We start from the raw sequence: 72,089 nt of genomic DNA, 5'->3' as shown, positions 1-72,089 counted from the left end.
CTGGCCACAAGATACAGAAATGCGGGGACTATCTGATAGCTCTATACACCTTCTATACAGGGCATTGGCTATCCATTCCTGCACTCATCTAGAGTTATATATTGATCATATCAGTAAGGTCAAGCTCAAACATGCTAAGTTTCTCGCATTTGGCCATCTCATTGTACAGATATTGCGGGACCAGTGTTATCCCTTCTAGCACTAGGAGCGTATTGAGGCTGGGGCCTGCTCGTTCAAGAAAAAGGACTGGGATAAGAGCTACAAGGCTCTTATCAAGATTCTATAGGAGGATACTGCAAAGGAAGCTGAGGAGCTTAAAATAGAAGAGATGGAGCAGGCAGCAGCTGTAGAGCAGGCGATGGATGATGTACCAGTCGATTCGGCTGCCATGCATATGGACATTGATTTAGAGCAGCCCGCAGAGGACCCAGAGCATCACTCTCCGATTGGGTCGCCCGTTCATGATGAGGAACAGGCTCAGGATCATCATTCTCCCGATCTAGCAGCACCTGAGGCTCCAGTTCAGATACCCAGCTTCGAAGAGTGTCTTCAGACTCTTGAGGATGGAATGGTTTCCATCCGGGCTGATATTGCTTCACTCCGTACGGATGTTATAGCCACATTGCAAGATCTATCCAGATACATCCGCGAAGCACACCTTGCCCGTCCTACCTCCTCTTCATGATTTTTATATCTCCTTCTCATTTTATATCTGTGATTTAACTATTGTATTTCTGATACTATTATATTTTTACAGCCGGTCTGACGGCCCTCTACTGCGATGTACCATATACTGTTCTTATTTTATACATGCTTTGTTTTTGGATGTCATATTGTCTATTGATATATCTATCTGTCTAACTCCATCAGGTGCAATCCAATGATTTCAGTGAGAGAGTGCTGCAAAATTTTTAGGACCATCCTTATTTCTCTCTCATTACTTTATTTGACTATCCCATTTACACTTGCATGTCCACTGTGCACTGTTATTATCCCTTTTGTTATCTGATGAGTTTTATCCTAGTGCCATCTTCTCAGGACCATAATTAATCGCAAGTTTAGGGGGGCTATGCCACCTACTTTGGATACTTGTGTCCTGGCCATTCTTTGCTTAGCTGCACTGGTATACTCTTTCCTTTGTTCTCTTTGCACATTGAGGACATTGTGCAATTTAAGTTTTGGGGGGGGGGGTAATGGTGTTAATTATAGTATTTGCTTTAACTTTAAAATTTTGAGCATTACTTGTGTATTTGAGGGATTGTTTATGATTAGTCCATAACTAGCTATGTTTTGATGTTTTAAGGACTATATTGCTTAAAATTTAAAAATTACTTGACTTGAGAGTCCAATACTCCTTGTATGCCTTGTAGATGCCATTTAGAAATAAATTTTTTGAAAGATTGATATCTTGCTTGTACTTGTGGTCCACATCATCCTGATTTTGTGATTGTTTTGAGATTCACTTTAAAATTCTACACTAGCACAGGCGCACACTACCATTCATTTGTGGGGTACATGCTTTGTTGATTATTGAATTGGTTATATCCCAATTGAGCTAGTAGTGCATTGAAAGCTTTCATTTTGATAAAGGTGGATAACAAACCCTTTTCATTGAGTAGCCGGGATTCTATCCTCATCAAGCACTGAATTTTTCGTGCCGAAAGGTGGAGGGCCCAAACTCTAGGTTAATAATTGAACTTGCTTAATATATATATATATATATATATATATATATATATATATATATATATCGAGTGAAAAGAATAAGCACACCTAGAATAATAAAGCTTTAATAAAAGGTCCACTCTTTGTCTTGATGATCGGTCCTAGATTTGTGTGCTAGTTTGAGGGTAAGTATGTGATCATTTCTTTAGTTGGCTTAGATAGCAACATACTTGATACCGATCCACTCAAAAAAGATTCTAGTGTTGTTTTGATTTTCATAATCATTTTCTTGATGTGTGGAGGACCATACTTGCTTACTTGATGTTGAAATTTTGGGAGATTGCTTGGAAAGGGTTGAAAAATTGCATACTTGAGGTAGTTTTCTCTCAATGCTTGTTTGCAATATTGGTGCCTCTTTTGAAAGAATGAGCTTAATGTTTGTGGGTATCATTTCTGGAAACCCTCACGAGACTTCCCTCGTCCACTAGGGGTAACCTAAGGGTTTAAAAGGCTTGTTGCATATGCTAAATGTAATCGTATTCCCTACGAAAGTGGCGTTATCCATTTATTGTTTTCTAGTTCATAGTTGTATAATTGTTCATTTTATTCTTTTACTTTGTAGTTCATTGTTAGGGACTGACAATATTTAATTTTGGTGGTGTGATGAGCGCTGAAAAGTGTACATTTAAACCCCTTAAGCTTAGGTATTCTAATACCTTTATCTATCTTACTTTCCCATTTTAGACTGATTTTGTATTATTTCCATTTTTAGGTACATATCCCCAAAATAAGCTAACCTAGTTAAATAAGAGCATAATTGAAGCAATCTTGAGATGAATCAAAGAAAGGAGCAAAGTCGAAGCAGTTTGAATTCAGCAGGTTCGATCGATCATAAGTATATTTCGATCGATCAAAAGTTCATCGATCTAGACATTTCAAGATGGATCCACGCTATTTTGTCCTTATCCAAAGATCCCATAAAGTTCGATCGATCCAACTTTCTTCCGATCAATCGAAAAGATTCCATCTTATCCAGTTGTACCACCATACCTTCACTTTTGTCTCTTTCCCAAAAATACCTCCAAAATATCTCAGACTTGTCTTTTATCAAAAAAGCACCGCCATAGATGATCGATCTAGCTTAAGTTCGATAAATCTCAGTCATGTTTGATCGATCTCAGAGAATGTTCGATCAATCAAACTTCCCTAAGTGTGAGAAAATTCAATTTCCAGCTCATTAAAAGTTGTCTCATATCCAATCATTGGGAGGAATATTGGTGTACGAGCCCAGGTCATTGGGGGTAACATATTAACCTACCTGTATAAGGAATATGAGCCATTCTTTAGAGCATAACTTCAAAATAACTTGAAAAGACTAGAAAGAGACTTTTGACACAATTTCCATATTATATTCTTAGTGAGGAAGAAAAGAAGAGAGAAGGCTAGAGACACAAGCTTGGAGTTCTTCCATCAACCAAGAAGAGGAGCAATTTCCACCATAGAGTTAGCCCTTGAGGGTTGGAGGATACCATTCATGAGTGGCTAGACATCTTCTTGGGGCTAAAGTTAGCCCTAAGCATGCTATCTACATCTTGATTTATGCATTTTTTAGGGGATTTGTAATGTGATATACGTTTTGACATTTTTATATACATAGATCTTATTTATTTAATGATTTTTGTGGTTTAATGCTTTCAATTGATCATTTCATTCCATCCATATGTCTATGTATGCTAGAATAGATGTTCATGTGTTTGTCTCTAGATTTTGTGTTATTGATGCATGTCTATGTGTATTGATGTTATAGATCTAGAGATTGTGAAGACATAGTGCTTAATAGAATGCTCTTGTGGTTTATTAGATGGTTCATACTCATTTCTAGATGGATTGTGCCTCTCCCTTAGTTTAATTTCATGTCATTAGCTTAATTGTAGTGTAGTTGTAGTTTAGATGTTAAATGGGAGGACAATCCATGCTTGTTATTTGATGTTCCATACTTATGAAAACAAGTAGCATATGTCTCTAACCTTGTGATGTGTTTGGATTGTGAGCTTAAAGAAAAGATTAATGGCTTAGTTTGATATATTGTGCTATCCACTATGTTGCTTAGACAATATATACTTAATTAGTCATCCATGCTTGTTGAAACAACTACACACACACATTATTGTTGCGATACATGTTTTCCCCCTCATTAATCATTCATTAAGGGTGTAGAAAAGCTATGCATAGTGGTGATCTCTAAACCCCAAGATCTCTCTCTCTTATTTTCTCTCTATTTCATCTAATTGTTTACTTTAGTTTAAATTGCATCTTAGTATAATTCAATTACCAACCAATCTTTTGATCACTCGACCTACTAACCCTAATCTCGATTCCACAACCTAATACGACCCACCAATCCCTTGGAACGATCCCTACTCGCCCTAACTATATTTTTAGTAAAAGGTAGTAGTAGCAAATTATAAATGAAAAACTTGGTCACACTCATCTTAGTCCATCTCTTTGCAAGCTTTGGGTGAACCGTGACTTAAGCACCCACTATTCTTCTTTCCTTTCGGGTTTCTTGCATGTTCTGTCCTCTTCTAGCGTTAACCATACTGTTAACATAGAAAGACAGACATCAGTACAATTTTAAACGGACCATAAAGGAATACAATGAATCCTAAACTTAAACTCTGATCAAGAAAAAATGCTACACGAAAGTCTTAATACGAAATACCCTAGAGACACTGAACCCGGAGTTCTTTGATACCAACTGTGACACCCCTCGAATCCGAGACATGGGTTGATCAAGCCCAAGCCCAAACCCGAGGGAATATCAAACAATTAATATTTAAATGAACACAGATTTCGAAATGAATTAAGAATTAAATAATTAAAAGCTAAAAAGAATTCTAAATTTAAAAATCCTTAAATAAATAAAATTAAAATCCAAAAATCCAAACCTCCATAAAAAACTCCAATAATTAACAACTCGGGAATCCATCTCTAGTAGACCCCTAATAAAAATCCAAACTAAAATGTAAATAACTGAAAGAACATCTAAAGTTAAACCATGGCGGGAAACCCTACATAATCAGAAGAATGAGTAATCGTCCCTACTCAGCTCGATCAAACTCTAAGACTGGAATCGCCTGATACCTGAAAAATAAGAGTGGGTCAGGCCCAAGCACAAGTTCTATACTACTACAATCCAAGTAGAGACCCGATACGTATGTACATCCTAAACAATTCAACAATAACTATATAGTCCGTAGGTATATATATATTTTCACACTACAGGACTCTCACTGAACTACAGGCCCATCTCAACCTGACTAGTAGGCATCATGCAAAACGCACCTGAAGTGGGCATGAGTACCTAGGCCTAGCAGGGTACACATCAAACCATCATAACCAGTTATTCATCCCTATGCATATATGCTCCCTAACCATCGACTCTGAGACTCAAGCTCATATCGTGGTACCTTAATAATATGTCTAAAATCCATCCAAAACCAAGTGTGTCATTCAACTATTTAGTGACCAGACACAAATATAGGTAGGACTTAACTTATGTAGTTAATCCATCCCCTATTCCAGAATAGGTAGGTATTAGCATTTTGATCCAAATACGTACCTACTATGCCACTGTTCCATACCGGTGCATACAATCCATATATCCAGTAGTTGATAATACAGATAAAATAGATATCAACTAGTCCATAATAAGTATAATAAGAATATGTAACTTAACACACTTATCTTAAGCCACTGATACAGGATTTCAACAATTGAAAATGCAGATAAGAGGTATAACCATCCCTCAATCCATGATAAGCATAATAAAAATATATTCATTAACATGCTTATTTACTACCCATGATACATGATTAAACTGTGTAACCATTTATGAAAAATTGCTAAAATATGAACCAGCAATTTAAAACATCCAAATCCAAACAGTATGCAACTTTAATTAAGAATTATTTACTGTTTAATCTATTAATACCATGTGGTTCATTAATACACATTTTGAGAGATTAATACATAACCTAGAAATCATTTTAATCCTTTTTAGACGTTCTTAATTCACTCTGGAACTCCAAAATCCAAGCACTTCGTCAAAATCCATTACACAAGGAAAGAGCCTTCTCTTTCAAATCAAAGAGCCTTCTCTTTTATCAAAGAGCCTTCTCTTCCAAATCAAAGAGCCTTCTCTTTCAAATCAAAGAGCCTTCTCTTTTATCAAAGAGCCTTCTCTTTCAAATCAAAGAGCCTTCTCTTTCAAATTAAAAAGCCTATTCTTTTATCAAAGAGCCTTCTCTTTCAAATCAAAGAGCCTGCTCTTTGCTAAAGGAGCTGCCTCTTTGCCTACTACACGTCTTCTGCTTCATCTTCAGCAACTTCCGATGATTCCGTTCATCTATGTTAAGGTCTCTAATGTTCTTAACTAAGTCCTAAAGTTGTTCAGAAAAATAATCCAACTCCTTTATGCATTAATCAACATCAAATAATACGAGTATTTATGCAGAAAGCTTCAAATCAAGCACATAAAAATTCGTTTAAACACATAAGGTTTTATTGAAATTCTAACATGCAAAAACAATAAATTTTACGTTTATTTACTCCTAGAATTGCTTTAGGCATTTAAAGAACACAGGTTAAAGGGAGAGAGATAGATATAAAACTTGCCTTTAGGTTTCGGTTTGAAACCCTTCAACGTCGTCTCTGAGTTTTTCGACGAAATCCTAGACTGCCATTCAACATCTTTGTTGCCCTTGGTTTCATCCACGAACTACCAGCCTTTGTTCTCTCCTTGACTCAATCTTAGTCTCAGCCAAACCCCAATTCTCTCGCTTTGTTTTCCTCTCAAACCTCTCTCTGTTTCTATATGCCTCTCAGTACGTGAATAGGGTTCTAAAAACCTTTGGCTGACTCACTTGTTATAATATATAGGCTTCTAAAAACCCAAACCCTAATCCTAATTATAATAAAAGAATGAAAAAGAAAGATAATTAATTATATACTAAGTCGGCTATAATAAAACGTGATTACCTAAAAGAAAACAAAACCCTAATTAAACAAGATTAAAATTTTACCAACCATTGATCCTAATTTAACAATTAAAACAATTAAAACTAATTTAATTAAACAAACCAATTAACTTAAATAAAATAAACTAGACAATATATTCATTTTCCACATAAGCATATAATAATGAAAAAAATAATTAAACCAACACTCAATTAAATAATAGCAATTAAAACAATTAACTAAAAAATAAAACAATTAAATTATAAGCAAATAAGCAAATAATCACTCAAAAATGAAATAAAATGCCGAGACTATCCTTTTAAAATTAGGGGTATTATAGCTGAAGCTGAGGAAGAAGTTCGAACCCATGTTCTAGCAAACATTGGGGACTTCTAGGCCTATCTTTTCTCGATCAGATAAGTCCATCCTTCATACTGGTGATTCTACAATGGAGGACCCCATTGCCGCTTTGGCTATTGCACGGGACGTGGCTTTCGAAGGATTAAGAACTTATACGGAAGATGGGTTTGGGCCAGCTTCTTCCTTCTGCCTCCGTTCGGGCTATGGAGGTTTGTCCGTTGTCCCTTTACTTAGCATATTCCTCTATTATATGGTATTCTTACTCTTTCTTGGTTTTTTAGAGCCTATATCACACCATGGCCTTGTACGCCACTGCTGAGGCCCAGTCTCTTACTCTAAAAAAGAGGGAGAAGGACTTGGCTACTGCAAAAAAGGAGGTTTTTAATGCAAAGACAAGCCTCGAGATTAACAATAATTGTAAAGATGTTTTTAAGAGGCAGTTTGAGGTTGCTGAGGTAAGAATAAAGGAGCTTGAGGCTGAGATTCAGTGCTGGAGAGAATTTGTTCAGACTTGCATTACGGCTGGGAAGTAGATGCAGGAACAGTACTCCTCCATTGCTTGTTTATCCATCACCAAAGCTTTTAGATCGGGCATTGCTCAAGGCTCGGGTGACAAGAGGAAGGTGATGCGCAGAAATGTGTACCACTTAAAAATACCACTTATAATAATAGCACAATCATCATTGCAGATTAATGCTAGAGTAGGGGGTTGTCGAACCACAAGGATTGCTAGTTTATGGCAAACAGAATTATACAACTACTTCCTCAATTTGATAAAAGAAATGATAAATCGATTGGTTTGTTACTTTACCTATGAATTTAGCTTTCAGAAAATAGTAAATAATGTGAATAGGATGGATTGAAGTTATAAAGAGAAGGCTAGGGAATTGACTTCACCTCAACCTCATAAACATATTAAACTTGCACTCAACTTGGGGATTGAAAATTATATATATAAAATGATGTGTATGAGCATAAAACTACCACAACATCGTCAAAAAGATCATACATTCAGGACTAAGCATAACCCATCTTTAGTTAGCATGGTTCATCCACCTAAACTAGATTGTGGTATGAACCATCTTCCCTAGGCGTGGCTTATCAAGGTCCTTCAATAGTATGTTGCAGCACATGAAATCAATTAAATATCAAAGATTATCTTCAGTTGGTATGGACCATCTACCTAACTACATTAATCTAAGGGTGTAGCATAGTCCATCTTTCTTAGGTATAACCTATATAAATGCTCAACTTCTTGCCAATATAACCATTCCATAAATTCTTTCCCATTGTCACTATAGGAAATCAAGTGTAATACTTGTATCAATATAATTTTTAAGACAAAATAACAAATCAACACAAATATATATTCATATGATAAACACATGCATCAATTCAATGTAAAGAACATCAAGTCAATGCAAATACTTCTACTTTATGAAACTAAATATATACAATAAAAATCCCCAAATTGAAATACAAATCAAACCATGTTTAGTTGGTTTAGGTTACATCAACTCCCTAGAAAACGAATTTAGCCTCTCATGAATATGGCAACAACCTCCAGGATTGTAGAAGAGAATAAAATCCCCTCTCTCACCATTGTTGCAAGCTTAGCCTCCCAGAACCCTAAAAATCCTCCTCTCTCTCTCTGTCTTTTCAAAAACAAAAACAAGAGATCTCTCTCCTTCAGCCTTTCCCCCTCTTTATCCTCCCATTAGTTTAAAAATACAAAATCTCGTTTAAAATTCAAATCCCCCATTTAAGATAGACAAAATCAGACTAAAATAACATGGGGGCCCGTGGTCTCACGTCTGGAAGCTGGACCGGCGTCCGGACGTGAGGCCCTGATGATGTGGTGTTCGGACGCGAGCTTATGGAAGGTGGCATCCGGACGCCAGTTCTTGCGTCTGTACGCTAGGCATACTACTCTGGCACAGAATCCTTTCTTTAGCTACGGTTGCATCTTTCGCCTCTTCATGTCATCTCCTTTTGATGATTACTTGAAATGTAAGCTCAAAATGACTTGTGCTTCAAAACCCTTTAAAACTTTATTTTTATTCATTTTTCGTAATTAGACCTGCAAAAACACATAAATATAAAAATAAAGTAAATCTTTATACATAGATCAACTAATGGGCTTAACTAAAGCAATTAAGGGCACTTAAATATGTAATATTTGACGCTTATCAAACCCCCAAACTTACATTTTACTAGTCCCTTAGCAAAACAAAATTGAAACATAGACTTCTTCTCTTTCGTGGAAGTGACGATTGTATTTATCGTATGCAACAAGCCTTTTAAACCCCTAGGTATCCCTAGAGGATGAGTGAAGTCTCATGAGGGTTTACCAGAAATGATACCTACAAACACAAAGCAACAAGGCTCATTCTAGTGTACATAGAAACATATGACTTTGGGGAAAGACTCTATCATGAAGACTACAACAAGTATGCATACAATGACATCTCAAAACAATATTCAATTCCCAGTCTTCTTACATCAACAAACTAATCAACATACATGATCTTCAACATCTCATTTATAATAGAATTTCATCTCAAGATCTTTAGAAGTGAACCAAAATTTCATTTTCTTTTAAAATGCACTTTTTAACCCTTTTATGGCTCATTCAACATTTTCCCATCCTTAATCTATCTTTTGAAATCATAATCCAAGGCATACATTTATTTGAACACATTTTGTATTATATATATATATATATATATATATATATATATATATATATAGATATATATATATATGTATGACCATGTAACAAGCATTGAGCCAACGACTCCCAAACCAGATGGTCTTAGGGCGTTAAGTGTAAAGACACTTCTAAGGGTGTAATGACTCGGAATGGCTAGGCTACAAACTCAAACTAATCATACATCTTACATTCTTTCCTTGTTTTCCTTTTTAATTAGTTGACATGTTGAAAGAATGTAATTTTATTTAATTTTTTTTTTTTATATGCCAAGGATTATTTCATTCATCCGACCTACCAATTTAGGGAGTCAATTACGTAAAACCACAAGGAAGGGAATGCAATTTTTGGTGTGCTCAATGTGCATTGTGAAGTCACTTAGAGATGAAAGATTCCAAAATAAAACATTTAAATCATACAATGGACCTTTTTCATTTGAACAATCATGCTGACAACTTTCAATTAATCCTTGATATCCTATATAAGTATACAAGCTGTATTAATCACATAAATTCCTCCCCCCCCCCCCCCCTCCCCAAACTTAGTTCCAACAACACCAAAAATCATTTACCTAAACATATAATTTATTTTTATTATTATTATTATTATTATTATTATTATTGTTTTATCAAATCAATTCAACTATAAACAATTCTACCATATTCATAATGACAATCTGCTTGTGAATAGCTAATTCTCAACACCCCCAAACTTATATGAAACATTGTCCTCAATGTATGAAAACATGTATAGAAATTAAGCAAGCCAAGAGATGTAAAAGGAGAGAAACTACAGAGTGCGAGATAATAACTTTAGTGCAACCAATCGTAGTGAAAAAATGAAATTTCTTCCCCCAAACTTGGACCTGATAATCTGTTCACAAAAACTCTATACCAAGTATAAAAGCATTGACATATATAAAGATATAAATATGAAGTAATACATCATACTTTATTCAAAACTAAGAAAGAAAACCAAAATATGTGCACATCAAAAAGTGCACCCACAATTGTCATGACAAACATAGCCCAAATCCTAAAATTATTCAAAGCACACAAAACAAAAGTAAATAGCATGAACTAAATAAGACTAAAAATAAAATCAGTTCACCCTACAAATTAGAGGGTGAAGTGTCTGCTCCTTTAGGAGCATGGTCATTTATTGAGTGTACCAGTGCAAGCAAGAAGTTGCTCCTCCAATCTTTGAAATTGTAAACCTTCTTTGTAATTTCTCATTTCTTATTACACTGAATCACCAACCCTTGGTTCTTAATCAGCTTCGTAATGAGATAAGGAAACGAAAATGACCAAGTCAAAGAGCTTTCCTTTTTGCGAACAATCAATTTGTTATAAACCTTTAAAATTTGATTCATAATCAAAGTGGGAACTGAAAACCAAAATTCATTCTCTGCTGAAAAGAGATAATCCAAAAGGACAATGTTATTTGCTGTAGGTTTCCCAATCGAAAGAACATTCACAGCCAGTAAAACCTCAATGAACCAAATCTGGGGTGGAACAAAAGATCTTTTAGATGAAGTGCTATCTAAACTTTTGAGATTACTATGTGCTACCTCTTTCAAAACATCGTTAGGTCATCCAATAAATCAAGAATATCTAGTAGGGGAGCAAAGAGAGGCTGACCGTCCACATCAACTGGGGAGTTGATTGGACATCCACATGTAACTGCAATATCCTCTAATGTAATAAAAAAACATGGTGCCATCAATTTCAATGAAAAGCTTGGTTGGCTCCTAAGGTTTATATGAAAGATTCTGGTAAAACTAACGAACTAAGCAAGGATGAACCACATTATCATATGGCTGAAAAATGGATGCCAGTCCCCGTTTCCTGAGATTTTTGACTGCCCAGTCTGTGTCAGCACGTTTACGAAAGACATTCCTAACATCAAATGTAGTTTCAAATTGAAGAGGCCATTTAGACGAATCCGGATCAATAGTTTCCTTAGAAGAACTTTTTGATTTGTGAGGGCGCTTAGAAATAGGAGAAGAAGCCATTTGAGTGATGAAAGTTGGTTCAGAACTTTTGTCGAACACGTGGTGTGCAATACTAAAAAGTAAAGAACACTTGTGAAGATTAGATTATTTGAATCCAACAAGCATGAATCTAGAATTGAAGCACACCAATTTCTCACTGAATAAACTAATCGCCCACAAAATCAAGTTCTAATCTCTATGAAATAATTAATAGTTGAAATATAGAAGAGAAAAGAACTTACCTCAATTGGGAGTGTGAAACTTTGCCCTCTTTGATTGAAAGATTATGATTATGATGGAAAAGGATGATTAGAGATGATGGATGGAGGACAAATGGAGATGGAGAAAGTGAAATATGATTATGATGTGGATTAGAAAGGTAGGGTTAGAAAGTGGGAGGTGTAAGTTGTGAATAAAGAATGAAAGAATGGAGGTTATAAAATCCTGAGTTGGGCTCGGGTTGGCTTCATGGGCCTTCGCGTCCAGAAGCAAGGCATGGCGTCCAGACACGTACTATAGCAGGGTGCAATTCTAGCAGCAATGAGGCTTGGGATTTGGTATATGTATAATGGCGTCCTTCCGGTGTCCAAACGCAGGAGAGAGCAGGTGATGGCATCCAGACGCCGAAAGTGGCATCCGGACAAGACATTTGCCAAGTACCTTAGATTGATTTCTGCTTAAAAAACTCCCAAAAATGTTACCAAAACCTTTTATGACTTATAAAAAAACCCACGATGACCTCTGGAATGGAAATCTAAATGATTCTTGAAGAATGCAAAGTGAAGTTTCTACATAGGCATTTTTAGATATTTTTGGTTTACAATAACAAGTAAATAAGGAAGCTTGGAATGGAAAGAATTTGCTTCATTGAAGTGCTAAATTTAACGTCGATAGTTAGACGTTATGGGAATCCTTTTAGTCCTTATAAATTGGATCCATCAAGATAATGGAATCTACATATCCGACCGGGACTAGGTTATCAATGTAAGGCTTAAGCCCTAAAAAGATTCCTACTCTTCGGGTCTTGCAGCTCAACTGCACCATAAGAGAATACTGAAGTGATTAGAAAAGGACCTTTCCAGCGTGATCGAAGCTTCCCTAGGAAGAGTTACAATCTGGAATTGAAAAGCCAAACCTTTTGACCAGAAGTAAAAGACTTATTGATGATATGTTTATCATGGAATGCTTTGGTCTTTACTTTATAAATTTTTGCATTTTCATAAGCCTCATTCCAGATTTCTTCTAGCTCATTGAGCTGTAATTTTCTGTTAGAGCTGGCCTGATCAATATAAAATTAAACCGTTTTATGGCCCAAAATGCACGATGCTCTAATTCAATAGGAAGATGACATGCCTTACCGTAAACAATCCGGTATGGTGACATGCCAATTGGCATTTTGAACGCAGTTCGGTAGGCACAAAGCACATCGTTTAGTCGAAATGACTAATCTTTGTGGTCTGGTTGAACCGTCTTTTCAAGAATATGCTTAATTTCCTAATTAAAAACTTCCACTTGACCACTCAATTGAGGATGGCAAGGTATGGAAACCTTATGATTGACAGAGTATTTAAGGAGAACAGATCGAAGATAACGATTATAGAAATAAGATCCTCCATCACTCAAAAGTGCTCGAGGTGTGCCAAACCAACTGAATATTTTCTTTTGAATGAATTGGACCACTACAGTGTGGTCATTGGTTATGGTCGCCTCAGCTTCTATCCATTTGGATACATAATCCACTACTAGGAGAATGAAAAAATAATCATAAGAAGATGGAAATGGTCCTATAAAATCTATTCCCTAGACATCAAAGATTTCGATGATTAAAATGGAGTTCAATAGCATCATGTCCCCTTTTTGACATGGCCCCAAGCTTTTGACCTCGCATACAAGACTTGCAAAAGTTATAAGCATCCCTGAATAATGAAGGCCAATAAAATCCACTCTGAAGAACTTTAGATGAAGTATTTTTAGCACTGAAATGTCCTCCACATTCAAGAGTGTGGCAGAATTTCAAGATGTTTTGGACTTTGGATTCAGGAATACATCTCCAAATTATTTAATCCGGATAGTACTTAAACAATTCTGGGTCTTCCCAAAAGAAATTTTTAATTTGAGCGAAGAACCGGTCTTTCTCTTACTTAGACCACTTTGATGGAATTTTCCTAACCGCAAGATAATTGACAATGTCAATAAACCAAGGAGGTGACTCATGAGAAATCTGGAACAGATGCTCATCCGGGAAGGAGTCATGAACTGGAGAAAAATTAAAAGTGTTCTCAATTGAAAGCCTAGAAAGATGGTCTGCAACTACATTATCAGTTCATTTCTTGTCCTTAATCTCAATGTTAAACTCTTAGAGTAAGAGTATCCAATGAATAAGATGAGGTTTGGTCTCTTTCTTTGCAAGAAGATGTCTTAACGCGGCATGATTCGTGAAAATGATGACTTTGGATCCAAGAAGATATGAATGGAATTTATCCAAGGCATAGACAACCGCTATTAATTCTTTCTCAGTTGTTGTGTAATTCATTTGAGCATTTGAGAGAGTCTTGCTAGCGTAGTAAATAGCATGAGGAGTTCTATCCACATTGGCCCAAAACAACACCTAATGCATAGTCAGATGCATCACACATAATCTCAAAGGGTAGAGACCAATTAGGTGGTTTCATGATTGGGGCAAACGAGAGTAGTGAACGGAGCTTCTTAAAAGCTTCCAAACATGCTTCATCAAAGTTAAAATTAGTGTCCTTTTCAAGAAGATGGCATAAAGGCCGAGATATCTTACTAAAATCCTTGATAAAATGGCAGTAAAAGCCTGCATAACCAAGAAATGATCGAATTTATCTCACCGAAGAGGGAGGAGGAAGGCTATGAATTAATTTAACTTTTGCCTTATTGACCTCAATCCCTCTTTTAGAGATAATATGTCCCAGGACAATCCCTTGTTGCACCATGAAGTGACTCTTTTCCCAACTTAAAATCATATTGGTATCTTTACATTGTTGAAGGACGAGTGATAAATTATGAAGACAAGAGTCAAAAGAAGATCCAAAGACAGAAAAATTATCCATGAATACTTCAATAAATTTTTTAACCATATTAGAAAATATGGACATCATGTATCTTTGAAAAGTGGCCGGCGCATTACACAACCCAAAGGGCATGCGACGATAAGCGAAAGTTCCAAAAGGACAAGTGAAGGTGGTCTTCTCTTAATCTTGAGGATCTACAGCCACTTGGTTATAACCAGAATAACCATCAAGAAAACAATAGCAACTCTGACCAGCTAACCTTTCTAGGATTTGATCAATGAATGGGAGTAGAAAATGATCTTTCTTAGTTACAAAGTTTAGTTTTTTGTAATCAATGCACACACGCCAACCAGTGGTAGTACGTTGTGGCATAAGTTCTCTCACTGAATTTTCAACAACGATGAGGCCAGACTTCTTTGGAACAACTTGAGTGGGACCTACCCACTTACTATTTGAGATGGGGTAGATGATTCCAACATCTAATAGCTTGATTACCTCTTTTATAACAACCTCCTTCATGTTAGGATTCAACCGACGCTACACCTCTCGGGAAGGTTTAGTTTTTTCCTCCAAAAGAATGCAGTGCATGCAAATGGAAAGGTCAATTCCTTTTAAATCAGCCACCAACCAACCAATAGCTTCTTTGTGCTCTTGTAACACTACTAAAAGGTTGTTTTCTTGCTCTTTAGAAAAATCCGATGCAATGATGACCGGAAGAGTTTTGTTTACACCAAGAAATACATACTTGAGATTAACCAGGAGTGACTTTAACTCAAGTTGAGGTGGAGATTTCAATGAAGGGACAGGAGTAGTGCTGGAAATTAATGGAAGAGGTTCCTTTGGCATTTTCCAAGAAGGAAAGTCTGAATTATATTGGCTTCAAGTAAGGAGTTGACTTCACAAATGGATTGATCAATATCATAATTTTCAAAGTCAAAATGAGCCAAGTAAGTTTTAAGAGGATCTTGACTTAAAATAAATGGGAGAGATTCTTCAACCATTTCATCAATGATGTCAAGAGAGAAACATTCATATTCCCCTTGAGGATGTTGAGAAGCACTAAAGATATTAAGCTTCACCTTCATATTTCCAAAAGAAATATCTATCACCCCGGTTTGGCAATTAATTGAAGCATTAGCTATAGCTAAGAAAGGCAAACCAAGGATTACAGAAATATGTTTTATTGGATTATGGACTGGTTCAGTATCTAGAATCATAAAGTCTGCCAGGAAGTACAAATTATCCACCTTGATTAGTACATCTTCAATGATACCACGAGGTTACTTTACAGATCTATCCACAAGTTGCAAGACAACCAAAGTGGATTTGAGTTCTCCTAAGCCAAGTTGCAAGTATACTGAGTAAGGAATCAGATTTACACTTAATCCTAAGCAAGGATAGCCTTTTCTATCTCATTGACTCTAATGACACACGAGATTGTCGGGCACCCTGATCCTTAAACTTTTGAGGTGTATTATGCTGAATGATAGCACTTGCTTACTCAATTAACCTCACCTTGTTTGGAATATTGCTCTTAGAAATGCGTTTTTGAGTATACAAATCTTTAATAAATTTTGCATAAGGTGAAATTTACTTAATGGCGTCAAGGAGATGAATGTTGATCTTTACTTGCTTAAAGACTTCAAACATATCCTGAATTTTATCGCCCTTTTTCCCAAAATGTGTGGACTCTATGAGGCATTGAGGAAAATGAACCTTAAGCTCATAAGATGTCTCAACATTTTGGATTGGTGGATTTGGAATTTCTGGACTATCTTTCAGATTTGTAGATAAAGAAGTCGAATCCTTGGGAGCAAGAATTTCAGCTTTTTCATCAACCTTATTGTCCACAACTCTTCCACTCTGAAGTATGGTGATTATTTGCACTTACTCAAGATTTGATCCATTCGGAGAAGTGATCTCATCAATCATATACTGCCCTTTCGGGTTCACCACAGGTTGAGTTGGAAGTTTCCCTATGTCCTTCTTGTGAAGCTGATTTATTGAATTATGTCCAAGTTGGGTTTCAATATTGGCTATTGATTAAGAGTGAGTATTAACCAATTGCACAATTGATTACAAACCACTAAGAGCAGTCATTATCAGCTTATTGGAAATTACTAGCTCTTCCAATTGAGACTGTTGAGAAGGAACATGATTCTGATTGGAAAAATTTGCATTGTAGGAAGGAGGACGATAGTTTAAAGAAGCTTGAAATGGCCAGTTCATGAACTGAGAATTAGATTAATTTTATTGCCCATGACCTTGGAATGCTGAATTTTATGGGGGTTGTTGCCTCCACGAGAAATTTGGATAATCTCTCCAACCCGGATTGAATGTATTGGAATAAGGATTATTTCCAGGGTGAGAGAACATGGCATTTAACTGTTCTGGCATACCTTCAGAAAATTGCTCCGGTGTGGACAATCTCCTACATTATGGAAAGTACTTATGCAATGTACACACATAGCACTTGATGAAGAATTCTGAGAAGATGAGAGATATGATGCCACAAGCTGAAAAACTTTGTAGGCTATGGCATTCACTTGAGAAGATTCTTCCCTAAGAGTCTGTGGTTGATACGGATTTGAGGGTTCAACCACATTAGATGTAGAAGCTCTACGAGAACTATGTTGCATAGAATTTTTGCTTATGTTCTCAAGTAGAGTCTATGCATCATTTGGATTTTGGATATAAACATGCCCCCACACGAAGAATCAATTAATTGTCTATATGGTTCTGTCAAACCATCATAGAAGGCTTGCACCAATTGCCACTTTGGAATTTGGTGGTGCGGACACTTCCTCAGAAAATCTTGAAGTCTCTCCCACGTCTCATAGAATATTTCCACATCAATTTGGGAAAAACTAAGAATGGAACAACGCATTTGATTAGTCTTACTCACAGGATAGTACCTTTTAAGAAATTCTTTTTGTAATTGGACCCATGAAGTGATGGAATTAGCAACAAGAGAGTTCAACCAATATTTTGCTCTATCTTTCAAAGAGAATGGGAAGAGAAGCATAGAAGTGCATCTTAGGGAAAATCCCTCATCTTGATGGTGGAGCAGATTTCCAAAAGCTCATTAAGATGTTTATAAGGATCCTCATTATCAAACCCATGATATGTTGGAAGCATTTGAATTGTGGTAGATTTGATCTCATAATGATGAGCCTCAACATTAGGCATGATTTTACATGATGGAGATATATATGCAGATGGTACAAAATGGTCCCTAAGAGTCATTGGTGCTAAATTTTCATTTTCAGCATTAGGATTTCTGAGATTATCATGTTCATTAGCCATTTTATCTACTTCAATTTCAAGTTCTCTTAGAATTTCAGGATCCCAAAGGTTCCTTCTTTGCGGCCTAAGAGTTCTTTCAAGTAAAGCGATATCATTTGGTTCGTCAAGATATGGTAAAGACGATGATTTATGACCTACCATCAACTATCAAACACAACAATCACAACAACCCTTTCACCAATACATCCACATACATTGATCCCTTTATCCTCAATTCAACAATAATGAAAATAAATTAAATTGGCCACGACAAGGACCTATGCTCTGAATAAAACAAGAAATTTGCAATAGCCTCGACAAGGGCCTAACAAAGTATAACTAGGAACTTTAAAAACTTACCCAAAGTCCTTAAGACTTCAAATTTCATAATTAAATCTTCTGGAAAGTCTTTAGTCTCTAGCAACACAAAAACATTAAAAACATGAAAATATATATACAATAACAATGAAGCAACTTTTTAAATTCTGATTACAAAACCATATGCAATCCTCGGCAACGATGCCAAAAAGTTGATGCGCATAAATGTGTACCACTTAAAAATACCACTTATAACAATAGCACATTCATCATTGCAGATTAATACTAGAGTAGGGGGTTATCGAACCACAAGGATTGCTAGTTTATGGCAAACAGAATTATATAACTACTTCCTTCATTTGATCAAAGAAATGATAAATCGATTGGTTTGTCACTTAACCTATGAATTTAACTTTCAGAAAACAGTAAATAATGTAAATAGGATGGATTGAACTTATAAAGAGAATGCTAGAGAATTGACTTCTCCTCAACCTCATAAACATGTTAAACTTGCACTCAACTTGGGGATTGACAATTATATATATATAATAATGTATAGGAGCATAAAACTTCCACAACATTGTCAAGAAGATCATACATTCAGGACTAAGTATAACCCATCTTTGGTTAGCATGGTTCATCCACCTAAACTAGATTGTGGTATGAACCATCTTCCCTAGGCATGGCCTATCAAGGTCCTTCAATAATATGTTGCAGCACATGAAATCAATTAAATATCATAGATTATCTTCAGTTGGTATGGACCATCTACCTAACTATATTAATCTAAGGGTGTAGCATGGTCCATCTTACTTAGGTATAACCTATATAAATGCTCAAATTCATGCCAATATAACCATTCCATAAATTCTTTCTCATTGTCACTATAGGAAATCAAATGTAATACTTATATCAATATGATTTCTAAGACAAAATAACAAATCAACACAAATATATATTCATATGATAAACACATGCATCAATTCAATGTAAAGAAAATCAAGTTAATGTAAATACTTCTAATTTATGAAACTAAATATATACAATAAAAATCCCCAAATTGAAATACAAATCAAACCATGTTTACTTGGTATAGGTTACATGAACTCCCGAGAAAAAGGATTTAGCCTCTCATGAATATGGCAACAACCTCCAGGATTGACAAAGAGAATAGAATCCCCTCTCTCACCATTGTTGCAAGCTTAGCCTCCCAAAACCCTAAAAATCCTCTCTCTCTCTCTATCTTTTCAAAAACAAAAACAAAAACAAAAGATCTCTCTCCTCCAGCCTTTCCCCCTCTTTATCCTCCCATGAGTTCAAAAATACAAAATCTCGTTTAAAATTTAAATCCACCACTTAAGATAGACAAAATCGGACTAAAATAACATGGGGGGCCCTGGTCTCGCATCCGGATGTGAGGATCGGCGTCCGGACGCGAGGCCTTGATGATATGGCATCCAAACGCCATAACATGCGTCCAGATGCGAGCTTATGAAAGGTGGCATCCGAACGCTAGTTCTTGCGTCCGGACGCCAGGCATGCTACTCTGGCACAGAATCCTTTCTTTAACTTCGGTTGCATCCTTCACCTCTTCATGTCATCTCCTTTTAATGATTACTTGAAATGTAAACTCAGAATGACTTGTGCTTCGAAACCCTTTAAAACCTTATTTTTATTCCTTTTTCGCAATTAGACCTGCAAAAACATAAAAACATAAAAATGGAGTAAATCTCTATACATAGATCAAATAATGGGCTTAAATAATGTAATTAAGGGCGCTTAAATATGCAATATTTGACGCTTATTAGAAGGCTCCAAAGTATTTTGACAAGGACATAGGTGTAACTTATTTGTATTCGGATGATCCAAGAGCTCAAGAAGCAGAATTACTGTTTGCTGAGATGGTAAAGGGTGATCAGTCAAGTCTTCCTACCCTGAGTATATCAGCTATTCTTCTTAGTGCCTCAGGTCACATTGTTGTTAATGCTTTTCTTTCTATTCCTTTTGATCCTAAGAGAAAGTAAATATAACTTTTGGTTTATGTAATGACTTTTCCATATAATTTATAAGTATGTACGAACACCTTACTCTAGTTGTTCCTTGAATTTGGGAAATACGAGGGAGCTTCCTAAGCTTTAGAGGAATAATAAATCTTCAAACTCCTGGTGTCCAAGTTTATTCGTTATTCCTCAGCACTCTTTTGTGACTTAGAGGCATAATGAATCTTTGGACTCCTGACGGCCGATTCTATTTGTTATTCCTCGGCACTCTTTTGTGCCTTAGAGGAATAATGAATCTTCGGACTCCTGACGTCCGAGTCTATTTGTAATTCCATGGCACTCTTTTGTGCTTTAGAGAAATAATGAATCTTCGCCTGCCATCCGAGTCTATTTGTTATTCCTCTACACTCTTTTATGCCTTAGAGGAATAATGAATCTTCAGACTCCTAACGTCTAAGTCTATTTGTTATTCCTCAGTACTCTTTTGTGTCTTAGAAGAATAATGAATATTCGGACTCCCAAAGTCCGAGTCTATTTGTTTTTCCTCGGCACTCTTTTGTACCATAGAAGAATAATGAATCTTCGGACGATTTTGTTACTCCTTGGCACTCTTTTGTGCCTTAGAGGAATAATGAATCTTCAGATTCTTAACGTCTGAGTCTACTTGTTATTCCTCGGCACTCTTTTGTACCTTAAAGGAATAATGAATCTTCGGACTCCTGACGTCTAAGTCTATTTGTTATTCTTCGGCACTCTTTTCTGCCTTAAAGGAATAATGAATCTTTAGACTCCTGACTTCAGAGTCTATTTGTTATTCCTCGGTACTCTTTTGTACCTTAGAGGAATAATGAATCTTCAGACTCCTGATGTCCGAGTCTATTTGTTATTCTTCGGCATTCTTTTGTGCCTTAGAGGAATAATGAATTTTCAGACTCCTGACGGCCGAGTCTATTTGTTATTCCTCGACATCCTTTGATGCCTTTAGAGGAATAATAAATCTTCAGACTCCTGACATTTGAGTTTATTCATTATTCCTCACCACTCTTTTGTGCCTTAGAGGAATAATGAATCTTCGGACTCCTAACGTCCAAGTAAAAAGGTGAAGGGAGATGCCAAGAAAAAGAGTACTGATGCCTGGGTTATTTTTCCAATCTTTTGATCAGTGATCTTCCCCTCATCTCTACCCCTTCCTTGGCATTTTTTCTTTCATTGGATAAGGCTATACTAACTGCTTTCTAGTTTTGTTTACTTTCGATGTGAGACAAATGTTACGAAGGGATTAACTCTAGTTACCATATTTTTTGGCCTGGTACCTTTTTTTTTTTTAAGCCCAGACGAAAAATAGGCTTTTGGAAATAATCTTATTTGACCATTGTGCTTGGCTTAACTAAAAAGAGGGGAGTGCGAAGGGGAGACCCTCGATAGTGGCCCCGAGTGCTGTATTGGGTAACCACTATCAGGGGGTCCCCCTCACTACTTTTTAAATTAAAAGGAAATTTTACTTTCTAACTGATGTGGGATAGATAAATTTATATATATATATGTGTGTGTGTGTGTGTGTGTGTGTGTGTGTGTGTGTGTTATTCGTAATTCTTAGTACCTAATTTCAAGGTGGTGGGTTTTCCCCTAATTACAAAGGTAAAAGATATAACTTCCTTTTGAATGATGATTTAGCAAGTTATTTTCTCTTTGAAGACAACCCAATAAATTATTCAAAAAGAGGGATCTGATCCCACATTAAAAAAGAAGAACTTGTGTGGGTTACTTTATCTGTGTAAGGGAAATATAACTCTCATTGTAATGGGGACCATCGGATATATGGGAATGTAAGTTATCCATGTATCCGATGCTTTCCATTTTTTTATATTTTAATTCTAACAAGTGCGATTTCTCTGTCACATGATATTTCCATGCCTCAATGCTTAGAGACATAATAAGGTGTAGTACAGCACACTTTTATTAATGGTGGGCCATAGATGGCTTAGTTGAAACAAATAGTGAAGTGAGGAATAACATATGATCTTTATGGAAGTAGTAGTACCTTTTGGGATGCGTAGTATCCAAGGTTGCTCAATTATTTATTCGACTGTATGCCCTTATTGCACATGCTGCTCTTATGTTTATCATAGCTAATAGTGTGGGGATGATGATCTGTTTGGATGTTTTCCTCATTTTTCTCCCCTTGGATGTCTATATCATGCTTCGTATTATGGTGGTTGCCTCCTGCTATTGACAGTTCAATTGGAGATTCTCCTCTTATTGGCCTTGCTAAGGCCTTGCCCTAATTAATGGCTTCCGAGGGCCTTTGCTTGGTTGATTCGTGTGATGACCCGAATTTCTAAAACCCGGTGCGTCAACGAGTAACCCAAAACATAACCTGATAACGAATCCCAAAAACGGAAGGAAGAAAAAGAGAAGGGTCTCTAGAGATGGACACCACTTCTAAGACGCCAAAGTGATTTCCCGAGAAGTCACGAAACCCGAAAAGAAACAAAAGCGGAACAAAGTGCCACATCAACCTACATGGTTAAAGTGACCAAAAATGCAGCAAAAAGAGACATATATCATATAATAATCATATATGGACATTTAACAAGGTTCTAGACCCCAACAGAAAAGATTAAACAAAACGGCGTTCTCCGGTTAGGAGATACAGCGACCCTGTTCCACTAAAACTATCATAACTCTCACTATGGTTGTATTTTCTGTGTGTGGTTGGTACCATTGGAAATCTGGCTTAAAGCTATTGAAAATGGACTCAAGAATGACCTAATTTGGATTAGAAATGAGTAAGATATGGTTATTCAAAGTCTGCGCAACAAAGATGTCCTAGAAATTGAAAAGATGCTGAGTTTCAAGGAGGATCAGCAGGCCGAACCTCAATGTTCAGCCAGCTGAAACTGAATGTTCAGTCAACCAAAACTCCATGTTCAGCTGGCCGAAATGGCTGTGAAACTGCAAACTCTCGGGAAATGCCAAAAAAAGGCTATCAGCCGGCCGACAGCCCTTATCAGCCTACCGATGCACCAGAAAATAGCAAAAATAGGTCAGCTGCAGATATGGAGAACTTGGCTCGGTCCAAATCTAATCCTACACATGCATCCCGAGTGTCCCAAAATATAATTCAAAATATCCCAAGGTATCATGCAAGCTCTTATAACATGAAAAATCAATGAAGGTGTGTGCAACATGCTTGAGTGCACAATTTGAAAGAAAATGGCTCCAAGGCCTTATTTTGCCCACATACATTAGTCTAAAACAATAATTAAGAGTTGTGTGAGTTTGTGAACATACCAACAAATGTAAGATACATATTGAAATGTGTTACAATAGTTTATGGCCTCATTACATGTTAAATACACAAAGTCATACTCCAAAGGTCTATAAGAACAAAACTACATCAAAGAGATATAAACATAGAACAAAATGGCATACTTTGCATACAATAAAGTGTTTGGCCCTCAGCCTCATTACAACAAGTTAAGTAGCATCAAAAATGAATGTTTAATTTCATTTTACACAGCCAAAAAAAAATAAGGCATGCTTTCAAATACATTACACATTGTTAACGTCAAAAGATAGCTATATCAAGCTAACACTTTCATGCTAAAAATATACAAAAGATATCAAATGAAATATAAGATGAGCTAGAGATGTTGTGCAACCAAAGAGAAAATCTCCTTGCCTGAAAAACAAATATCAACTAAGGTGGTGAGTAAACGAGTTACTCAGTAGGATGATGCGTATGCGTATAACCTAAAGTTTCAAGGGTCCTGAAAGTGTAATATAAACAACCCATGTGGATCATGCTCCCTAATGTCTAGTTTCAAGGGGAAGCTATGGGATCATCCTAAATCTATCTTTGAAACATTTTGAAACAATCGACAACAAGCAACACAAGTAAACATTAATAAAACCACCAATGCCAACAACAAGGTACAACTTCAAGTAATGTCAACTTAAAACAAAATGCAAAATCAGACAATAGAAATATACTTACAAGTACAACTACCACAAAGCTAGTAGGATAACAAAGTTTACATCACTCCAAGGACTATAACTCAACACACACACATAGACTCCACTATGATGTAACTCACGCATGTGTCTCCATGATGCAATGTGATGATATTCCGAAAATCATATCCAATTAAAATGATTGGTGCACTTCTGTACCCTACTAGCCTAGTGTGAATAAGGATTTTCAGCCCTTGGACTCGATGTCTGTGACGACCCTGGTTTTTAGGCCAGCGTGTCCTGTGATGAACTGTAAGGATGATCCGATAACGGATCCGAATGCGGAAGCAAAAACAGAAAATAAGACTCTAAGAAGTCAAAGTGACCTTTCATGAGGTCGTGGAACTCAACAAGAACTGATGCGGAAGCAAAAGATCGAAAATAGGACAAATAAGCCCCTAGGGGCAAAATAGTCATTCTAAAAACTGTAGATTCGGGTGCCACCAGGCACACCGCTGGAAGGACAACGAAAAACTAATCAAGATGGACTCAAGAATCGCATGATTCGGAGTCCGGACGAAGGAGAAATGGCATGACGAAGGAAAACGAGCACTTAAGGCAAAAGGGGTAAACTGGTAATTATCTAGGAAAAACCAGGTCGTCACAATGTCCACTTCTCAAGTTCGGATAGCTTTTATCCTTCAATCACGTCATGCATGCCGTACACACACAACTTGCAACCTCATAAACAAAATGATGACTCTTACACCTAAGGCCAAATTGGCACAACACACCATGATTCACACGTATGGAGATATACCAACAAGTTCACAACACTAAAATAATGGGGACTACTCAATAGTCATTTAATCATGTTCATAACTTGTACACAATTATACTAATATTATGTCATTCACATAAAGGATTTAATCATGCTAGTATTGAAGCCTTAAACATATAACTACACAATCCATACTCTAAGTCTTCAAAACTACTATGGTATTTGTAAAGACAAGTTCACAATATGGATGATAATACACTAGTACAATGTTGTCAATTAAAGAAATCCATTCATGCTATCAAAAAGTGAGTTTCAAACCTTAGGTTACACAACAACATAGTACCAATTCCACAATTAAATCATTCGCAAGAATCATGTAAAAAGTCTATAGTTACACTATAATAAAGTATTAGATTTCAATTCTCCACCAAATGAAGTAATACCAATACAAGAAGTAAATCACATAAAAGCATTTAACAATATGAAACCCTAGGTTAGTTACATACAATATTCATCTATATGCAACCCTAGAATTTAAATACATGTATACAATGTATATGAACCCCAATAACACATTAAAACACTAAGGGTATAAACATAAAGCATCCCCTTCCTCACTAGAGAATTGTATCTCTATAATCCCAAAGAAATGGAAACAAAATGGAGATCCAAGCTAAGGTATGGTAGAGGAAGGTGTGAGGGATCTTTTGTCTTCCAAGTGGAATACCAAAAGATGAGAGGAAGAGGCTTGAAATCAAGTTTTCAAGGCTAGGGTTTCAAGTCTCTAATGGTAGCTTTAGGTGAAAGGTTGGAGAAGACAATACAAATCTCTAACTTTTCCACTAACTAAACACTTTGTTAGTCACATATACAACACTAACACTACCTCTCTCTCACACACACACACACATCATACCCCTCCATTTGTCACCATCCTAGGCCTCCTCAGAAGGTTAAATCTAAGCCTTACACTTGTCATTATCCTAGGCTAACAAGTGTTCCAATCTAAAGTTAACAATTGGTCCAATAAAGTCACACTTTCTCAAAATTGCAAAATAGTCGTTCTTCAAAATATCTCAAAGAATAATTGCAAAAAGGTCCCTAAAATAAAATATCTCAAAAACTTAATTGCATAAATAACCCTTGATAAGTGCTTAAATGTTGCACATTTTAGCACCTAAGCTACGTTATTTTAGTCCATTCATCTATCTTACTTTCCCGTTTTAGCTCTAATTTGTGTCTTTGTCCATTTCAGGTCAATAAGGATCAAACGGGCTAAAAATAGTCTTTTAAAGCCTTTTTGAAGTCAAGCAGAAAATTCGGCAAAAGTGCAAAAAATTGCCCTCGAGATTCAAGATCGATTGCAACTTTCCACGATCGATCGCAAGCCACATCATCATTCACAGCCACGTCACCAAAGGGATAAAGCTGCCACCTCATCTTTCATTTAATGCCACGATCGATCGCAAGAAATCACGATCGATTGTAGTGCCACATCAGCGCCAGCTCAGCGGATAAGGTTGTCAATTGTCAAGATAAGATTGCCACGTCAGCCACGATTGATCTTAAAAGTTGACGACCGATTGTAAATCTGCTGGTAGTTAGCTGTTTTATTCCTGACTTCGCCTGATCTTCACCTAACTTTTGGCTGCAGGATTATATCATTTTGGGGCTTGTTTCTAACCCATTTTGGCCTCTAAAGGTCTTGTATAAAAGGCAAAATGAACCATTTTTGTAGAAGTTAGCTAATTTTATAATATATACACTTTTAGATACATTAGTTTTCTCTCTAGAAAAAGAGTGGAGGCAAGGCAAATATCTCTAGATCTACACACACTCTCTCTCTCTAGGGTTTTAACCAAGCCAAAGAAGAAGAGGAAGAAGATGAAGCCATGTTTGGGGATTGCTCTTGAGGACTCCATGACCACACCAACCTCCTCTATGATTGGCTAGACTTCTCCTTGGGGCTTGGATGAGCCCAAAGCTTGTAATCTAAACCCTTATCTTTCACTTTTTGGGGAATTTTATCTTGTAATTAGTGTTACGGCCTTATGTATAAAATGAATCTTGGGTTTTCCTATGATTTCTATGCTTAAATTCTTCCTATTAATTCTCAATGTGATTTTATGTGTGATTATTTGAGGATTATGCTCTACACTAGATGTTTGTTGGTTGCATGTCTATGTGTGATTAATTGAGGATTTAGTGATAGCCATGCATAGTTTTTATTAGATGTGTTTGTCAATTAATTTGATGAATTATGCTTAGGCTTAATGGGTTGTGCTACACCTTAGTTTACTTGTTGTGAGGTAGACAATTCATGCATGAATTTGATGGTCCATGGCTTATTATTGCAAATTAAATTATCCTCTAGGTTGATGTGTGCTACACTTATGACTACTTTGATGGATTATACTTAGACTTGACAGGTTGTGCTACACCCTAGTTTACTTGTTGATTAGGTAGACAATTCATACTTAAATTTGATGGTCCATACTTAATATTACAATTTATAGTCACATTTTGATTACAAGAGGGTTTCCCCCAATTAGTTGAAAGTATGTGGTTTGGTGAATGAGCTTAGTGGCGATTCTAATGCCCTAAGACCTCTCTTCCTATCATTAATACCCTAGCTCACTTAAGTTAATTTAATTGCATTTTCATTTAATTGAATTTTAGTGTAATGAACCAACCAAACCCTCTCTCTTTTGCAACGTAATCCACTAAAGTTGAAGTTAAATTCCAACTACGTGTTTAATCCTTGTAGACGATCCCTACTCACTATGCTTCATTAGTAGTAGTAGTAGTGATTTTATAAATGTAAATTTGACTAAAAAGGCCTCCTAAACCACATTCATATTTTGACCTTGTGAAGCGACCTCTCACGAGACATGTCAATCCCTAAAAACAAAAATATTTCCAAAGAAACTATACATCTATACCCCCAGAAAATAAAATTAAATAAGCATGTTTCTTTACACAATTAAGTCATGTATCAACAGTAAAATAAAATAAGGCAAATGCGTGTGGTGTCGGAAACTGATTCCGGACATTAAACCCTACCTCGGGTCCAACAATCCCTAAGGTAACGCGAAAAAGAAATAAACAAATAAATTAGTTAAATAAAATTAAATGAATGCCCAAAAAAAAAATTAAAGGGGGGGGGGGGGGAAAAGAAGACGCGGTAATCACAATTCGTATGCTTGGGATGACTTTAGTGGTTTTGATCTTTTGGTTGTCTCCTTATTTTGGGGGGAATGAGTATCCATGACCTGTCCTCTAGGTTGTGCCTTCAGCCTGAACCAGGTGAAGATACTTACAGATAAATTTAGTCAAGGTAGGGCGACCCTCCTCATTGGAGCCAATGCTTTGTCCAAGGCTTCCTAAGTTCCGGAGTATATCCGTTGCTTCATCCAATGCCTCGTTTAGGCATTTACTCGAGCTTTCAGGATTTTCTCGACTTTAAGATGACTTATTTTAGCCATTATACCTGGTTTTTCTGTGTGGGGCGCCGAATACGGCACTCCGACCTGTCCTTGGATCGAAATAATGGTCCGAACTGGTTTTGGTAGGGATATGACCAAAAAGTCGACCATGTGGTACCTTAGTCATGTGAGGGCCATCTGTTGCCAAGGTCTCCTGATGTCTCTACCCCCAGATTGCTTGGTATCGGAGGATGTCCTGCGACTATCCGATAACTGAAGGGTGAGTTGGCTGAGCATGGCCGCACTATCTGTGAAGACCTATACCTTCCTCAAGGTCTTTGATCCGTGGTTTCAAACTGAAATTTTAATTTGTGCCGGAACTACTTCGGTCCTATCTTCTGCGATCTGGCCTGCCCTAACTTGCATAGGCCTGGTTAGATACCCCTGGATGGATTCGATGGAGGTAGGCAGACCTGAACTTGAACTGTAACGGTTGCCCCTCAATGCCGGGTATTTCGGTTGAGGGCTTTGTAACTGTTATTTGAAGTTACTTTATGAGGATCTGGCTTTCGGCCATAATCTCTTAATGTTTGTCGTTGTAATGGCATAGCACTCTTTAGCTGCTACTTGGTCTTCGTGAAGGTCTATTATGCTCTTGCCATTCGGAGCTATACACTTTATTACCTAGTGGATGGTAAATGGAACTTCTTTCATTCTGTGTATCCATCCTCTCCCTATGATTATATTATATGAGGGGCGGATATCCACGAGTACCAAGTTTTCTTTCAAGGTTCTTTTTACAGCAGTTATTGATAAGTCAAGCACCCCAATGGGGTCCAACTTAGTCCCGTCAAAACCAGCAAGAGGGCTCGGAGTGGACTTGATGACGGTGACGTTGGCCTCTAGTTGCTCGAATGTTCAATTGGTGATGATGTTAGTGCTACTTCCTAGGTCAATTAGGACTCTCTTAATTAAGCAGTTGACCACTAACAAGCTAATCACCATTGGATCCTCGTGTGGCATCTGGACTCGTGCCAAGTCTTCATCTCTAAAGCTGATTCTCGTAGTTCCCTGGCAGACGGTATTAATTGTACTGAGCTTCCTAAACTTGTGAGCCTACCTGAGCATGGATCTATAGACGTCCTCAGACTCTGTTTCCTCCTCGGGCTTACCGTGTATGGTATTAATTACCCATACGGGATTCCCTTCGGTGGTGTTCCTCCTTGGTGCTGGTCTTGTTTCCTTTACCTTCAGCTAGTCTCTCCCCACTAGGTATTTTAATAGATCCCCTCAAGTGATCATTGACTCTACCTGTCATCCTAGAATCCTACAATCATTGGTGGAGTGGCTGAATTCCTTGCGATAGTGCACTGTTTGCATTTGTCTCTATAATCCTAAGGCTGCTTCATGGGAGGAAGAGCAGGGAATTTTGTTTTGTTCTCTTGGAAAATTTTAGCCATGCTCGTTGTGATGGGTGTGATCTTTTCATTGACCTTTTGCTTTTTATCTGAGACTGGGAAGGCCGAGGCCGGAGGTGGCCGTGGGGCTTTATTTTTAGCAATTTTTGCTTTAGACCTCTCTTCTACGGAAATCAAGGTTAACTGAATTCTTTGCTGCACTTCACTCTCTTCTATTCTAATGTAGCTCTACGCTCGAGCATTAAGAGATAGCATGTCCAGAGAGGTGTATTTGAGTAGCGGGTTATGGAATTTTGACCCCTAGATGACTGCAATCTTGAAGGCTTCCATGGTGGAAGGCTGATGACAATCGAGTATGCCTGCTGCCTCTAAGATAAACCTTTTGTGAAATGCTTAAACACTCTCCCCTCCATTTATTTTAACTCAAAAAGGGTGGCGAATGGTTTTCTTTTATACATTGTTTCCTCAGTATTGGGCGACAAATGCCACACAAAGATCTTTGAAGCTGGAAATATATCGGTAAGGTTGAATTTTGAACCATTCAAAGGTAACCCCAGACAAACTCTAGTGGCTTCTCGGGCGTGGCACAATACAATGCACAACACTTTGAGTTTGGAAATTAGTGTCAAATGGGCACAATAATTTAGATTTATAAACCGCTTAACACCTATACTATGTAGTATGAGTGAGAAGGGATCGTCCCAAGGGATTGAGGTGTCGTACTAGGTTGAGGAATCAAAATTAGGGTTCGTAGGTCGAGTGATCAAAATAGTGGTTGGTTGGTTGAATTACACTAGATGCAAATTAAACTAAAGTAAACAATAATGTAATAGAGAGAATAAAAGAGAGAGAGATCTTAGGGTTTAGAGATCACCACTAAGCATAGCTTTTCTACATCTTTAATGAATGATTAATGAAGGGAAAAACATGTATTGCAACAAGGTGTGTGTGTGTGGTTGTTTCAACAAGCATGGATGACAAATCAAGCATATATTGTCTAAACAACAAGGTGGATAGCACAACATATCAAATTAAGCCATTAATCCTTTCTTTAAGCTCACAATCCAAACACATCACAAGGTTAGAGATATATGTTACTTGCTTTCGTAAGTATGGAACATCAACAACAAGCATGGATTGTCCTCCCATTTAACAACTACACTATAACTAAGCTAATGACATGAAATTAAACTAATTAAACTAAGGGAGAGCTACAATCCATCAAGAAATGAGTATGAACCATCAAATAAATCACAAGAACATGACATTAAGCACTATGTCTTGACAATCTCTAGATCTATAACATCAATACACATAGACATGCATCAATAACACAAGAAATAGAGAAAACACATGAATATCTATTCTAGCATACATAGACATATGGATAGAATGAAATGATCAATTGGAAGCATTAAACCACATAAATCATTGAATAAATAAGATCTATATATATAAAAGTGTCAAGACATGAATTACAATACAAATCCCCTCAAAAATACATAAATCAAGAAGTAAAAAACATGCTTAGGGCTAACTCTAGCCCCAAGAGGATGTCTAGCCACTCATGGATGATGTCCTCCAACCCTCAAGGGCAAGCTCCATGGAAGAAATCTGCTCATTGGTTGATGAAGAGTCTCCAATGGTGTCTCTAGCCTCTTCATCTCCTTTTGCTTCCACACTAAGTATTATCTTTTCTAAGTATGTGTATATGTGTAAAAGTGGCTCATATTCCTTATATAGGTAGGTCAAAAATCATCCCAAATGAGCTGGGCTCGTACACCAATAATCCTCTAATGATTGGATATGAGACAACTTTTAATGAGCTAGAATTTGGATTTTTCTCAGGATTTGGGAAGTTCGATCGATCGAACTCGAGGTGAGATCGATCAAACATGGCTGAGATCTATCGAATTAAAGTTGGATCGATCCTCAATGGTGGTGCCTTTTTTGATAAAAACAAATCTGAGATATTTTGAAGATATTTTTGGGAAAAGGACAAAAGTGGTTGGTAAGGTGGTATAGTTGGATAAGATCTGGCATGTGGATAAGGACAAAAAAGTTTGATTGATCAGAGAATGATGTTGGATTGATCAAACTTTTGGGATCTCTGAAAATGACATCATGGCCTGGATCTATCTTGAAGTGCTGAGATCGATGGAAGTTGGATCGATCAAACTTTTCTTAAGATCGATCGAAGTTGCTGAAATTCCACCCTTTGCTTCTTTTTGCTCTACTTTGCTCCTTTCTTTGATTCATCCCAGAATTGCTTCATTTCTGCTCTTATTTGGCTGAGTTAGCTTATTTTGGGGATACGTACCTGAAAATGGAAATAACATGAAATCAATACAAAATGGTAAAATAAGATAGATAAAGGTTCTAGAATACGTAAGCTTAAGGGGTTTAAATATGCACTTTTCAGCGCTCATCACATCCCCAAACTTAAATATTGCTAGTCCCTAGTAATGAACTAGAAAGTAAAGGAATGAAATGAACAACTAATTAACTGTGAACTAGAAAGCAATAAATGGATTACGCCACTTTCGTAGGGAACACGATTACATTTAGCATATGCAACAAGCCTTTTAAACCCCTAGGTTACCCCTAGTGGACGAGTAAAGTCTCGTGAGGGTTTCCAGAAATGATACCCACAAACATTAAGCTCATTCTTTCAAAAGAGGCACCAATATTGCAAACAAGCATTAAGAGAAAACTACCTCAAGTATGCAATTTTTCAACCATTTCTAAGCAATCTCCCAAAATTTCAACATCAAGCAAGCAAGTATGGTCCTCCACACATCAAGAAAATGATCATGCAAATTAAAACAACTCTAGAATCCTTTTTGAGTGGACCGGCATCAAGTATGTTGCTATCTTAGCCAACTAAAGAAATGGTCACATCATTACCCTCAAACTAGCACACAAATCTAGTACCGATCATCAAGACAAAAAGTTGACCTTTTATTAAAACTTTATTGTTCTAGGTGTGCTTATTCTTTTCACTCGATTTTTTTTTTATAGGATCAAAGATGGAAACATGGTGCAATGTGTTGATCTATTAAGTTTTCTAGTAATTCATAAGGTCGAGCATTTGGTCAATGACTCCCAAACCAGACGACTTTAGGGCACTAGGTGTTCAAACACCCCTATGGACTTACAAGCTCAAATCAACTAGGCTACAAATCAAAATAACCTCCATCTAATCATTTCCCACTTCTCACCTTTTTGGGAAAAGTTCTCACTTTTTATTGCTTTTGCAACTTCCTTTTTTTTTTTTTTTTTGGATTCAATTATTAACCTAGAGTTTGGGCCCTCCACCTTTCGGCGTGAGAAATTCAGTGTTTGATGAGGGTAGAATCCCAGCTACTTAGTGAAAAGGGGTTGTTATCCACCTTTATCAAGAATGAAAGCTTTCAATGCACTACTAACCCAATTGGGATATAACCAATTCAATAATCAACAAAGTATGTACCCCACAAATGAATGCTAGTGTGCACCTATGCTAGTGTAAAATCCTAGAGTGAATCTCAAAATAATCACAAAATTAGGATAATGTGGACCACAAATGCAAGCATGATATCAATTTTTTGAAAAATTTACTCCTAGATGGCATCCACAAGGCATACAAGGAGTATTGGACTCTCAAGTCAAGCAATTTTTAAATTTTAAGCAATATAGTCCTCAAAAGATCAAAATCATAGCTAGTTGTGGACCAATCATAGAAAATCTCTCAAATACACAAGTTATGCTCAAAATTTTGAATTTAAAAACAAACACTGCAAAGCACCATTACCCCCAAACTTAAATGGCACAATGTCCTCAATGCGTAAAGAGAACAAAGGGAAAGAGTATACCAGTGCAAGTAAGGCAAAGAATGGCTGGGACAGAAGTATCCAAAGTGGGTAGCATAGCCCCCCCAAACTTGGGATTAACTGTGGTCCTGAAAATTTGGCACTTGGATAAACTTATCAGATAACAAAAGGGATAATAACAGTGCAAAGTGGACATGTAAGTGTAAATGGGATAGCAACTGAAAATAAAGAGAGGTAAAAGGGTGGTTCTAAAAATTTTGGGCAGTACTCTCTCTCACTGAAGTCACTGGGATGCACCTAATGGAGTCAAACAGATAGCTATAAGAATATGAAAATATGACATCCATACAGAATATATATAAATAAATAAATAAAATAAAGTACAGTACATCCAGTATCAGAGCCAACAGACACGGCTGCAAAAATAGTATAATAGTATCAAAAATACGCGGAGATCACAGATATATAAAATGACAGAAGGAAAGGGATAGAGAGATTAGGAAGAGAAGGTAAGATGAGTAGGTTGCACTCCGTGGATGTCTCTAGATAGATCTCTGAATGCGGTCATGACATCCGTATAGAGGGAAGCAATATCAGCTCTAATGGAGACAGTATCCTCTCGGAGAGAGACCGTGTCGGCGCGGATAGATACAATAGCATCCTCCAAAGCCTGGAGTCTCTCTCCAAAGTCGGGTGTCTGTACTGGAGCCTCAGGTGTGGCTGGATCGGGAGAATGATGATCTTGAGCCTGCTCCACATCATGAATGGGTGACCCAACTAGAAAGTGCTGCTCTACGTCCTCGGCAGGCTACTCTAAATCAATGTTCATATGTACGGCAGCCAAATCGACTGGTATATCATCTGCTCCCAGGTCTGCTGCTGCTACTGCCTGCTCCTCTGCCTCTAAATCCTCAGCTACCTCAACAACATCGTCCTTCAAGCTCTTGATAAGAGCATTGTAGCTCTTATCTCAGTCCTTCTTCTTGAAGGAACAGGCCCCAGACTCAGTCTGCTCCCGTGGTTAGAAGGGATAACGCTGGTCTCGTAGAATCTGGGTGATGAGGTGGCTGAATGGAAGATACTTAGCCCTTTTGGGCTTGGCCTTGCTGATGTGGTCGACATATAGCTTCATCATGACGCTCCAGATGAGTGCTGGAACAGATAGCCAATGCCCTGTATAGAAAGCGTACAGAGCTATCAAATAGTCGTCGCGCCTCGGTGTCTTATGGCCGACCATGAAGATGTTACGGAACAGGACAGAGTCGAAGAACCACAGGTCATCTGGAAGATAGGTCCGGGTGGCGTAGATCTCGCCACCGGCATAGTGACCTGTGAGTAAAACGGCCATGTCTGCATATATGGGCCTGTAAAGAGTGGGATATGTGTCATGTAGCTCTGGAGGGCAGGCGTGTGGACACTGGCAAGATCTGGACAATGTGTCCACCGTGATGCGGATTGGGTAGCCATCAATGGTGGTCCGTAGCTCCGCTAGGTTACTCGGGGCAGGTCGGAGGTTCTGGTAGAACATCCGGACCAACCTCGGGTACACTAGGTATGAGATAGGGGCTAGTATGGCTGAGATGCCCCGTCTGAAGATATCATCATATGCTGACCGGGTAAGCACCTATCGGGAAAAGAAGTCTGTGTCAAAGACTGACTCATGCGCCACTCGAAGGCGTGAGTATTTACGTAATGGCTGGTCTAACTCCTGGGCTAGCTGAGCTGGTTGTGGTGGAGATGGTATGTGCTTAACCTCAGTGTCACCGTGTGAAGGAGATGCTCCGTCTGAAGACTGTAGGCGGCTGTCAACTGGAGACTGAGGTGTAATGGGTTCCTGGGCATGAGATGGTCCCGCCTCATCATCCAAACTCGGCCAGCCCCTACTGTGATAGTGTCCGCGGGCTACAGTCTTGACCCTAGCCATGGTCTGCAAAATAAAAGGAAAAACTTGCAAAGGAAGTTAATGCTGATATAAAGAATTAAAGCACAGTTCATAAAATCATGTATGTCAAATAGGATAGACAAAACAGATAGAGAACATGAATCTATTTAAGTGACAAGGAATAAGTGACATGATGTGAAACATGCTAGACGGTATAAGTATGGAATGCATCCAACGTGGAAAACACAGGCATTGGGCATGTATGAGATGGCATGAAACACAAGAAATGGTGTGTGAGATGTGTGAAACAAATTTGTGAAGTTCGATCGTCACAAAAATGTGAGATCGATTCAAGTTCGATCGATCAAGAATGAGTGAGAACGATCTATTACAGATCGATCGAATAAAAAGTTCGATTTATCAAACTGAGAAGTGAAATTCGAAAAGTCACAGATCTGTGACGTGGATGGCACGGGGCCTTCATGACATGGTCGTGGGCCCATCAATACAACAAAGCATCAATCCTAATCACTTTATGAGGCCCATACTCCTAAAAATCAAAACAAATCTCAAAATATATATAACCATATATACATATATATACACATTTATACAAAGGGCTTCAAACTTCATCAATGGAGATTTTTAGCATGGAAACAACTTAGATCTAGCATTTAAAGCATGTGTTGAACAAAATGAAGCTTGAAATCACAAGAGGTGGTGTTCGGATCTTACCAGAGTGAAGAAAGAAAATGAGGTGCGAAGAGGTGTCGAGATCCGAGATCCAAGAGGAGAGAGAGAGATTCGAGATGAGGGGAAATCGCCGGAGGCTCGCCGGTGATGGGGAAGAGTTGGGATGTAGCGGCGAAGGGGGAACGAGGGTCTGAGATTGATTCAAGTTGAATTGATCGAATGACCTTGAATCGATTTTAAAAACATTCCCTTGCCAGTTCGATCGATCAAACTGAATCTTAGATTAATCGAACTGACATCGATCTCTCCTATAAAGTGATAAAGTATTTTTGTGATTTTTGAAAAAGTAAAAATAAAAATAAAATAAAATAAGAAGTAAAATATTTTTAGGATTTTTTTTTTATATATATATAAATATATTTGTGGAAAATAAAAATAATAAAATATATATATATATATTTTTTTTTAAAAAAAAATTGAAATTTAAAATAAAGTCAAAATTAAAAATCAAAGAACAAAGATCGATCTCCCCAAGATCGATCATAGAATACCTTCGATCGATCGAAAGTGCATAGAATTGAAGAAATGTTCGATTAATGAGACAAAGAATCTTTTGGATGCAGGTGGATGCAGGTTCAAAATTTTTCTAAGTGTTGGAACTACAGATCGATCCAAGATGAAGTTGGATCGATCAAAAAAGTTTATATCAATCTAGGAATAAGTTCGAACGATGGGACAGAGAGCTGAAATATGCAGGTTTTGTTCAAACCATTGGACAGAGAGTGATTTGGACGCAGGTTTGATGCAGGTGGGAAGTTCGATCGATCGAACTCATTTTGAGATCGATCGAACTTATGCAAAATGCTCAATTTCAACATAAAAGTTCATGCAATCCTAATCACAATTCCTAGCAATGCATATGAACCCAAAGCCAATATCTAGACTTCGCAAGAAATGAAATTAAAGATAGAAATGAGGGTGGAATAGGGTTTTGACACCCTACGAAATGTCATGCTAGTCTTTAACGTCTCTAGCAAGACGTTGGGCTCTTTTAGCCCGGATCAAACATCTTGTAGTGCATCCCCTCCTCAATGGGGTGATAAGTGCTTTGAACTCCACCTGACTAATGATATGATCATCAATGATGCATGAAATGGTAGGTGAACTGGGGTCCTTAAACTTTGGAAAAGTGTTATGCTGCAAAATTGAGCTTACTTGCTCGATTAAGACCACTTTTCTAGGTGTTTGGCTTTTGTTCTTCCTCTTTTGGGTGCACAAGTCTTTCAAGAATTTGGCATAAGCCGGAATTTGCTTGATTGCATCCAAAAGTGGAAGATTGACTTTCACTTTCCTAAACACGTCTATGATTTCATTTACTTTGCCCTTTTGCTTGTCATTTGAAATGGATCCTTTTAAGGCATCCGAAAATGGAGCTTTTGGTTCAAAAACCTTTTCAGAAATTTTCTTTGAAGTCTCTTCAACACAAAAAGTTTTCAAATCATTTTGCAAATCTTTCTTTTCAAAATCACTTTTCAAATCACTTTTCAACACATTCTCATTTATATGGTCATGCACATGCAATGAAGGAGGAATATGATATGAAATGGGATGGGTGTCAACTTATGGTTGCACCGGTTCACTCTCTTCATTGGACATACCCACTTGGTTATCCACAATCTTTCCACTTCTCGAGGTAGTCACCGCATTGACATGTTCTATTGTGTGACCTTCCGATGAGGAATGAGTCTCCATAACACATTATTGCTTTTGTGGGGCATTCAAAGGCATTTTCCCTTTCTCTCTAGCATTCAAAGTACTAGCTATTTGCCCTACTTGGGTTTCTAGCTTATCAATAGATTGAGAGTGAGAATTAAGTAATTGTGTGTTTGCCTCTAAAGTGCCCAAAACGGTCAAAACTTTCTCTTCAAAAGCGGGACTTCTAACATTTCCTTGAGAATATGATGGTTGATTAGGAAAATGAGAATTAGAGAATTGGTTTCCTTGTGATTGGTATGATGATCTAAAACCTTGGGAACCTTGGCCTTGCATTGGAGGTGGAACGTATTTCCCTTGAAAACCACCTTGGGAAGGGTTTGAGCCCTCCCTTTGGTTTTTCCAAGAGAAATTCGGGTGATTCCTCTAACTAGGATTATAGTGATTGCCATAAGGATTGTTCCCTTGATTAGTAAAAATAGCATTTGCTTGTTCATGATGCTCACTTTGCACATGTCCATGGGGACAATTGGAAGTGGAATGTAAAACCCTTGAACAAGTCATATATGTCTCATTAGATGCATGATGAGAATGGTTAGGAAAGGAAGATACTTGATTCGCCGAGTTTTAGTTGATCAAAAATTGATCAAACCTTTGAGATAATGATTTCATTTCAGCGGCATTTCATTGGAGTTGTCGACTTGATGTAAGCCAACACTCTTCCTACCACTAGAGTTTCTACCATTCTTCAAAGATAAAGTACGATACAAAGAATTTTCACTCATGCTCTCATAAAGACGCCACACGTCATCCTCATGCCTATCAATGTAAGAACCACCCATGGAAGCATCAACTATGCCCTTGTAATTATCCGATAAGCTCTCAAAGAAATATTAAACTAATTGTCATTTAGGCATGTCATGATGTGGACACTTCCTAAGCAATTCATTAAAGCGTTCCCATGCCTCATGAAATGTTTCTCCATCCCCATGTGAAAATTCCCTAATTGAAGTTCTCATGACATTGGTCTTAGAAACCAGATAATACTTCTTCAAGAACTCTTGTTGCATTTCTGCCCAAGAAGTTATTGAAAAAGGCCTAAGATTGTTAAACCAATATTTTGCCTTATCTTTAAGGGTGAATGGAAAAAGTTTAAGCCTTAAGACCTCTTTCGGCATGTCCCTATATTTTACGATGAAACATACTTTAAGAAACTCATTCAAATGCTTGTAAGGTTCTTCACTTCGAAGTCCATGATAGTTAGGAAGCATTTGAATGGTTTGTGGTTTGATTTCATAGTGGTGTGCTCTAAATGGTGGCAATTGAATGCATGTGGGTGCATTATATTCATTAGGCACATAGTGATCTCTTAAAGCAAGGGGAGGATTAGCAATTGGAGGTGCAACATGGGCACCTTGGTTGCCTTGAATAATGGGAGATGGTGGAGCATAGATTGGCCTTGGCATTCCCAATATAACTTAGCCTTGTTGTTGTGGTGGATGAACAAATGGCCTTGGCATACCTAATGGGACTTGCATGTTATCATGATGCACATTGGGGTGGAGGATACCTTTTTGTCTATGTGACCAAGGTCCTCCACATGGTCCTCATTGTGTCCTTCCATTAATGAAATAGATTGACTAGAACTATCTCTTCCCCTAGGGTTTCGAACAATGGATTCAAGATGAAAATTTAAAGGGACAAGAGTGGGTCTCAATGATCAATGACCATACATGCACAATGCAAAACAACAAGAAATAATGACAAACACTTCACCTTCACAACAAATCAACAATCAACAAACTTCCTCCACATACAATGTTCCTATACTCCCATGCTTTAACAATATGCAAGAAAAGTAAATTGCCTCCACGCGGACTTACGATTTATCTCAGAATTGAATTACAAGCCTCCATGCGGGCCGACGATTTAACTAGAGATTGAGTAAGAAAAAGCTCACAAAGGTCCTTTAGCACTTCAACTCCAAATTTTTAGATTTTAGCTTAGCAAAATTTTTTATGATTTTAGCCTTTTTCCTTCGCTTGCTTAGCTCCTTTGCTTGGAATACTCATTTGCTCACCTTCTTAGCCCAATGCTCCTTGTCAAACAAGAACAAACACAATAAGTAACAAAAATTGAAAACAAAGTAAAGACACGATCAAAAGAGTACTAATTCCTAATTGATTCCTAAAATACGACATTGCCAATCAATCAATCCCCCGCAACGGCCCCAAAAACTATGGTAGCTTCTCTGGTGTGGCACAATACAATGCATAACACTTTGAGTTTGGAAATTATTGTCAAGTGGGCACTATAATTTAAATTTATAAACCGCTTAACACCTATACTATGTAGTATGAGTGAGAAGGGATCGTCCCAAGGGATTGAGGTGTCGTACTAGGTTGAGGAATCAAAATTAGGGTTAGTAGGTTGAGTGATCAAAATAGTGGTTGGTTAGTTGAATTACACAAGATGCAAATAAACTAAAGTAAACAATAATGTAATAGAAAGAATAAAAGAGAGAGAGATCTTGGGGTTTAGAGATCACCACTAAGCATAGCTTTTCTACACCTTTAATGAATGATTAATGAAGGGAAAAACATGTATTGCAACAAGGTGTGTGTGTATGGTTGTTCCAACAAGCATGGATGAAAAATTAAGCATATATTGTCTAAACAACAAGGTGGATAGCACAACATATCAAATTAAGCCACTAATCCTTTCTTTAAGCTCACAATCCAAACACATCATAAGGTTAGAGATATATGTTACTTGCTTTCATAAGTATGGAACATCAACAACAAGCATGGATTGTCCTCCCATTTAACAACTACACTACAACTAAGCTAATGACATGAAATTAAACTAAGAGAGAGGTACAATCCATTAAGAAATGAGTATGAACCATCAAATAAACCATAAGAACATGACATTAAGCACTATATCTTGATAATCTCTAGATCTATAGCATCAATACACATAGACATGCATCAATAACACAAGAAATAGAGACATGAACATCTATTCTAGCATACATAAACATATGGATAGAATGAAATGATCAATTGGAAGCATTAAACCACATAAATCATTGAATAAACAAGATCTATATATATAAAAGTGTCAAGACATGAATTACAATACAAATCCCCTTAAAAATACATAAATCAAGAAGTAAAAAGCATGCTTAGGGCTAACTCTAGCCCCAAGAAGATGTCTAGCCAGTCATGGATGATGTCCTCCAACCCTCAAGGGCAAACTTCGTGGAAGAAATCTGCTCCTTGGTTGATGAAGAGTCTCCAATGGTGTCTCTAGCCTCCTCCTCTCCTTTTGCTTCCTCACTAAGTATTATATTTTCTAAGTATGTGTATATATGTAAAAATGGCTCATATTCTTTATATAGGTAGGTCAAAAATCATCCCAAATGAGCTGGGCTCGTACACCAATAATCCTCTAATGATTGGATATGAGACAACTTTTAATGAGCTACAATTTGAATTTTTCTCGAGATTTGGGAAGTTCGATCGATCGAACTCGAGGTGAGATTGATTGAACATGGCTGAGATCTATCGAATTGAAGTTGGATCGATCCTCAATGGCGGCGCCTTTTTGGATAAAAACAAATCTGAGATATTTTGAAGATATTTTTGGGAAAAGGACAAAAGTGGTTGGTAGGGTTGTACAGTTGGATAAGATCTGGCATGTGGATAAGGACAAAAAAGTTCGATCGATCAGAGAATGATGTTGGATCGATCGAACTTTTGGGATCTCTGAAAATGACATCATGGCCTGGATCTATCTTGAAGTGCTGAGATCGATGGAAGTTGGATCGATCGAACTTTTCTTGAGATCGATCGAAGTTGCTGAAATTCCACCATTTGCTTCCTTTTGCTCTACTTTGTTCCTTTCTTTGATTCATCCCAGAATTGCTTCATTTCTGCTCTTATTTGGCTGAGTTAGCTTATTTTGGGGATAAGTACTTGAAAATAGAAATAACACGAAATCAATACAAAACGGTAAAATAAGATAGATAAACACTACAACAAATTTGGGCTCTTGCCACGAAATTTTTTGCCACGCGTAAAATTTTGTTGCAAAAAGTACCTTTTGGCCACAAAATAAACTTCTTGTGGCTAATAAATGAGTGTTTGCCACGGAGTAAATTTTTTGTGGCAAATACTAGTTCTTGCCACGAATATTAGGGACGACCTAAAAATTTGTGGTAAAATGTTAATTTTGCCACGACGAATTAGGGACGACATACAAAGTTGTGGCAAAATGCTATTTGTGCCACGAAATTCTATTCGTGGCAATTATATGTTTCTTTTGCCACAGATATATTTTCGTGGCAAATCACTTTACAATTTGCCATGATATTATTCTCGTGGCAAATATAATTTTTTGGCACAAAGTTTTTTTCTCGTGGCTAAAATATGGATATTGCCACGAATTATTAGTTGTGGCTATGATATGCTCTATTGCCATGAAATTACTTTCGTACCAAATCTATTAGTTATTCGCAACAATGCTTTATTCGTGACAAATAGTGTCTTTTGCCATGAATTTTCAATCCTTATGGCAAAATGTCTTTTTTACAATGAATTTGTTTTCGTGGCAATTAGGAGCTATTTTGTCACGAATTTTCAATCCTTGTGGCGAAATGCCATTTTTGTCAACGAATTTATTTTCATGGCAATTAGGATATCTTTGTTGACTATTATTTATTTATTTAGTTTTTATAATTCCTTAAATAAGAGGCCTAGAACACCGAATCCCTAAGCAAATTAATTAATTATTAATAAAAATCCAAAATGGCATTTCCTTTAAATTTGACCCTTTTAAAATATTATTACTTGTCACACAGAAAAGATTAAAAAAAAAAACATACCAAACATTCTTATATTGAATTTAAATTAATCATATATATATATATATATATATATATATATATATATATATATAAATCCATAATGCAATATTTATAAGTAATTAAAAATTAAAGATATAATAAAAAACATAGATCATATATCAAATCTTAAATAAATTTATAACTACAAAATTTTACTTCTATTTAGTAAGGGTATAAATAAAAGATTTAGTTATTTGGGAATTAAATGGAATAAAAATCTTAAAAGTACGTAGGATTTTGTTGGCACAAAGCCTTTAACCAAGGACATTCTAGTGAATTTGGTGATTACAAACTATTAATGGTGTTTGTGGATTAATGTTTAATTATATACATTGAGTGTTATAGATGATTCGTCTTCAAAAATTGACCTCAATGAAGCAATCACATCAATGGAAAAGAATGGATACAAAGAGACATGAATTAAGTTGCAAGGAAACCAAATATTGCAAGTCCATCCAAAGATAGCTTGGACTAAAATTAATGAGCAAACAAGCAACTCAAAGAAATTTGAAGAAAGCAAGAATACCTCAAAGCCTAAACAATCATATATGAATAAAGCTTGAAGAAATGAGTAGATAGTATGGTGAGTGTTTAGGATTCAATGTCAAAGTATTTATGAATCCATTTGAAGCTCATCTCTATAGGATAACGCATATCATATCATCATTCACATGCATGTTCCTATATAAACTAGCAATAGACACATGAAATCATTGCTAAAAGAATAAGTTAATTCAAGTTTGCATAAGTTTTGGAAGAACTCAATACTTGAGCTAGAAATGGTAAGACCATGCACACCAATTGATTATATGTTTTATTTTGGTCTCTAGAAAGTAGAGTTTAAGGCATTGAACTTACTTTTTCATCCACAAAGCCTTTGTTACCATGACTTGGTAAATGACTTTACGATTCGGACATTTTTTATGAAAAACTGTTTTTTGGTTTTTAGCTAAGTATGGAAAATATGATTTTTTTGAAATAAAGATATTTTCAAAATAATTTTTTCCGATAATTACTCCTTACACTTTAAATAGCCTAAATTGATTTTATGGGATTTTTCATCAATTCTACATAGGCCTACATGGAGGATCGAGTTTTACCAAAACTTTCGGGATCCCCAATTTGTACTAAAACTGAATTTTTTTTATTTAGTTAGATTTTAATTTTCTTGTATTTTTTATTGAATCCAAATAGGGGGTACTTCCTTATTTACTTAAATGTTTTCAATGGAAATAAGGTATGCAGAAGTAACAACCCATGCTATTTATCAGATGACTAAACCAGAAAATTTATTTATTTTTCATTTGACCGACCAGATCAGTCATACTATTGATAGGATGCCAAAACCAATGAACTCGCATCTTTTGTGGTTTATCAATTGACCAATCAGTTCACTAATGTAACCGATCAAATGTGTCCAAGTGGGCAATCAGATGCTTTATGTAACCGATTAGATGGATCAAATTTTAGAAAGCGCGATGAAACAAGATCTGATCCTACCGATCACTTCTATAATTTAACCAATTAGATGCTCCAACTACCCGAACAGATATAACATATATCCGATCACTTTAGACCAACAGATAACTCAAGTGGCCGATTAGATGGACTAAAATTTTAGATTTGGAATTAATTTACCCCTAAAGGCTATATTTTTCAAGGGGTTATAAATACACAACACAATGTTTTGGACATTGTACGGATGCATTAGAGAGAAATAGAGAAACCTTCTTGTGTATCAAAGAGATTTTGTTCTTCATCTTATTCATCATCTCATACATATATCATTCATAGAGTATTGAGCTTCATTTGTATTCATTTATACTCTAGTTGTGAGATTTGATTTGCATATCAATCTTTCAGAGATATATTCTGTGCAACAAATTTGTATCTACAATCAATTGTACGGATCGATGTGATCCAGCAGAAGTCTAAGAGAGGATTGTTCTCTTAGTAAGAAGATTAGAATCGGTGTGCTTCTTGTACCGGTTTGTTCTCCACCCGTAAGGAGGTGCCATAGTGGGATTGGAAAAGTTTCAAGAGGGATCTTGAGCCGAAGAAAGATGTAGATGAAGTAAGATACACAGATGGGAGCAAAGAGAGGAAAAAAATAGATTTGTCGGGTTTAACTCTAAAAAATGGGTATGACCCATGTTTTGTATCTTTTTAAGTTTAAAAGAAGTGTCAACCTCATATTGGGACACGTTAGTGTACATGACATAATTTTTCTTGATGGGCAGGATTGAAGCATTATCTTATATATAAAGCATCTAGAGGATGACTTTTAGGTATATTGTAAAAACATAGTGTGATATTTTTGTGTATAAGGCTATGAGCCTATTAGTAAAATATCATCTATCTATCTATTGATTAATTCTTATTATGTATTTTATTACTTATGTTTGATGTATTCTTAATTCATTTATCAATTAGTGTGTATAGTATAAACACACTTATTGATACTTCAAATAATTTTAAACATGATTTTTATTTTTATTTTTTTAGATGTTTGTCTTTTCCAAAAATTTATATTTTCTATCAAATTACCCATCGTATATGCATTCTAATTTTTGAAAATTAAATATATTAAAAATAAGATTATGTATATTTAGAGTTTATAATTATTTTTTATTTAAATTAATTTACTTAAATATATGAAAATTAGTTTGCTTTATATAATATTTATAGTTCATATCACACTATGTAACAAAATATTTTAATTATTTAAATAGCTTAAAATATTTTATAAAATATTTTTCAAAAAATTGGACTAAAAATACTTCCAATTAGGTTTATATATATATATATATATATATATATATATATATATTAAAAATCACGAAATATATTCGGAAGGAAAACAACAAAAAGTGATTTCATTATTTTAAAAATCACAAAATATATTGAGAAGGAAAACAACAAAAAGTGGTTTCATTATTGGGATGCTAATTTCTCATTCTCTCTTTATTATATTTAACTAAAAATATTTAAATAATTAATTTTTTTATTTTTCCGTTTTTATTTATTAATATAAAAAAATATTTATTAATTGATGTAAAAAGAGTTTTTTAAATAGTTTCTATAAAACTCGAAGACAAATTACCTTTTTATCTATTTATTATGAGTTTTTTATTAAAAAGAAAACTAATTAAAAAATGATATATTTAAAGAAAATAAAATAATTTTTATAAAACTGTACCACAAATTACCTATTTTTATAAAACTCTACCACAAATTACCTATTTTTATAAAACTCTACCACAAATTACCTATTTTATTTTCTATAAAACTCTATTACATATAACCCGTATTCATCTATTTATTATGAGTTTTTTTTTTTGTTTTTTTTTATTTATTTATTAAAATGATATCTAATTCGATAAGGATATATTTAAAGAAAGTAAAATAATTTCTATTAAACTCTATCACAAAAAATATATATTTATTAATTGATATAAAAAAAGTTTTTAAAAGAGTTTCTATAAAACTTTAACACAAATTATCTATTTATCTATTTATTAGACAATAATATATTTAAAGAAAATATAATAATTTCTATAAAACTCTACCATAAATTACCTATTTCTATAAAACTGTACCACAAACTACTAGTCTAACACAAATTACAAATTTATCTATTTATTAGACAAGAATATATTTATATGAGCTTTTTTAATAAACCTAGAGATTTCGGTATATATATATATATATATATATATATATATATATATATATATATATATATAAACTATTTTTAAAAGTACAGGGGTTATAGAATTTCAAATCATTAATTTATAATTAATTTTAAAAAATAATTTAAATAAAATATCAATAAGCAAAGTCTAACTAAAGTAATTCTATACTATTACCATACAAAGATACCTAATTATAACAAATTAAGAGAATTCCTTCAACCGAAACTTCGAATTTCATTCTCTAAAAGTTTCCTATTAATTTTCTTTGTTTCCTATCAATTTTCTTCTCTAATACAATTTACTTTTCTAATATTTATCTCATACTCCATTTTTTCAGCTATTCACGATTCAACATTCACAAATAGTGGGTTTAAATTATCACCACTAATATCACTCCATTATTAAACTTATATTGTGATAAAAAGTCCGCTAGAGGTACCTTGTCCAAGCAAATAAATAAAAAAATGTACTAAAGCTTCATACCTAAAGTCAAAAAAGTAGTTAAAATTATTTTATGCACTTAGTTACTTAATAAGTTTTATTTTTATCGTTTACTATTTTATGTTGTTGATCTATTATGATTTACAATTATGACTAATTTTTTAAAATTATTAGAAACCAAATATCAAAAATAAAATTATGTATAATTAGAGTTATTAATTATTTTTTATTAAAATTATTTACTTAAATACATGAAAATTTTCATGCATCTTTTGCATTAACTCCATTCGTTGGTTTGCCGCTTCTGCTCCGATTGACGTTCCGAAGGGTGGTCGCATGAAAAATAATAGTCACTCATGGGGGTATATCTTTATATGTTTCCCACAGACGACGCCAAAGTGTGTGTAAAAACTTTTTCAAATTTGACAAGTCAACTAATTATCGCTCAACACACACAAACTCCATTAAATGAATGACAGTACTATTGAAATTAATACTCAAAGTTGTCAAGCAAAAGACTGTCCCTCTTTATTCGAAGTCTTGACCTCTATTTATAAGAAACATATAGGTAATTGATTCCCTCTGAGACTCATGTTCCTTGTGCCTCAAGAATATCAATCATAATATATGTATCCTTATCATACATAATTTGCTTCCCTTAAATAATAATCCTTCTTTTGATAGGATTAGACTAAAGCTGGACACATTGGTAACATGGGCTGGAAATCCTAGGGTAAGGACCCCCTTGGTATGCTCAGCCTGTTACATTGGGTTGGGCCATCCCAGTCCTTCTAATTCAAACACAGCTTGAGAGTTGAATAGTCTTTATATTTGTGGTGGACCCTTCTTGTGATGACATGTCGTCCTTTTATTGGTGGGAGAGTATTTTCCCACCACAGATGGTCACTTCACTTAAAGGGTTATTTTTTGTAATTTTAAAATTATAATTTTTTGTTTTTAATAGAATAGTAAATAATAATGTCAAATTTGATATTTCAAAACTCATTTAACTGGTGAAACATAAATATGGAGTCATATGATAAGTTTTGTTAGTTTGAGGGTTATTTAATTCTACTACAATTTTATACGAATTTTTTTTTTTTTTTTAATAATAGAGGGTGTTTTATGAATTAAACCTCCAAAACAAATAAATAGATAAATAAATAATACCATATCTTCATATTTCACAAGTTCCATGAGGAGCAATTTCTTTGATGAAGGAATTATTGGTCACCCTTTTAATTAAACAATTAAATTTTTACTTAGTGCTAATTGAAGAAATGTCAAAGGTTGATGTACAAAATAACCAACTATAACAGATAGTTCTCAAGGTACTGCTTAATTTTCATATCTACTAAGTTGTCCATATCTAAATATATCTTTCTCACTCTAGCTACCTCTGCATACAAACAAGGCACTCCCAAGGTTACCGGTTAAAACTTAAAACCAATAAGTCATTAGCCTTTCCCCCTTCATAGGAGGCGAATTATTCCACTTCTGTAATAGACTATTGTGGGTGTTGTGTGTGAGTATTTATTTAACAAAATAATAATAAATAAATAAAAATTGAAGGATGACATAAAAATAAATAAAAAAATAAAAGAATCGACATTACCTTTCAAAAGAAAAAATTTAAATAAATAAAAATTGATATTAGTTCAACTAGAAAAATTACACTTAAATTAAGTTTCAATTCCTAAATAACAAAGTGGTGTATTTGAACAGTTTGTTTTCTTAAAAAATTCATCGAGCGGTATTTTTATTTATCCGTGTATTCTCATTTATTGTTATCCGGTCTGTTCTTTTATGGTTGTTGCAGGAAAGGAGCAGCTGAATTTGGAAAAAAGTCCGAACTTTACTGTAAATGTTCAAATAATAGTATTTAAATTTCATAAGAGAATTTCAAACAATTTAATGTGTAAGGAAGAGATGATGATGTCATTCCCCCAAAAAATAAAAATAAAAATTGATATCATACAATTGAGTAGTCAGCAACTTTTTGGTTATAAGAAACAAAATTAATATACTTGGAAAATTTCAGAATATAAATATACTTGGTACAACACTTACCATTCATTACTTTAGCAAAAATTTTAAAAAGAAGTAAACAAAAAAATTAAAACTCACTAACATTCATCACCATTTTTTAGGGCTGCAACTTGGACTGCCCCTACCCAGCTCAGTCCCAACCCAACCTCAACTCGAATCGGGTTGAGTTGGGTCAGCCCAAATTGTACTCAACATGGGTTATGGTTATAACCCGGACCAAATATTTTCAGACGGGTTGAGTCGGGTTGATGGGTTAAGTTTTTAAAAATTTTTTTTTTTTTTTCCGAAATTTATATATAATATATTATTTTATATATTTGATTATATTATTATAAAAGAACAAAATATTTTTAGGGCAAATCATTTCAGCCTCCCCTATCGCCTCCATCTCTATTCTCTCTGAACTTGCTGTGATACCCACTAATTTCAGAACACGGGTTGATCAAATCCGCGAACAAAATTAAGAGATATCAAAACAATTAAAGTATTTAAACAATCACAGAGTACAAAAAGAAATAAAAAGAATAAATAACTCGCTGAAGGGAATCTATTAAATAAAAGTTTCATTAATAATTCTCCAAAATTTACAACTCGGGAATCCTGTAACTCAAGAATCCCTTGACCAAAATCCATTATTTAGAAGTTCATTATTAAATACTAACATCAAATGAAATGATAATAATATCCTACTTTTAAATAAATCGAAAGAATGGATAAGTCTTTCAGTTGCGGATCCTCAACCTTTAGACTTGGAACTTCTTCTAATAACCTGAAAACAAATCGTGGGTTAAACCATACGAGCAAACTCTCTCTACCAGACCTCTAAAAACCAATAAGCAGATCATTTCTGATCAAAACCAAACCTAATAAAGTTTTAACTTTAATATAGCATGATATAAATATATATAAATAATTATATATACTACACTAATCACATCCATTAATAGATTTAATAAATTTCAAAACCTATTAAATAATGATTAAAATAATAATCATACCAAGACTAATCCACCATTTTAAAAAAAAAATAAAAAATTCCTTTAACCTTAATCCCATCTTAGTCAATTGCTTAATCATTTAAACAATAAGTTATAATACAAAAAATCTTATATTTAATCCCAAAACCCGATAATGATTTTAATTATTTAAATCACATATCCAAAATCTAAACTTTGACAAATCATCCATGTCTCCACCAATATTATTTTATTAATATAAAATAATATACTAATCAGTAAGTACTAGATTATTCTAATTTAAGAATATATAATCCTAATCCAATCTATACATACAACAATCATAAATGATATTTTAATCATCTAACACATAGCAATTTAATTACGCTTTGACTAATCAACTATGCCATTATAAATATTTTTATTTATATATTAGCAACTTAACCATGCCTCCTTAAGTATTTTTATTTATACATTGGCAATTCAACCATACCTCCACAGATATATTTATTTATATATTGACAAATCAACTATGCCTTTTATATATATATTTTATTCATATAAATAAGGCAATATTTTTTTTTTAAGCCTTTGGCAACTCACCCATGCATATAATTCATCCATGTACTAATTTTAGACTCAACAATAATTAATTCATATATAGACATCTCATGCAGATTATAAGCATATCACTAATTTAATAACCAGTCCATCCAGATATATTAAGTAAGAATAATAACACTAATGATCTTAATTTACATATATATACACATATATTATATAATATATATGTGTATAATTCTTCCTTAATAATCCTTAATTATTTAAAATCACATATACATATATATCAATAATTATATATATATATCAATATATATATATTATCCTTCCATAACTAATTATTAATTTACTATATTAGTAACAAATTAAATATACTCAATCTCGGTGAATAATTTTCCTACACCGTCTCACTAAAACATAAATATCTCCTACTATCATGGGAATCTGATAATGAAATTGGTACTATTGGAAAGAGGACGAAAAATCCTTAAATTTGAGCTCAAGAATGACCCAATTTCGATTTAAGATGACTAAGTTATGACCGTTTTAATTTCTAGTGTCGAAACAGGCCAACAGTAGTTTCCCACGCGCGCCCACGCGCTTACCATGCACTTGCACACGCTGGATTCAAGCCTCCTTATGTGCTGGTATTGGCTAAGCTCTTTCAACTGCCGTGAACTCACCACACTGAATCCATCACATCATTTATGCCGCATCCAATGGTCACAAATCAGTACGCATATGAACACGCCCACACTGGATTATTTTCTATTAACTATAATAGATCTAAGGTCCAAATCAGCGAGTGCACCATCTTCTCATGGTCTGTGATATACCAAATAATCCCATAGTTGACCAGACCACTTCTATGGTCCAGATGCACATGCGAACCAAACTTTCATGTACCGCGATGCACCATATTAATTCACATAAGTTTAATTAATCCTATGGCCCTAATTGGCGTATACACACTATTACGCTACATCGCGTCACGCTGGATCAATTCTTATTGTGCCGCCGCCCCATATACGCTAGTTACGTAGTATATATAAATAGTATATATATATATATATATATATATTCCTAACAAATAATAGGAAAATAAATCCTAATAAATTCCTAAAAATATAGAAAAATATCATAAAAATTCCAGAAAATTACAGAACAATTCTAGAAAATAAAGAACCCTAATTAACCCTCTTGGGTTACAAATCCACCTATAGATTGATTTTAAAATATACATATAACACCTATATATATCAATTAAAATCCAATAATTTAAAAATCAAATATAATAGTTTATACTTTTTAATTATTCCGATCTAATCATAATTAAAGCCTTGATACTCAAGGTGAAATCCTTATGAGTTCTAAGAGGAATGTTAGAGAAAACTCGCCTGAAGGTTTCAAAACGAAACCGACGTTTCAAGTTTTGATTGTCTCTTCCAATCCCAGCTTCCTCCTTCTCAGATTCGGCCTTCTCCTTCTCTCTCTCTCTCTCTCTCTCTTATTTTTTTAACGTGTAAACTTTTAACTCTAAAACCTTATGTGTATATTTATACACATTAAAATCCAAATCATATTCCTATTCCAACTAGGACTCTCAAATAAAATAATAATCTTTAAATAATATATATTTATAAACATATATTATATTATATATATATATATATATATATATATATATATATATATATATATACCTTCCATAAATAACCCATTGGTTAATTAAATCATATATACCTATATATCAATAAATATATATCTATATATACATCTTTCCATAATAATTATTAATTAATTATATTTATATATAATTATATATATATATATATATATATTTATAATTAATACAAAAATAATCATTTAAATAATTAAATAACCATGGGCCTTTATTAATTAACCCAATAAGGCTTCATACAAGCCCAATACTACATCTTTTGGTCCAACTTCCCTTAAGCCCAAATCCAATTAATTTAAATAAACCAAATAATTAAATAAACACTTAAATTAAAACTAATTACACTAAGCACATAAACAAAACAATAAATTACAACCAAGTCACACCATACCAATAAAATCAACACGCCAACAATTCAATCAATAATTAAGCACACACATAATAATCATCATATCAATAATTCACGAAATATAAATAAATTAATTAATTAATCTAAGCACTCAATAAAACAAATCAATTAAAAATTAAAATAAACGCAATTAATTCAAATTGAATCAAATAAATTATTTAAAAATAAAATAAAAGTAATTAATTCCAATTAATAAATCATTTAAAATATCAGGGTATTACACTTGCCCTCTCTCTCTCTCTCTCTTTCCAACTACAAACTACAAAATCTACAAGAATCAAAAGTTCAAAATCCATATATTTCAGTTTTATCTATCTGTCTGCAAGAATCAAAAGTTCAAAACCCACATAGGCATATCATTTCAGATTGTTCAAAAAATCAAAACCCAGATCGGCATATCATTTCAGATTGTTCAAAAAATCAAAACCCAAATCTTTCAGCTTCCATCGCCCACTGTTCCAATTCGGGTTTGCCGTTTGCAAGCTTCAGGCGCTGTCTCTCAATTCTCAAGCTTGCCCCCCTCCCTCCGTGCAACTTCTAACTTTTATGTATGGGTTTTGTTTTAAATTTTTTTTTTCTTTTCTAAATCAATTAATCAAGGTCTGTAAGACTGTAATTCTTGTTTTACAAATCAATTAATAGTGGTCTGTAAGAGGGGTGGCGGCAGCAATGGCAACGGCAGCAGAGGGGACGGTGGAGAGAGAAAGAGAAAGAAGAGAGAGAGAGAGAGAGAAAAAGAAGAGAGAGAGAGAGGAAAAAAAAAAATAATAATTTTTTATTATTATTATTTTGGGTTTCGGGTTGGGTTCGGGTTGAGCTCGAGCCCAACCCGAATATGTTTGGGTTTTGACAAAACTCAACTCGAACAGGAATCCGATTTGTGAATTTAAAGTCTAAATTTCAAAATTTCATGTTGGGCTTGGGTTGGGCTGGGTTAGCACAACAAAGTTGCAGTCCTACCATTTTAATTTGGATAAGCCGGAGTCTCTTATATAAAAGGAAGAGACGATGATGTCATTCCCAAAAAAAAAAAAAAAATTACACTTACATTAAGTTTCAATTCCTAAATAACAAAGTGGTGTATTTGAACAGTTTTTATTTTATTTTCTTTTATTTTTTGGGGTAAGTACTAGCAAAAATTTTAAGAAGAATTAAACAAAAAAAAAAAAATCACCAACATTCATCACCATTTTTGTTTGGATTTAGTTGTTGGATAGCTGACCAAGTGATGATTAATTGCAGAGAAACACTATAAGAGAATATCCAAATCTAAAAAACATTTATATAGAGTCTCCTGCATTATAAATGTCACTGAAACAATTAATTAATTCACTGGGCATGCAAAGAATAACTGACTTAATCAAAGAGAATAAAATCCTTAACAAGATATTTAAATTGCATGCATGCAGTCAATGAGGAGTACTCAAATTGGTATGTGCCCAAAGCTTCTTCTTCTTATTATTATTTTGTATGCATAGACACGCAGGCAGAATTAATTATACAATCCCAAACAGAAGATATATATAATTAATTGTCGAAGGCTTCTTTATATTTTTTTTCGGCTGCTTCAAGTTCTTCGTCAGTTCTTTCTTGTCCCAAGTTGGCTTCCTTTAGCATTGCCTTGACCTCGTGAAGTGTAGTCACGATTTCGTTCGCATTGGGGCTGACCACCTCCTGAAATGCTTTATCGTTCTTGATTGAAGAAAAGCATGTCTTACACTTGATCATTTCTTTGTAGCAATCATTCATCATATCTCTCACGTTCTGGTACCAACTTTCGTTCTCATAGTCCTCCCGAGCTATTCTAAAATTTCTTGAGGTGGCGTTGAAGGTATCCTTGCACACATTAAGGCAAGAGGCTTCCTTCTCGGTTATACCTCCCCCCATGCCGAGACGCTTGTAGCATTCAGTCACACCTTGCAACCCTTCTCCTTCTCCGTTTTGCAATAAATCCCTGAATCTCTTATGGTTGAGGGGAGTTGCAGCAGCCTCCATTGAGAAGCATGACAAGAGGACCAGAGAGGAGACAGCAACCACCAGGAGTTTGTTGACGAGCTCCATTATTGTGCGGGGCTGATCAATCACAAAGAAGAAGTTTTGGGATGGAGATCAAAGGCTAGAGGAGGGGTGTTTAAATAGGGGAAAATACTGCATGGCTTGTCTCTGATTAATGGCTATGCAAGAAAATAGCCCTTTTTAAATGTAACTTAATTTGCTTTAAAATAGGTTAAAACCATGTGGCTCTTCCTTGGCCATACTATTTCATTGTACAAGTTACAAAAATTCAACCCTAACTATTTATTTACATATTGTATTTCAAAGTTCAAACAATTATTCCTTATAAATCGCTCCTATTTGTTAAGTATAGCATTTTTTTTTCTTCAAATTATTTTTATTTTTCATATTCTATTTTATTTTTAAGTCTTCGTTTTTAAGTCTTTTCTTTTTTCTAATTTTTTCTTTCCTCTGACTCCCCCCCTCCCTTCCACTCTTCCCATTGCAATTTTTATTCTAAAAAACTAGAAAATAAAAATAAAAATAAAATTATAATTCCTACTTTTATAATGGATAGCACCAACTCTTTTTAAATATTTATATCTATTTTTTTATATTTATACTATGGGAGGCTTTATTAGAACTTTCATTTTTTACAATTGCACTTCACTTGTATTTGTCTTTTTAAAAAAATGTCAAGAAGCTCCATAAACTCATTAATGCATCATTCTTTATTCTATAGTACCATAACTAGTTTCTATAATAATAAACATTAACTTTAACATGGGTGCAAAAAATTCCTTGTGGGGTGTACGTGTGTGAGTACAAATTAGGAAAAAAATGAATTTTTTTTTTTAACATATTTTGCGAGTTGCACTATGTGGAAATGATTGTGGAAGTTTGTATTAAACATAACCTAGAGGGGGGTGAATATGTTTTATTTGCTCATTTGTCCAATTTTTACTTATTTTAATTTTACCGAAATAAAATTAAAATCGAACCCACAGAGCAAAAATAAAGTTTAAGTAAAGTAAATAAAGTTTAAGAGATGACAGTAGGATTTTTAGCTAGAAAATCCCGATTGGTTGAAGAGACCAATTATTGTTGGAAAAACTTCGTGGATTATGTAGTCTAGAGTGAAACGATCCACTATGTTTGAAACAAAGTATACTGGATTTTGACTCAGGCTCACACCCTTATCGTTCCTCCAAAAACTAGTTGCTAGTAATCCCTGGTATTATGAGTCCCCCGTGCAACAGCTCTCGACCTCAGGCTTACGATCTTGATCTCTGTAGAAGGATTACTGGTAGTTAGATCAAACAGCACTCCACGAATGCTTTGCCCCTTCAAAGTGTGATCGAATCGCCCATTTTTCTTCAATTCTAAATTTGATGAAGAACAATTAAAATCTTGCTTCTCAGAATATCTTAATCTTCAATTATTCTCCAATTCTGATCAGATAGAGAACACCACTCCTAAATCACTCATGTGTATATGTGTGTGCTCTCAAAAATAAAATCAGAAATATTTGATTTGATTTTCTGAACAAAAATATCTCTCAAAGGCTCTAAAAAAAATTCTAACTTTTTGTCCCTAAGTGAGAAAACATGTTTTATAGACTTTTGAAAACCTAATTATACTTGGAAAACAAGTCAATCTCGTGCATAACCAATATGGTAAAAGTTTATGCAAATTAGGAAGTTAAAACAGAATAGGAGACAAAGTTACCAAAAACATCTGCTAAACTTGGACCGGTTCAGCTGCCTTTAAACTAGTTTAAGTTGGCTTTAAGAACGCCAAATTTAACACTTGAACCAGTTTAGGGGTACTTGAATCAGTTCAAGTTGGCCAGACTTGAATAGAAAGGTTTACACTTGAAATTTTTTTGGCAACGCTTAATTTTTGAAAACATGGAAGTCATGCAAGGGTCCTAACCCCTTACCTACCTTCATTGTTCTGATCATCACGGAGTGTATCGAAATCCAAACACGGTCACTTTTTCAATTCCGCTTCCGATGATGAGTCTTGATAAATCAAAACTAAAATTTACAACTCGATCCGACTTGTTTTGAAAACGAAATTTACCAATTACAAATTTACATCTCACAATCTCTCCTTTTGGCAATTTCGTGACAAAAACCCTAAGACAACATGTAATATACCGAAGCAGAAAAAGTAAATTACATTGATTTTCCAAAAATAAAAACAAAAAGCGGAACTCTTCTTGAACCATATGAAGCTTCATCACTTATATTTTTCTCTCCATATAAACTGCGAATCAGCTCAACAAAACTACCTGTGAAGCTTAATTAGATTTTATTCACGTGCAACACACATGCTATTCTCTTTATGAGATAAAATATATATATTCTTTAGAAGATTTGAAATGGAGATATTTGAATTTTAAGCAAAATTTGAAAAATGAGATATTTTACAAGAAAGAAAATGAAATTAATGAGGTTGTAAGAGATATAAGCAATAACATATGTCTAAGTCTCCGCTCGAACTTATATATAAGAGACTCATGCGCAGTCTTGAGTGCTCGATCCAGACCCTGACGATGGTCTTGAGGCTTGAGGAGTTAGGGTTTCTATTCGTTCTTAAGGGGACTCGATTAGATCCTAAAATTCGCGGTTAGGGATTATCTTTATTTTTGAGTGCTCGATTCATGCCTTGAAGATGGTCTTGTGACTTGAGGAGTTAGGGTTTCTCTTCGTTCTTGAGGACTCGATCCAGACATAGACGATTGTCTTGAGGGTTCTATGGTTTTGAGGGTTCTATTTAATTGGTCTTGAGGGTTAAGGTTGGACTCTTAGGGTCATTTTGAGGGCTCAACCCAGATGATGCTCTTGAGGGCTTAAGGTTTGAGGGTTCAATCTTTTGGGGATCGATCAAATAAAGTTGCTTAAATATGAATAAAAGGCAAGACAATCCAACTTAGGCAATACATATGCATTCAACATTAAGGGTTTGTAATGAGCCAAAATATGATATGAAAAATATATATTAACCCTTTCTATTGCTCAATCCACATGATGGTCTTATTGGAATCAATCCAAATGAATGTTTCTTGATGGTTCGATTTATATGATAATCTTGAGGGTTCTATTTACATTTTCAAAAAAAAAAAAAAAAAATCATAAATGCACTATATTTAACTCATTTGTTTACCATTTATCAATCTAACTCTTTTTCAGTATTAGTAATTGTGTAAGGTGGTAGGTTGTTTTTGGCATTTTTGGTACGTATACTCTAATTTTTGAAGAAAAATGCGTGTCAACATTTGCTCGATTCACCCTTTATGATTTTATTTCAAATTAGATTTTATTCACGTGTAGTGCACGTGCCTTATCCTTTATGAGAATATATATATATATTTCTTTTGGAAATTTTCAAATGGTGATAATTGAATATTGGAAAAGACCACAAAAGACCATATTCTTGTGCAAAAATTAACTTGTAAAACCTTAATTTAGCTATATAAACTTGTTCAGATGATAGGTGTGTAGCTCACAGCAATATATCAAGTATATAGGCTCATATTAGAATGTTAAACCAGTGAAAACAAGCACAGATGGAGGTTTGAGACATCAAACTCAACTACAGCAAGAATATGTATATGAACACAGGTTCTGCAATTGTGAAATGGTAAAATAAACTTGACTTAACTTCTAGATACCTTTAAAATAGACTCAAGCCTTGATTGAACCTCTAAACTAGCTCTCAACAGCAGCAAACCAACAGATCCTAATCAAACCATTGGACAGAGAGTGATTTGGACGCAGGTTTGATGCAGGTGGGAAGTTCGATCGATCGAACTCATTTTGAGATCGATCGAACTTATGCAAAATGCTCAATTTCAACATAAAAGTTCATGCAATCCTAATCACAATTCCTAGCAATGCATATGAACCCAAAGCCAATATCTAGACTTCGCAAGAAATGAAATTAAAGATAGAAATGAGGGTGGAATAGGGTTTTGACACCCTACGAAATGTCATGCTAGTCTTTAACGTCTCTAGCAAGACGTTGGGCTCTTTTAGCCCGGATCAAACATCTTGTAGTGCATCCCCTCCTCAATGGGGTGATAAGTGCTTTGAACTCCACCTGACTAATGATATGATCATCAATGATGCATGAAATGGTAGGTGAACTGGGGTCCTTAAACTTTGGAAAAGTGTTATGCTGCAAAATTGAGCTTACTTGCTCGATTAAGACCACTTTTCTAGGTGCTTGGCTTTTGTTCTTCCTCTTTTGGGTGCACAAGTCTTTCAAGAATTTGGCATAAGCCGGAATTTGCTTGATTGCATCCAAAAGTGGAAGATTGACTTTCACTTTCCTAAACACGTCTATGATTTCATTTACTTTGCCCTTTTGCTTGTCATTTGAAATGGATCCTTTTAAGGCATCCGAAAATGGAGCTTTTGGTTCAAAAACCTTTTCAGAAATTTTCTTTGAAGTCTCTTCAACACAAGAAGTTTTCAAATCATTTTGCAAATCTTTCTTTTCAAAATCACTTTTCAAATCACTTTTCAACACATTCTCATTTATATGGTCATGCACATGCAATGAAGGAGGAATATGATATGAAATGGGATGGGTGTCAACTTATGGTTGCACCGGTTCACTCTCTTCATTGGACATACCCACTTGGTTATCCACAATCTTTCCACTTCTCGAAGTAGTCACCGCATTGACATGTTCTATTGTGTGACCTTCCGATGAGGAATGAGTCTCCATAACACATTATTGCTTTTGTGGGGCATTCAAAAGCATTTTCCCTTTCTCTCTAGCATTCAAAGTACTAGCTATTTGCCCTACTTGGGTTTCTAGCTTAGCAATAGAATGAGAGTGAGAATTAAGTAATTGTGTGTTTACCTCTAAAGTGCCCAAAACGGTCAAAACTTTCTCTTCAAAAGCGGGACTTCTAACATTTCCTTGAGAATATGATGGTTGATTAGGAAAATGAGAATTAGAGAATTGGTTTCCTTGTGATTGGTATGATGATCTAAAACCTTGGGAACCTTGGCCTTGCATTGGAGGTGGAACGTATTTCCCTTGAAAACCACCTTGGGAAGGGTTTGAGCCCTCCCTTTGGTTTTTCCAAGAGAAATTCGGGTGATTCCTCTAACTAGGATTATAGTGATTGCCATAAGGATTGTTCTATTGATTAGTAAAAATAGCATTTGCTTGTTCATGATGCTCACTTTGCACATGTCCATGGGGACAATTGGAAGTGGAATGTAAAACCCTTGAACAAGTCATATATGTCTCATTAGATGTATGATGAGAATGGTTAGGAAAGGAAGATACTTGATTCGCCGAGTTTTAGTTGATCAAAAATTGATCAAACCTTTGAGATAATGATTTCATTTCAGCGGCATTTCATTGGAGTTGTCGACTTGATGTAAGCCAATACTCTTCCTACCACTAGAGTTTCTACCATTCTTCAAAGATAAAGTACAATACAAAGAATTTTCACTCATGCTCTCATAAAGACGCCACACGTCATCCTCATGCCTATCAATGTAAGAACCACCCATGGAAGCATCAACTATGCCCTTGTAATTATCCGATAAGCTCTCAAAGAAATATTGAACTAATTGTCATTTGGGCATGTCATGATGTGGACACTTCCTAAGCAATTCATTAAAGCGTTCCCATGCCTCATGAAATGTTTCTCCATCCCCATGTGAAAATTCCCTAATTGAAGTTCTCATGACATTGGTCTTAGAAACCAGATAATACTTCTTCAAGAACTCTTGTTGCATTTCTGCCCAAGAAGTTATTGAAAAAGGCCTAAGATTGTTAAACCAATATTTTGCCTTATCTTTAAGGGTGAATGGAAAAAGTTTAAGCCTTAAGACCTCTTTCGGCATGTCCCTATATTTTACGATGAAACATACTTTAAGAAACTCATTCAAATGCTTGTAAGGTTCTTCACTTCGAAGTCCATGATAGTTAGGAAGCATTTGAATGGTTTGTGGTTTGATTTCATAGTGGTGTGCTCTAAATGGTGGCAATTGAATGCATGTGGGTGCATTATATTCATTAGGCACATAGTGATCTCTTAAAGCAAGGGGAGGATTAGCAATTGGAGGTGCAACATGGGCACCTTGGTTGCCTTGAATAATGGGAGATGGTGGAGCATAGATTGGCCTTGGCATTCCCAATAGAACTTGGCCTTGTTGTTGTGGTGGATGAACAAATGGCCTTGGCATACCTAATGGGACTTGCATGTTATCATGATGCACATTGGGGTGGAGGATATCTTTTTGTCTATGTGACCAAGGTCCTCCACATGGTCCTCATTGTGTCTTTCCATTAATGAAATAGATTGACTAGAACTATCTCTTCCCCTAGGGTTTCAAACAATGGATTCAAGATGAAAATTTAAAGGGACAAGAGTGGGTCTCAATGATCAATGACCATACATGCACAATGCAAAACAACAAGAAATAATGACAAACACTTCACCTTCACAACAAATCAACAATCAACAAACTTCCTCCACATACAATGTTCCCATACTCCCATGCTTTAACAATATGCAAGAAAAGTAAATTGCCTCCACGCGGACTTACGATTTATCTCAGAATTGAATTACAAGCCTCCATGCGGGCCGACGATTTAACTAGAGATTGAGTAAGAAAAAGCTCACAAAGGTCCTTTAGCACTTCAACTCCAAATTTTTAGATTTTAGCTTAGCAAAATTTTTTATGATTTTAGCCTTTTTCCTTCGCTTGCTTAGCTCCTTTGCTTGGAATACTCATTTGCTCACCTTCTTAGCCCAATGCTCCTTGTCAAACAAGAACAAACACAATAAGTAACAAAAATTGAAAACAAAGTAAAGACACGATCAAAAGAGTACTAATTCCTAATTGATTCCTAAAATACGACATTGCCAATCAATCAATCCCCCGCAACGGCCCCAAAAACTATGGTAGCTTCTCTGGTGTGGCACAATACAATGCATAACACTTTGAGTTTGGAAATTATTGTCAAGTGGGCACTATAATTTAAATTTATAAACCGCTTAACACCTATACTATGTAGTATGAGTGAGAAGGGATCGTCCCAAGGGATTGAGGTGTCGTACTAGGTTGAGGAATCAAAATTAGGGTTAGTAGGTTGAGTGATCAAAATAGTGGTTGGTTAGTTGAATTACACAAGATGCAAATAAACTAAAGTAAACAATAATGTAATAGAAAGAATAAAAGAGAGAGAGATCTTGGGGTTTAGAGATCACCACTAAGCATAGCTTTTCTACACCTTTAATGAATGATTAATGAAGGGAAAAACATGTATTGCAACAAGGTGTGTGTGTATGGTTGTTCCAACAAGCATGGATGAAAAATTAAGCATATATTGTCTAAACAACAAGGTGGATAGCACAACATATCAAATTAAGCCACTAATCCTTTCTTTAAGCTCACAATCCAAACACATCATAAGGTTAGAGATATATGTTACTTGCTTTCATAAGTATGGAACATCAACAACAAGCATGGATTGTCCTCCCATTTAACAACTACACTACAACTAAGCTAATGACATGAAATTAAACTAAGAGAGAGGTACAATCCATTAAGAAATGAGTATGAACCATCAAATAAACCATAAGAACATGACATTAAGCACTATATCTTGATAATCTCTAGATCTATAGCATCAATACACATAGACATGCATCAATAACACAAGAAATAGAGACATGAACATCTATTCTAGCATACATAAACATATGGATAGAATGAAATGATCAATTGGAAGCATTAAACCACATAAATCATTGAATAAACAAGATCTATATATATAAAAGTGTCAAGACATGAATTACAATACAAATCCCCTTAAAAATACATAAATCAAGAAGTAAAAAGCATGCTTAGGGCTAACTCTAGCCCCAAGAAGATGTCTAGCCACTCATGGATGATGTCCTCCAACCCTCAAGGGCAAGCTTCGTGGAAGAAATCTGCTCCTTGGTTGATGAAGAGTCTCCAATGGTGTCTCTAGCCTCCTCCTCTCCTTTTGCTTCCTCACTAAGTATTATATTTTCTAAGTATGTGTATATATGTAAAAGTGGCTCATATTCTTTATATAGGTAGGTCAAAAATCATCCCGAATGAGCTGGGCTCGTACACCAATAATCCTCTAATGATTGGATATGAGACAACTTTTAATGAGCTACAATTTGAATTTTTCTCGGGATTTGGGAAGTTCGATCGATCGAACTCGAGGTGAGATTGATTGAACATGGCTGATATCTATCGAATTGAAGTTGGATCGATCCTCAATGGCGGCGCCTTTTTGGATAAAAACAAATCTGAGATATTTTGAAGATATTTTTGGGAAAAGGACAAAAGTGGTTGGTAGGGTGGTACAGTTGGATAAGATTTGGCATGTGGATAAGGACAAAAAAGTTCGATCGATCAGAGAATGATGTTGGATCGATCGAACTTTTAGGATCTCTGAAAATGACATCATGGCCTGGATCTATCTTGAAGTGCTGAGATCGATGGAAGTTGGATCGATCGAACTTTTCTTGAGATCGATCGAAGTTGCTGAAATTCCACCATTTGCTTCCTTTTGCTCTACTTTGTTCCTTTCTTTGATTCATCCCAGAATTGCTTCATTTCTGCTCTTATTTGGCTGAGTTAGCTTATTTTGGGGATAAGTACTTGAAAATAGAAATAACACGAAATCAATACAAAACGGTAAAATAAGATAGATAAACACTACAACAAATTTGGGCTCTTGCCACGAAATTTTTTGCCACGCGTAAAATTTTGTTGCAAAAAGTACCTTTTGGCCACAAAATAAACTTCTTGTGGCTAATATATGAGTGTTTACCACGGAGTAAATTTTTTGTGGCAAATACTAGTTCTTGCCACGAATATTAGGGACGACCTAAAAATTTGTGGTAAAATGTTAATTTTGCCACGACGAATTAGGGACGACATACAAAGTTGTGGCAAAATGCTATTTGTGCCACGAAATTCTATTCGTGGCAATTATATGTTTCTTTTGCCACAGATATATTTTCGTGGCAAATCACTTTACAATTTGCCATGATATTATTCTCGTGGCAAATATAATTTTTTGGCACAAAGTTTTTTTCTCGTGCCTAAAATATGGATATTGCCACGAATTATTAGTTGTGGCTATGATATGCTCTATTGCCATGAAATTACTTTCGTACCAAATCTATTAGTTATTCGCAACAATGCTTTATTCGTGACAAATAGTGTCTTTTGCCATGAATTTTCAATCCTTATGGCGAAATGTCTTTTTTACAATGAATTTGTTTTCGTGGCAATTAGGAGCTATTTTGCCACGAATTTTCAATCCTTCTGGCGAAATGCCATTTTTGTCAACGAATTTATTTTCATGGCAATTAGGATATCTTTGTTGACTATTATTTATTTATTTAGTTTTTATAATTCCTTAAATAAGAGGCCTAGAACACCGAATCCCTAAGCAAATTAATTAATTATTAATAAAAATCCAAAATGGCATTTCCTTTAAATTTGACCCTTTTAAAATATTATTACTTGTCACACAGAAAAGATTAAAAAAAAAAAACATACCAAACATTCTTATATTGAATTTAAATTAATCATATATATATATATATATATATATATATATATATCCATAATGCAATATTTATAAGTAATTAAAAATTAAAGATATAATAAAAAACATAGATCATATATCAAATCTTAAATAAATTTATAACTACAAAATTTTACTTCTATTTAGTAAGGGTATAAATAAAAGATTTAGTTATTTGGGAATTAAATGGAATAAAAGATCTTAAAAGTACGTAGGATTTTGTTGGCACAAAGCCTTTAACCAAGGACATTCTAGTGAATTTGGTGATTACAAACTATTAATGGTGTTTGTGGATTAATGTTTAATTATATACATTGAGTGTTATAGATGATTCGTCTTCAAAAATTGACCTCAATGAAGCAATCACATCAATGGAAAAGAATGTATACAAAGAGACATGAATTAAGTTGCAAGGAAACCAAATATTGCAAGTCCATCCAAAGATAGCTTGGACTAAAATTAATGAGCAAACAAGCAACTCAAAGAAATTTGAAGAAAGCAAGAATACCTCAAAGCCTAAACAATCATATATGAATAAAGCTTGAAGAAATGAGTAGATAGTATGGTAAGTGTTTAGGATTCAATGTCAAAATATTTATGAATCCATTTGAAGCTCATCTCTATAGGATAACGCATATCATATCATCAATCACATGCATGTTCCTATATACACTAGCAATAGACACATGAAATCATTGCTAAAAGAATAAGTTAATTCAAGTTTGCATAAGTTTTGGAAGAACTCAATACTTGAGCTAGAAATGGTAAGACCATGCACACCAATTGATTATATGTTTTATTTTGGTCTCTAGAAAGTAGAGTTTAAGGCATTGAACTTACTTTTTCATCCACAAAGCCTTTGTTACCATGACTTGGTAAATGACTTTACGATTCGGACATTTTTTATGAAAAACTGTTTTTTGGTTTTTAGCTAAGTATGGAAAATATGATTTTTTTGAAATAAAGATATTTTCAAAATAATTTTTTCCGATAATTACTCCTTACACTTTAAATAGCCTAAATTGATTTTATGGGATTTTTCATCAATTCTACATAGGCCTAAATGGAGGATCGAGTTTTACCAAAACTTTCGGGATCCCTAATTTGTACTAAAACTGAATTTTTTTTATTTAGTTAGATTTTAATTTTCTTGTATTTTTTATTGAATCCAAATAGGTGGTGCTTCCTTATTTACTTAAATGTTTTCAATGGAAATAAGGTATGCAGAAGTAACAACCCATGCTATTTATCAGATGACTAAACCAGAAAATTTATTTATTTTTCATTTGACGGACCAGATCAGTCATACTATTGATAGGATGCCAAAACCAATGAACTCGCATCTTTTGTGGTTTATCAATTGACCAATCAGTTCACTAATGTAACCGATCAAATGTGTCCAAGTGGGCAATCAGATGCTTTATGTAACCGATTAGATGGATCAAATTTTAGAAAGCGCGATGAAACAAGATCTGATCCTACCGATCACTTCTATAATTTAACCAATAAGATGCTCCAACTACCCGAATAGATATAACATATATCCGATCACTTTAGACCAACAGATAACTCAAGTGGCCGATTAGATGGACTAAAATTTTAGATTTGGAATTAATTTACCCCTAAAGGCTATATTTTTCAAGGGGTTATAAATACACAACACAATGTTTTGGACATTGTGCGGATGCATTAGAGAGAAATAGAGAAACCTTCTTGTGTATCAAAGAGATTTTGTTCTTCATCTTATTCATCATCTCATACATATATCATTCATAGAGTATTGAGCTTCATTTGTATTCATTTATACTCTAGTTGTGAGATTTGATTTGCATATCAATCTTTCAGAGATATATTCTGTGCAACAAATTTGTATCTACAATCAATTGTACGGATCGATGTGATCCAGCAGAAGTCTAAGAGAGGATTGTTCTCTTAGTAAGAAGATTAGAATCGGTGTGCTTCTTGTACCGGTTTGTTCTCCACCCGTAAGGAGGTGCCATAGTGGGATTGGAAAAGTTTCAAGAGGGATCTTGAGCCGAAGAAAGATGTAGATGAAGTAAGATACACAGATGGGAGCAAAGAGAGGAAAAAAATAGATTTGTCGGGTTTAACTCTAAAAAATGGGTATGACCCATGTTTTGTATCTTTTTAAGTTTAAAAGAAGTGTCAACCTCATATTGGGACACGTTAGTGTACATGACATAATTTTTCTTGATGGGCAGGATTGAAGCATTATCTTATATATAAAGCATCTAGAGGATGACTTTTAGGTATATTGTAAAAACATAGTGTGATATTTTTGTGTATAAGGCTATGAGCCTATTAGTAAAATATCATCTATCTATCTATTGATTAATTCTTATTATGTATTTTATTACTTATGTTTGATGTATTCTTAATTCATTTATCAATTAGTGTGTATAGTATAAACACACTTATTGATACTTCAAATAATTTTAAACATGATTTTTATTTTTATTTTTTTAGATGTTTGTCTTTTCCAAAAATTTATATTTTCTATCAAATTACCCATCGTATATGCATTCTAATTTTTGAAAATTAAATATATTAAAAATAAGATTATGTATATTTAGAGTTTATAATTATTTTTTATTTAAATTAATTTACTTAAATATATGAAAATTAGTTTGCTTTATATAATATTTATAGTTCATATCACACTATGTAACAAAATATTTTAATTATTTAAATAGCTTAAAATATTTTATAAAATATTTTTCAAAAAATTGGACTAAAAATACTTCCAATTAGGTTTATATATATATATATATATATATATTAAAAATCACGAAATATATTCGGAAGGAAAACAACAAAAAGTGATTTCATTGTTTTAAAAATCACAAAATATATTGAGAAGGAAAACAACAAAAAGTGGTTTCATTATTGGGATGCTAATTTCTCATTCTCTCTTTATTATATTTAACTAAAAATATTTAAATAATTAATTTTTTTATTTTTCCGTTTTTATTTATTAATATAAAAAAATATTTATTAATTGATGTAAAAAGAGTTTTTAAAATAGTTTCTATAAAACTCTAAGACAAATTACCTTTTTATCTATTTATTATGAGTTTTTTATTAAAAAGAAAACTAATTAAAAAATGATATATTTAAAGAAAATAAAATAATTTTTATAAAACTGTACCACAAATTACCTATTTTTATAAAACTCTACCACAAATTACCTATTTTTATAAAACTCTACCACAAATTACCTATTTTATTTTCTATAAAACTTTTTCACATATAACCCATATTCATCTATTTATTATGAGTTTTTTTTTGTTTTTTTTTTTATTTATTTATTAAAAGGATATCTAATTCGATAAGGATATATTTAAAGAAAGTAAAATAATTTCTATTAAACTCTATCACAAAAAATATATATTTATTAATTGATATAAAAAAAGTTTTTAAAAGAGTTTCTATAAAACTTTAACACAAATTATCTATTTATCTATTTATTAGACAATAATATATTTAAAGAAAATATAATAATTTCTATAAAACTCTACCATAAATTACCTATTTCTATAAAACTGTACCACAAATTACCACTCTAACACAAATTACAAATTTATCTATTTATTAGACAAGAATATATTTATATGAGCTTTTTTAATAAACCTAGAGATTTCGGTATATATATATATATATATATATATATATATATATATATAAACTATTTTTAAAAGTACAGGGGTTATAGAATTTCAAATCATTAATTTATAATTAATTTTAAAAAATAATTTAAATAAAATATCAATAAGCAAAGTCTAACTAAAATAATTCTATACTATTACCATACAAAGATACCTAATTATAACAAATTAAGAGAATTCCTTCAACCGAAACTTCGAATTTCATTCTCTAAAAGTTTCCTATTAATTTTCTTTGTTTCCTATCAATTTTCTTCTCTAATACAATTTACTTTTCTAATATTTATCTCATACTCCATTTTTTCAGCTATTCACGATTCAACATTCACAAATAGTGGGTTTAAATTATCACCACTAATATCACTCCATTATTAAACTTATATTGTGATAAAAAGTCCGCTAGAGGTACCTTGTCCAAGCAAATAAATAAAAAAATGTACTAAAGCTTCATACCTAAAGTCAAAAAAGTAGTTAAAATTATTTTATGCACTTAGTTACTTAATAAGTTTTATTTTTATCTTTTACTATTTTATGTTGTTGATCTATTATGATTTACAATTATGACTAATTTTTTAAAATTATTAGAAACCAAATATCAAAAATAAAATTATGTATAATTAGAGTTATTAATTATTTTTTATTAAAATTATTTACTTAAATACATGAAAATTTTCATGCATCTTTTGCATTAACTCCATTCGTTGGTTTGCCGCTTCTGCTCCGATTGACGTTCCGAAGGGTGGTCGCATGAAAAATAATAGTCACTCATGGGGGTATATCTTTATATGTTTCCCACAGACGACGCCAAAGTGTGTGTAAAAACTTTTTCAAATTTGACAAGTCAACTAATTATCGCTCAACACACACAAACTCCATTAAATGAATGACAGTACTATTGAAATTAATACTCAAAGTTGTCAAGCAAAAGACTGTCCCTCTTTATTCGAAGTCTTGACCTCTATTTATAAGAAACATATAGGTAATTGATTCCCTCTGAGACTCATGTTCCTTGTGCCTCAAGAATATCAATCATAATATATGTATCCTTATCATACATAATTTGCTTCCCTTAAATAATAATCCTTCTTTTGATAGGATTAGACTAAAGCTGGACACATTGGTAACATGGGCTGGAAATCCTAGGGTAAGGACCCCCTTGGTATGCTCAGCCTGTTACATTGGGTTGGGCCATCCCAGTCCTTCTAATTCAAACCCAGCTTGAGAGTTGAATAGTCTTTATATTTGTGGTGGACCCTTCTTGTGATGACATGTCGTCCTTTTATTGGTGGGAGAGTATTTTCCCACCACAGATGGTCACTTCACTTAAAGGGTTATTTTGGTAATTTTAAAATTATAATTTTTTGTTTTTAATAGAATAGTAAATAATAATGTCAAATTTGATATTTCAAAACTCATTTAACTGGTGAAACATAAATATGGAGTCATATGATAAGTTTTGTTAGTTTGAGGGTTATTTAATTCTACTACAATTTTATACGAATTTTTTTTTTTTTTTTTAATAATAGAGGGTGTTTTATGAATTAAACCTCCAAAACAAATAAATAGATAAATAAATAATACCATATCTTCATATTTCACAAGTTCCATGAGGAGCAATTTCTTTGATGAAGGAATTATTGGTCACCCTTTTAATTAAACAATTAAATTTTTACTTAGTGCTAATTGAAGAAATGTCAAAGGTTGATGTACAAAATAACCAACTATAACAGATAGTTCTCAAGGTACTGCTTAATTTTCATATCTACTAAGTTGTCCATATCTAAATATATCTTTCTCACTCTAGCTACCTCTGCATACAAACAAGGCACTCCCAAGGTTACCGGTTAAAACTTAAAACCAATAAGTCATTAGCCTTTCCCCCTTCATAGGAGGCGAATTATTCCACTTCTGTAATAGACTATTGTGGGTGTTGTGTGTGAGTATTTATTTAACAAAATAATAATAAATAAATAAAAATGGAAGGATGACATAAAAATAAATAAAAAAATAAAAAAATAAAAGAATTGACATTACCTGTCAAAAGAAAAAATTTAAATAAATAAAAATTGATATTAGTTCAACTAGAAAAATTACACTTAAATTAAGTTTCAATTCCTAAATAACAAAGTGGTGTATTTGAACAGTTTGTTTTCTTAAAAAATTCATCGAGCGGTATTTTTATTTATCCGTGTATTCTCATTTATTGTTATCCGGTCTGTTCTTTTATGGTAGTTGCAGGAAAGGAGCAGCTGAATTTGGAAAAAAGTCCGAACTTTACTGTAAATGTTCAAATAATAGTATTTTAAATTTCATAAGAGAATTTCAAACAATTTAATGTGTAAGGAAGAGATGATGATGTCATTCCCCCAAAAAATAAAAATAAAAATTGATATCATACAATTGAGTAGTCAGCAACTTTTTGGTTATAAGAAACAAAATTAATATACTTGGAAAATTTCAGAATATAAATATACTTGGTACAACACTTACCATTCATTACTTTAGCAAAAATTTTAAAAAGAAGTAAACAAAAAAATTAAAAATCACTAACATTCATCACCATTTTTTAGGGCTGCAACTTGGACTGCCCCTACCCAGCTCAGTCCCAACCCAACCTCAACTCGAATCGAGTTGAGTTGGGTCAGCCCAAATTGTACTCAACATGGGTTATGGTTATAACCCGGACCAAATATTTTCGGACGGGTTGAGTCGGGTTGATGGGTTAAGTTTTTAAAAATTTTTTTTTTTTTTTCCGAAATTTATATATAATATATTATTTTATATATTTGATTATATTATTATAAAAGAACAAAATATTTTTAGGGCAAATCATTTCAGCCTCCCCTATCGCCTCCATCTCTATTCTCTCTGAACTTGCTGTGATACCCACTAATTTCAGAACACGGGTTGATCAAATCCGCGAACAAAATTAAGAGATATCAAAACAATTAAAGTATTTAAACAATCACAGAGTACAAAAAGAAATAAAAAGAATAAATAACTCGCTGAAGGGAATCTATTAAATAAAAGTTTCATTAATAATTCTCCAAAATTTACAACTCGGGAATCCTGTAACTCAAGAATCCCTTGACCAAAATCCATTATTTAGAAGTTCATTATTAAATACTAACATCAAATGAAATGATAATAATATCCTACTTTTAAATAAATCGAAAGAATGGATAAGTCTTTCAGTTGCGGATCCTCAACCTTTAGACTTGGAACTTCTTCTAATAACCTGAAAACAAATCGTGGGTTAAACCATAGGAGCAAACTCTCTCTACCAGACCTCTGAAAACCAATAAGCAGATCATTTCTGATCAAAACCAAACCTAATAAAGTTTTAACTTTAATATAGCATGATATAAATATATATAAATAATTATATATACTACACTAATCACATCCATTAATAGATTTAATAAATTTCAAAACCTATTAAATAATGATTAAAATAATAATCATACCAAGACTAATCCACCATTTTTAAAAAAAAATAAAAAATTCCTTTAACCTTAATCCCATCTTAGTCAATTGCTTAATCATTTAAACAATAAGTTATAATACAAAAAATCTTATATTTAATCCCAAAACCCGATAATGATTTTAATTATTTAAATCACATATCCAAAATCTAAACTTTGACAAATCATCCATGTCTCCACCAATATTATTTTATTAATATAAAATAATATACTAATCAGTAAGTACTAGATTATTCTAATTTAAGAATATATAATCCTAATCCAATCTATACATACAACAACCATAAATGATATTTTAATCATCTAACACATAGCAATTTAATTACGCTTTGGCTAATCAACTATGCCATTATAAATATTTTTATTTATATATTAGCAACTTAACCATGCCTCCTTAAGTATTTTTATTTATACATTGGCAATTCAACCATACCTCCACAGATATATTTATTTATATATTGACAAATCAACTATGCCTTTTATATATATATTTTATTCATATAAATAAGGCAATATTTTTTTTTTAAGCCTTTGGCAACTC

The 72,089-nt window shown here is 34.3% G+C and overlaps 2 pseudogenes; both read left to right on the top strand.

Annotated features, from left to right (window-relative positions):
- The first annotated feature begins 38,981 nt into the window (after window positions 1-38,981).
- LOC132310613 (small nucleolar RNA R71) lies at window positions 38,982-39,080 on the top strand (annotated as a pseudogene).
- Window positions 39,081-60,378: 21,298 nt separating this feature from the next.
- LOC132310612 (small nucleolar RNA R71) lies at window positions 60,379-60,477 on the top strand (annotated as a pseudogene).
- The last annotated feature ends 11,612 nt before the right edge of the window (window positions 60,478-72,089 follow it).

This window comes from Cornus florida, unplaced genomic scaffold (genome assembly GCF_030987335.1).
Source record: "Cornus florida cultivar Cherokee Brave unplaced genomic scaffold, ASM3098733v1 CherokeeBrave_3.0.0_Hap2_Chr05, whole genome shotgun sequence".
Lineage (NCBI taxonomy): Eukaryota > Viridiplantae > Streptophyta > Magnoliopsida > Cornales > Cornaceae > Cornus > Cornus florida.
This window is presented reverse-complemented; position numbering and strand designations above follow the sequence as displayed.